Source organism: Hippopotamus amphibius, chromosome 5, assembly GCF_030028045.1.
Source record: "Hippopotamus amphibius kiboko isolate mHipAmp2 chromosome 5, mHipAmp2.hap2, whole genome shotgun sequence".
Classification (NCBI taxonomy): Eukaryota; Metazoa; Chordata; class Mammalia; order Artiodactyla; family Hippopotamidae; genus Hippopotamus; species Hippopotamus amphibius.
In genome coordinates this window covers 13,025,132-13,096,513 of record NC_080190.1, presented here as the reverse complement: position 1 = coordinate 13,096,513, position 71,382 = coordinate 13,025,132, and the positions used below count along the sequence as shown (strand labels likewise).

The 71,382-nt window shown below is 48.2% G+C and overlaps 1 protein-coding gene across 2 annotated transcripts; it reads right to left on the bottom strand.

The window, feature by feature from the left end:
- Positions 1-20,531: 20,531 nt before the first annotated feature.
- RGS10 (regulator of G protein signaling 10) lies at positions 20,532-57,404 on the bottom strand. 2 transcript variants are annotated; one of them, XM_057736245.1, is made up of 5 exons: positions 57,206-57,404; positions 45,907-46,025; positions 44,664-44,750; positions 34,481-34,624; positions 20,532-20,882 (listed from the first exon to the last, which is right to left on the bottom strand). In XM_057736245.1, the coding sequence occupies exons 1-5, from the start codon at positions 57,252-57,254 to the stop codon at positions 20,736-20,738; spliced, it is 546 nt and encodes a 181-aa protein (XP_057592228.1). In that variant the 5' UTR covers positions 57,255-57,404; the 3' UTR covers positions 20,532-20,735. The 2 variants fall into 2 exon arrangements, with proteins under 2 accessions (XP_057592228.1, XP_057592229.1); XM_057736246.1 differs by lacking the exon at positions 57,206-57,404 and adding an exon at positions 51,721-51,786.
- Positions 57,405-71,382: the final 13,978 nt, after the last annotated feature.

Sequence of the window (71,382 nt, the reverse complement as noted above, 5' to 3'; positions counted from 1 at the left end):
CCAGGAAGGAGGGAGTGGTGGGGAGGGGCTTTGCAGCTGGGCTGGGCATCCCTGGGCCCCTAAGTGTCCTTCACACCCCAGTGGCCATCAGAAAAGAGAAGGGGCCTCCAGCCCCCCAGGGACATTCCAAAAGTCAGTAACTCCAGGAACCCCGCCTGCCTCGTCAGACAGGTGCTGGGAAGGACTGGCGGGAGGGGCGGATGGGGCATCGGAAGCACGCGGCATCTCTCCCTCACTCTCTTTCTCTCTTGCAGCCTCTCTTGTTCACTTTGTCTCTGTGGGTGTCAGTGTCTGTCTCTGCTCATGTCTCTGCCCTGAGTCTATTTCCTCTGTCTGCCTCTGCCTCTTCCTCTCATCTGTCTCTGGCTCCTTGACCTCCCTGTCCCTCCTGTCCCAATTCCCCTTTAGCCTCCCCTCACCTCCAGGTTTTTCTCTCTCTGAAAAGAACCCCAGCCCTCCTGAGGTTTCAGGAAAGTGAGGTTTGGGGACTCAGAAGCCAGGCCCCCAGAAGCCCAGCAGTGAAGCAATCGCCAGCTCCCCGGGAGACCATGGCCCCAGGAGCCACGGCTGTGACCACCCCTTCTTTCAGTCTATGTGACTTCCTCATTTCTATTGCATTCCACATAGAGTGACAAACAACCAGTCTTCCTGTCCCCCAGGGCTCCTTCCTTCCAGGGAACTTTGTCGTCCAAGAGCTTCTTGCCTCCAGAACAGGGAGGGGATGGAGCAGCGTGGTCCCAGCCAGCAGGGTCTGAGGGCAGCCAGCCGGGCTTTCTGGGTTTTTCCCACAGCTCATCCAGCCCAGCTCGGTTTGGAATTGGCCGCGTTTGGCACATGCTGGGCTGGAATGGCGTCATGTGTGGCTGAGATGCCAGAGCCGTGAGGATGGGGTGTTAGGTGTTAGCAGACCCTCCTCGTTGGCAGAAACATATTTGAAACCCTGGCCATCGCTGGGACTGGGAGCAAAAGGTGGTCCCCTGCAGGATGTCTTGCCCAGCCTTGGCCCTCGGGCCTGGGTTAGTGGCCCTGGATTCAGTTGGCAGGGATGGGTCCTGTTTGTTCCCTCTGCACTGCCTGGTGGCATCCGGTGCCACCTGGCACAGTGGATGGTACCCCTGGCACCTCTCAGCCATTGGCCAAGACCGTCCAAGTTCACCCCTTTGCCATGTCCAGGTCTCCAGCTGTCCAGGCCCCATTTTAACTGGAAGTAGGCTGGCACGGCGCTAAGCGAGAGCTCCCTGCCAATTTCCTCGCTGCCTAGCTTTTGATTCTAAAGCCATCTTTATGCCAATCCCACAAAAGGGAGTCCAAACCAGCAACAACAAGGCAAAGAACAATAAAAATGTGATGGGCTCAGTGGTTGTTTACAGCAGGTCTTGGGGGTCCAGAGAGGTCCTTTGGTGCAGTCTGGGCTCAGCCTGTGACCAGGACGGAGCACCTGGGCTGAGTTATTGGTCCAGCTACAAAGGCATCCCCTTCAGGCCCAGGACTCGCCAAAGATTCCAGAAACAACAAGAGGTTTGAAGTTGAAAAGTGTAGTTCAGGGATTTTGTTCATGTTCTTGTAAATGATACACAAGTATTCATTTGAGTGAATGGGAAAAGCTTAGGCAATTTAAACAGAATGCAGCAAACAAGAGCAAGGCGGTGGCAACAGTCTTGGACTCAGTCCCTCGCAGGCCCCAGCCGTGGGCAGTTTTCAGAGAAGGCCTGGTCCTCTCTGCGGCTGGTCCTGCAGTTGAGTGCTGGGACATTTCTAGAGGACTGGGAGAGGGTTAGTGACTTCACACCTCTTTGCGCCATAATTTGTGCAAATTCTGAAAGGAGTGAAAGAATGAAAGGAAGAAGGAATGAATTTTTTAAATAACCTTTTTATTCTCTAAAGAAGTATGGATTTGAGCTTTATCTCTGTCCTCCTAAAGCTGCTTATTAGGTGTTCCTTTGTTCATTTTCCCCCTATCCTACATGTACCCACTGCCCAGGTCTGAGGTCAGCACTGGCCCATGGTTCTCTATTTGCCCATTGCCCAGCTGGGAATCTTTATGGTTTTTTTGAATGACATCCCCCACCCCAGTCCTATGAATTAAACAGAGATAGACAGACAGAGATAGAGACAGATTGATATTTACATGTATCTCTCTCTATATATATCTATATCCATTGATTGACCTATAGACAAAGGAAATGATCAGAGACCAGGAATTCAAGGCTCTGTCACTCACCTGCCCAGAGGCCCCGCTGCTCTTCAGCTATTTTAGAGACCATCCCTGCCTAGGAGTGCTCAGGGCTGTGCTAGGAAATATTTAACAACAGGCTCATGAGGGAAGGATGGGGGGGGAAGTCCCGACTCTAGCCTTTGCCAGTTTCTGTGGTGCACACATTCCCACCATGGCTGATGTCACACTACCTGTGTGCTGTCACTGAGTGTGGAGTTGGCTTCTCACGAGCTGTGCTTGCTGGGTCCGGCCCACCCCCTGGGGGATCATTATGGGATGGATACAGATGGCCTCTGAGGCCGGAAGTCCCCCCGCTCCCTCCTGTCCACTGCAGCCTCAGGGGTTTGAGTCACTTTCCTCTCAGCAGGCTCTTACCCTTCTCCCTCAATTCCTGGCCCACCTTCCACCCCTCCTCTTCCTCCAGTAAGTACAGATCAGAGGGTCAACCGTCCTTATCCATCTGCCAACCAGACTACAGCCAGAACAGCAAAGCTTTTTTTTTGTTTGTTTGTTTTTGTTTTGTTTTTTGTTTTGATTATTTTAAGGTCATTTTTTTTCCTTTATCTTTTTAAATGGAACTATAAACCAAACCATATAAATGTACTATTTTCCCCAGATATGTAAAAAGAAAGTGTATACTTGCTACTGAAAGTGGAGCGTGAGGGAAAGGAAAGGGTGGCAGCCACTGAAGAACAGACCCACAGAGGTGGCCCAGCCCCCGGAAGGTCATGGCCTGTAACTGCGGAGTTTGTGGTTGATGGGGTGGGGATGCCTCAGGAAAGGAGGAGGCAGGCCGACTGGGTGGCAACCGGCCAGTCTGCAGCCCTGGGAGGTCACACAGGGGAAGGGAGGCTGCCGGATGTATGCAAGGCCAGACTGGGGAAAGGAGCCCCGTACACCGTCTGAGTGTCTCTGAGCACAAAAGAGGTCACGTCAGAAGCTCATATAATATAGAGGTTCAACTCCATGCACTCAAGAGAGAGAAGTGACCTTTGTAATAGTTGAGGCAATTCCACGAACCATCCCATGCAGGGAGCACACTCCCTGAGTGAGCCTCAGGGGACACGTGGGTCTGATCAGCTGCCTTACTGCCCCACTTGGTGAGAGCATCTTGCCCATGCAGGTAATTCTGCTGTTTAAAGACATGCATTTGTCACCCAGCCTAACCCTTCCATAGAGGCGACGACTGGGCTAAGACTTGTCCTCAGACCCAGGAGTCTGTCCCCCCAGAGGGAAACCAGACCAGTCTGTCTTCAACACAGTGCCTTCCTGGGGTGGGGGTGGGGGGTTCCCAGGGAAATTCGGATAAAGCATGATTGTCACCTGATGTAAAGGAGTGGGGGGGGGGGGGGCGGGGGGGTGAGGTTCATGGAAACGAAGGAGGGAGAGGTTAGGAGACTATGGAGTGAAGTCAGTCCCAGCTGAGCCAACGTCACCGCTGGGCTGACCTCCCCTTGACCCTTAGGAGGCTGAACAGCCCCCACCTCACCTTCACTGAGACTTTCACCCCTCCCCACTTCTTTATGGTGAAATGAGGAGTATAAAGCTCCCTCTTAGAAAAGTTGGGGACCCCTGAACCTGATGTGCACTGTTTCCCCAGCATAGGAGATGCTTCGGGGTGGTGCTCAGACACAAACAATATTAAGTCAACATTCTAGAAAAGTGATTTCCTTCCCATTCATTTTTGGATCTTTCTAGTTACCTCGCAGGGAAAGCCCTTATTAGTCTGCTAGGTCTGCCACACCAAGTCCCACAGAGCAGGGGGCTTAAAGAACAGAAATTCATTTTCTCACAGTTCTGGAGGCTGGACGGCCAAGAGCAGGTATCTTCAGGGTTGATTCCTTCCTCTCTCCCTGGCTTGCAGACGGCTGCCCCATCTTCTCCCTGTGTCATCACACGGCTCCCCCTCTGTGCACTCCTGCATCCTAATCTGCTCTTCTTAAAAGGACACCAGTCAGATTGGACTAGGGCCCACCCTAATGGCCTCATTTTAACTTAATCACCTCTTTAAAGACCCTACCTCTAAATACAGTCACATTCTGAGGTACTGGGGTTTGGGACTTCAACATATGAATTTCAGGGGACAAAATTCGGCTTATAAGCACCCCAGTTTAGCGCTGACATCACTCTGTCTCTACCGTCTCACCCTTTTAGAAAAGAGAGAGAAGACCTCAGGCTGAGAGGCCTAAAGGCCAAAGAACCTGAGTCAGAGCTAATCAAGTCATGTTTCCATCAACGGTTCATTGTCTTCTAGGACATGTGACACTGATTGGCCACTTATAGCAGTGATTTAATTTAACTTTTTAAAAATAAGTACACTTAAGAAGAGAATGAACTCTTCAGTATTGCAAGGTGCATTATGAAGATGGTACACAGAGGACTAAAATTTGGGGAAGGACTTCCCTGGTGGCGCGGTGGTTAAGAATCCGCCTGCCAATGCAGGGGACATGGATTCAAGCCCTGGGAAGATCCCACCCACTGCAGAGCAACTAAGCCTGTGCACCACAACTACTGAGCCCACATGCCACAACTACTGAAGCCCATGTGCCCTAGAGCCCATGCTCCACAAGAGAAGCCACCGCAACGAGAAGCCAGAGCACCCACAACAAAGAGTAGCCTCTCCTCGCTGCAACTAGAGAAAGCCCACGCTCAGCAATGAACACCCAACGCAGCCAATAAATAAATAAATTTATATTAAAAAAGTTTGGGGCAATGTGTTCTAGCCTAAGAGGCTTAGCAAATGGGATTGAATTGATGCCCAATGGCTGCCTGTGTTAGAGCAAGAACTGGAACCCAGCGCCCTACCTCCACACCCAGATCCTTTCCAGCATACCCAGTGCTATGCCAATGGGTGTTTGGTGCCATGCTCAGGGGTGGTGGCACTCTGTGGTTTGGTGTCTTAGTCCATTTAGGCTGCTGTAACAAAATACCATATAGACTGGGTGGCTTGTAAATAACAAACATTTCTTTCTCACAGTTCTAGAGGCTGGAAAGCCAAGATCAGGCTGCCCGTGGCCTTCTAGGTGACAGATGACTGACTTCTCACTGTTATCACATGGCAGAAGGGGCTCTGGCTCTCTCGGGGGCTCTTTCATAAGGGCACTAACTATTGATGAGGGCCCCACCTTCATGACCTAATCACCTCCAGAAGGCTCCCACCTCCTAATACCATCCCCCTTGGGGATTAGGATTTCAACATATGGATTTGAGAACCAGGGGGACACAAACATTCAGACCATAGCATTTAGAGAGCACATCTTACAAGCCTTGACCCCACCACATCCAGGCTGCAACACACTGGACACATTCCTTAAACCCTCCATGCTTCTGTGTCTTTATCCACAGGGTTGTGGTAGAATTTAAAAAGCTAATATACACATGTGCTCAGCCTAGTACCGGGTCTGCAGTGAGGCCTCAGTTAATATTAACTATTGGTCATGACCATAAAAAGAATCATGGAACACCCTCTGCAACAACTGAACCCCAGGTGTGTGTGTATTTTTTAAAGAAAAAAATCTAAAAACCAACACCCTATGAGCACTTCCCATATGACTCAAGCACATGTAGTCACCCGCTCTGGGGAATGAACGGAGCCAGTGAACGATGAATGAGTGATCAGTTTCCATCTGACACTCCTGGGGCACGTGTGCAATGCACTTGCCTGGGCCCAGAACGGGGACTCCAGGAGGAGGGCTTGGAGATCTGTTTTAACAAGTGCTCCGCATCATTTGTCAGAACCACTGACCTAGAGCCAAACTTGTCTGCCTGTGTGGCCTGTGGGCTGGTCAGCCTTTTGACAAGGCTCAGTGTGGACCCTCCTAGCTGCTGGATGAAAACAACCTTCCTCAAAAATGTTACATTGTTGGAAGTATTTTCCCATAATCGACTGTAATATGGAGATGCCAGGGGGTTTGTTATTGCTTTGTTTTTTTTCTTTTTTAAGTGAAGTCTTTTATGTTGAGATAATTGTAGATTCACACACAGTGATAAATAATAGAGAGAGACCCCATGTACTCTTCACCCAGCTTCCCCCAGTGGTGACATCTTACAAAACTCTAGTACAACACCACAACCAGGATAGTGACATGGATGCTGTCAACCTACAGGACATGTCCATCAGCACAAGCATCCTTCGTGCTGCCACTCCTGCCCCACCAGATCCTTAACCCCTGGCAGCCACAAAATAAGTGGCAGAAAGGGAGGCCACGGCAGAGGCCACACAGTGCAGAACCACCAGCTCAGCGATAGGAAGGAGAACCAGTAGGCTGAGGGCTTGGCAGCCTGAGCCAAGGGGATTCATTTTTTTAGGAAATACTTCAGAGGCAAATCTGTTTAAGGGGCAGCCTTAGACAGAGTGTGCGTGAACCTGAAATCTGTAAAGACCTAAAGGCACAGTGGAAAGGAGGCAGGACTGGGCAGCAAAGCCCCATGCTTTCTGCCGGCCTCTACTGGGTGAGGGGGACAGCAGAGGGAGACAGAGGCAGGGGGAGACAGGGGCTGGGGGAGTGGAAGGAGGGGCAGGGGGGAGTGGGAGTGGGGGCTGGGTGGAAACCCAGGGGGAGGTCAGATGATTCCTGCTTTCAGCATCTGAAATGAAGTAATAAAAAGCTCAGCCAGCCCCTGCCCTTCTAGACCTCTGTGATAAAGTTTTGCACCGTTAGTAGCATCTTGGAACCTGAAAAAAAGTCCAGTGAACTGGTTCCACCTCAGGAGAAATTCTGTGGTTTCTACAGCTTGAACTTGAGCAAAACTGGAACATCAGAAAATTCTTTCCTGCTGTGGCATCTCTTAAAATCTTCCAGTGTGATGCCTGATCTGTTCCCCGACCCTGTTTCCATAAAGAAAGCTGGGTGAATGAGGTTGTCTCAGAAAATATATTTTATTGTTCCTCTTTCTGTTCCCTCTGCCCCCTTCCACCTCCCTTGCCTCCTCTGGAACCCACAGAAGGAGGGTTCCCGCTGGAAGGGGTGACCTACAAGCCAGTCTCTTTTTGAGTTGAGCTGCCAAGCAGTTTGTTTGCTTTTCTCTTTCATCTAAACTCCAAATACCGCAGAACCAGTACCTGCAATTTTCCCTAACACATTCTTTGAACTTGCTGCAAGTTAAACCATAGAAGGTTTCATTTCTCAGTTGCAATATATGTCGCCTTCCCCCACCCCATTTGCTTCCAAGAAACACCCAGTTCCTCCTTTCCTACCCCTACCCCCCAACAACAACAAAATGGAAGTACAAACTTCAACAACAGCAGTGCCCTTGCTTGGCTCTATGTAAACAGCTCCCTCACCCTCCTCCCTCTTGCATCTGAGCCAAGGACGCCATAAACAGCGACCGCACCAAGGGGCAGATGGGCACATCCAGACAGGACAGATGTAATTAGCGGCATCGTTCCTTTGTGTGTGCAGAAGAGACAGCAGAATGCCGCCACCCACATGACGCTTTGGCAAATGTACTGTCACTCATTTTCACAAACAATTCAATGGGTCTTTAAAAACTGCCTACAACAAGCAAAGAAAGGCAGGGGAGAAAAACAGAATGACAACTCAGCCAGTGTTCCCAAGTTACTTGAGGGTTGCTTTGGGGACAGTGAAGCCAAACCCACTTGATGACTCTTCAAGCCAAAGTTCAGATGGTTAGAGAGCCTGGGTTCGTGGGACAGGCAGTGGGCAAGCGCCAGATTCACAGTCAGAAAAAGTAAGCGTTAACACCCCCGTGTCCTTCATGCAGCTGTCACATGCCTCTGAGTCTTACTTTTCCCATCCCATCCACTTAATGGGCATATTGATACCAGAGATTTCTCTCTAGATTTCTGGTGAGGCTCAAAGGAGATCACTTGGAAGAGGGAGTGCTTTGGGATCTAGAGGATGGCGGTTGTTGTTTATGGAGCCAGAAGGTAAATCACACACCACAGCACTGAGCGCTAACTCCTCCACAGCAGCAATCCCACTGGCCGCCGTTCACCAAGCACTTTTTTTTTGTTTTTGTAAGTTTATTTATTTATTTATTTATTTTATTGGCTGTGTTGGGTCTTTTTTGCTGTGCCCGGGCTTTCTTTTTAGTTGTGGTGAGTGGGGGCTACTCTTTGTTGTGGTGCGCAGGCTCCTCATTGCCATGGCTTCTCTTGCTGTGGAGCACGGGCTCTAGGTGTGTGGGCTTCAGTAGTTGCAGCACATGGGCTCAATAGTTGTGGCGCATGGGCTTAGTTGCTCCGTGGCATGTGGGATCTTCCTGGAGCAGGGCTTGAACCTGTGTCCCCTCATTGGCAGGTGGATTCTTAACCACTGCACCACCTAGGAAGCCCACGAAGCACTTTATAAAGTAACTTTTACAAACCCAGAACCTACATGATCCAGTCTCAGAGCAGCTACACAGTTGAAGAGGCACAGTCCAGTGTGTTTTCCTTTTATTTCCCCCAAACTCTGAAGGAGATCCAAATACCAAGTTCTGGGAACTTATGAAAATCCCAGTTTCTCTCCCACCCTCTCCACTCACCCCCTGCAGTCACCCTGGAGCCTCTCCACGCTCCTCTCTGCCCTCTTCCCCACCTTTCTGGAGGGTAGAGCTCAAACTAGCCTCTCTGGCCTAGAAAGAATCCTTTTTACATGTAGGGTGGTGATCCAGCTGGCAGTGATGGGGTTCTTGAGGGCAGCTGGTTACAGAGGAAGGCTCCGTGGTTAATATTTATTTTTTATGCCAAGGCGATTGTTTCTTTTGATGGTGTCCTCAAAGCTCTCCGTGGCCCAACCTTAAGAGTTTGTGCAAATGTTGAAAACAAATTATGCCTTTCGGGATATATTTTTTCTTCTAAATCTCCCTTTTAAGCTCATTTCCTGCTTTCCCTTGGGGTCAAAATGAATATTAGAGTTCCTGCCTTTCTTGAGAAGCATCTTCCAGAACAAAACCCACGGCCTCCCAGAGTTGAAAGAGGCTTCAGGGTTCAGCTAGTCCAATCGCAGGTGATGTCTGAAGGCCCTGTCGCACACCCCACAGGAGGCTGCCCAGCCTCTGCCTGGATACCCCCGGGGAGGGGGGCATTCTCCTCCTACCTGAGGTCCAGCAGATGATGTCTGACTTCCTCCCAAGTGAGCCCGCCCGAGGGGCACTCTGGCCTCTGTGTCCAGATTCCACACCTTCCCACCCCACACACCCAGCTCCCAGGGGAGGTTGTAGGAAGGAAATGGCCCAGAAATACCCACATCTCCTGTGCCCAGTGTACAGGAGGTGCCCCCAAATATTCGAACAGATGCAAGTTTTGAAGGAGAGTGATTTAACCTTGACAAACCAAAATTCTAGTGGCTTCTTAGATTCACAGCTGAAATCATTTCCGAAAAGGGAATTAGAAAAGCACTGAAGTTGAAAGTGTGGGCCACAGACCGGACTGCTGACCGAAGTCAGCTCCCAACATTTCAGTTGAGAAGTTTAAATAATTAACCAAGGAAATATTGATGTTTTCACAGGAATAGAATCCTCAACTCCCCTTGCCTGAGGGGGATTTGAGATTGGGGGATATGGCCTCTTTGGTGTGAGATGGGAGGGGAGAGTCAGTATCCCTGGGAAATTGCAATAACAGTGTTTAAATCCACTCTGATGCTAAGTCACGCCTTGGAGATACATTATTTATGTCCCTTTCCTCTCAGTGGCTGGAGAAACTCAAGGGCAGGGCTGGCCTTGTTCATCTCTGGGTCCCACACTGCCCGGAGCTCAGGGACTGTCATGTGAGATGTATTCAACCAGCACCTACTCAAGAGAACAGGTTTTCTAGAGAGGGGCATTCACAAGGCCACTGAATCACTCTACTGGCTGGATCAAGTCCCAGGCCTTGCTCATTGAAACTTTATACTGTCTTTTTCCGTATTCTTCTCTGAGAGTGAACTCTGCATCAGAGGTGACCTCAGAGGACTTGTCCTAACACAATGGTCTTTGGGTTACTTACACCACCAGGACTGCTCCCTTTTTAAACGTACCTGAAACCCTCAGGTCAGTTTCCCTGGGGCAGAGCTTAGGAATGTTCATTGTAATAAAGTTCTCAGATGTTTCTGAAGCATGGTGAGGTTAGGAGGTGGTGCTCTAGCTAAGGAGGTGGTGTTCTCTGTTCCTTTAGTTGAGACAAAACTGTGCTTGTCCGCTTTGTCTTCAGGCCACCTATAAAACTTCAGCCAAAGTTAGTAGATGCTGGTCTCCTACGATGGTTCCCAAATTGCCCACCGAGGTACCCAGAGGCCACCGCAAACTGACAGGAGTGCCAGAGGATATCTTATGCTTTCAAGGGAAACACAGGATAGTTGATGCTGAATTAGCTCAAGGTGTTTCACGGTTCCAGCACATGCTACTTTCCTTCAAAGGGAGCCAAATCTGTCCAAAGCTGGGTTTTCAGGGGTCGCTGTGATACAAAGGAAGTACCACATGAAAATCAGTGTGGGACAGGATGTAAGGGTGGTGGTGTCAATCTGATTCCAAGGTTTGAGAAGCTGGCTGGAGCCCACAGGTGCACACATTCCATTAGTAAGTAATTTTGTTTTTTTATAATTAATTAATTTTTATTTATTTTATTGGCTGTGTTGGGTCTTTTTTGCTGTGTGCGGGCTTTCTTTTAGTTGCGGTGAGTGGGGGCTACTCTTCATTGTGGTGCGTGGGCTCCTTATTGCTGTGGCTTCTCTTGTGGAGCACGAGCTCTAGGCGCATAGGCTTCAGTAGTTGCAGCACATGGGCTCAGTAGTTGTGGTGCACAGGCTTAGTTGCTCCACAGCATGTGGGATCTTCCTGGAGCAGGGATCGAACCCGTGTCCCCTGCATTGGCAGGCGGATTCTTAACCACTGCGCCACCTAGGAAGCCCAGTAATTCTGTTTATTTTTGAATGAAATAGAAATATTTTCTTTAAGTTTCAATTTATGTATGTTATTTTAAAAATCAACTACGAAGTTGTTAGGACACAAATACTTATTAAGCTGTTTGGACGTGATTAATAAATGGAACTGTTAGTTTGGGGTGTGTTTCTTTAACCTAAGGACATTGTGACAAAATTTATGAGGCACCAAGGGCATCGAGAACTGAGAAAATGCAGGCACCTCTGGACTAAGGAGAAAGGTCAGCATACATAATGTTAATTTATTCTCAGAAGTAAAGGAAATACAAGCTAAGTGACACCATGAAGGAACAACAAAACAAATCAAGAATGTGGGGCATTTTATACTCTACTTAGTCTGGTTTCTTGGAAAAAGGCAATGCCATAAAACAAAAAATAAAAAAGATTGGGAGACTGGTCTAAATTGAGAGACATTACAATACCAGCTCCTTGATTGGATCCCGGTTTGAAAAAAGGACACTTTGAAATGTTGTATAGTTTGGCAAGTTTGAATATGGAGTAGCTATTAGATGACATTGAGAATAATTTTTCATTGTACTAAGTGTAATAAATGTTATTATTTTAGGTGAACCATTACATCTAGTTTTCTTTAAAATAGTTTGGCAAAAAAAAAAGGACATATGGAGGAAACATGGATAATAATTAATAATTAGTGGTAATTATTAGCAGTTATTAAATATAGACAATGGTTGTATTGTAATCGTATTTTTACTTTTCTGAATGTTTTGAAACTCTTCCTATAAGTAGTTTTCATAAAGTAACAGGTTGGTGGTAAACTGAGCAATACAGCTAGTCAGCACTGAAGAAGAAGGGATGTAAAGATATGGACAAATCCATGGAAATCCCTCCCAACTTTGCCACAAAATTGTACAAAGGCAGAATGGCACCTTGGCTGATAACTCTTTTGCAAAGTAACTAATTTCCCTAATGAAAAAAATCAGAGGAAAGTCTCAGAGAGTTCTGCGCATGAAGGAGGGACCACTTTATTCTCACTCCACGGAGCCAGACAAGGAGTTTGGGACAGAGTACTGACATCTCTATCTGTGAGAACTGAGGAAATACAGAAGGTAGGCCAAAAAGCACAGCTTCTTGAGAGTATACCTCTTAAAAACCATCCATCAGATGCTGATGTTCTGTAGCTGGACCTGGTAGTGATTCCACGTGTGTAAACAAATGTGGACGTCCATTGAGCTGCCCACTCAAGATCTGTATATTTACCAAACATTAATTATTCCTCAGTTAAAAAAAAAAAGAACCCTCCTCTTCTCCCCAAAATAATAATGCATCCCAGAGAGCTGGGGAGGAAAAAGTAAAATTTTAGCCTCTTGTCTTGGAAGCTTCAGAAATAATCACTACATTTCAGAATAAACACCAGAGATAAAAGATGAGGATTTGGAGATATACTTTTTAAATCCACTGATGAGAAAGGGAGAAATTTAATATCTCAACGATTTTAAACCTTTAAGCCTCTGTGCGCAAAGCTAGTCATCTCTTGATCTCTTTGTTAATGTAGCTTTAGTACCGGGCAGTTTACTGTACAAAGTCCTGCAGTTCTTTAACTAATAAACTCACATCAAAACATTGTTTCCAAATGCTCAAAACGAAATAGAAAAATTAGCAATGACTTTAGAAATGAATGATACGAACAAAACAATCCTCCATTGATGGCCCCTCTGGGTCTTTGGGGCCAGCAGAGGCCAAGGTGGGGGTGAGGGGGGGGAGGGTAAGAGGCAAAGGAAAATCTAAATGTAAGTTCAGGAAGTGCCTCATCCTCCTGCCTAAACCGCTATGGGACCGTGGAGGCTAGGAAGGGTACCCACCTTCCTGCCACTTGCACCTAGAAGCCAGAGCGGTGGCCCTGGGCAGCTGGTACGGACCTGGCAGTTCCAGGGCTGCCCCATCCCCAGACCCAGGCTCTGGGAAGGTGATTAGCACAAAGACACTTTTACAACTGGGCCTGGGGAGGCAGCGCCTCCGGGCGCCTCTGGCGGAGGGGCGGACCCTTCCCCGGGGGTGGGGGTGGTGCCCAGGGCCTGGTAGGGTCCCACCCCTTTTGCAGGTCCCTCCCCGCAGGGAGCCCAGCGGCTCGCTCCCTCCGTGGCTCAGCAGCTCCCCCGTGAGCCCGAGCCGGGAACTTCAGGAAAGCTGTGCCAGGTTCCCTCCTCTCGCACAGTCGGGACGTCCTGGGAAGCGTAAGGGCAGCTCCTCCTCGGGAGACCATCATTCTCACAGGCCGAGGGAAAGTCGCCTAGGATACGAGCAGCTCCCCAAAGAACATCTACTGGAGTCCCTTCTCCTGCCTTCAGATGCAAGATGCCTCCAGAAGAGACCACCAGCTCCCCGTTTTCCCTGCATCCCCTCCCCGGCAGCCGCCGCGCCGCCCCCCATCCCCCCATCCCCGCGCCCCCCGTCAGACCCCAGCCCCTTCTGTCAGAGACGCCTGCCTCTCTCAGACTTCCTGCCCTTTAACTTGGCCCCTTGGCTGAACTAGTGAACCTGACTCCAGGTTGGCAATGGCGCCACCTCTCGGCCTTGATACCCAATCCCAGGCCCATCCTGGTCTACCCCTCCTCGGCTGCCCTCCATGTCCTCCGGTGCTGACCTTCTCCTGCTCTGAGACCCACTCACTCTCTACGTCAATCGTTTGACCAATACTCAGAACCCGCTCCCTGGCCCTGGGGCTCTTCCTGTGTTCACTCAAATGACGTGGAGGAAGAGCCCCAGACAAGGAGTCAGGAATTAGCCCAGACTAGGAATCTGCTACACCTTCCCTGTGTGACCTTGAACAGACAACATGCCTCTGGATCATTAACATTTATTGACCCCCCTGTGGACCAGGGACTGTGCTATGTACATCACGTGTATTATCTCATTGAATCTCACTGTATCTCGTTGAACATACGTATTATCTCATTGAGTCAATGTTATCCCCATCTAACAGGTGAGGAAATTTAGGCTTGGAAAGATATGTGACTTGCCTAAGATCACACAGCTAATAAACGATGGAGCTGGGTTAGAATTTAGGCAGTCAGGCTCCATGACATTGTCTTAATTAAAATTCTCATCCTAGTCAATAGTCAAAAAAATAATAATGAAAACAATTGAGAGAGATTCTTCCACTGCTAAGATTCTGGGGAAAGCTGCAAATTTAGTAAATGTGGACCCACATTTTCATGTCTCTAGATGGGCCATAACCTTAACCACCTATGAAAATTCAGAGAAATACTCCCTCTAGGAGTGGAAGGAACAGCCCTCCTGGGAGACCAGGGTCTCATCTCTGTAATCACCAGGATCTGTAACTACAGATATTTACAAGGCAGCCAGCGGCACTATTATTTCTTCCCCCATTCTCCTTACGAGGGTAAGAGGGGCGACATGTGGACCAAAAGCCACATACTTGCAAAGGCATCCTTCCTCTGGAGACCAAGAAGCAGCAAATTCTTTTCCTGGGAACATCTCTATCAAGCAGACATCTGTTACTCTTAGGCGATCTATATGCCATAACAGTTTAAAAAACAGAGTTTAAATGCTTAAATAAGAAGGAAACAGTTTGCCCGCGTTGCAAAATAGCATATAAACTGTGCTGGAATTAGCACAAGGGAAACATTTATCTTCCCTAGATAATCTTGAAACTGGACTTTTTTTTTTTTGATGGTGCATAATTATGTTTATTGGTACGGAAAGATGGTCATGACATATCATTGAAGGGAAAACAAAACAAAACAAAACAGGTTTGGAAATACCAAACCAGACTTCTTAAATGAGCATTTGACTCTACCTCCCCAGCTGGGGCGAGGCCCCCCCTGCATGTCCTGTGAAGGAAAAGGAAGAACAGGTCGAGACTAGCTGGATGGTGGCCTTGTCCTTGAGAGAGCAGAAAGAGAGTCCCATTTTTTAACTGGAATGGCCAAAGATTTGTCTGAGCTGAAACCTGGCCCAACCTGGTATAGAGAAAGATGGTGGGCCGGTGGGGGAAGGATCTAAGAGATCTGGGTTCCAATCCTGGTAGCACCAGCCATGAGCCCTGGTGACCTGGTGCAGTTTCAATGCCTCCGAAGATCTGTCCCCTTTGATACAGTGGAAGCCACGCCCACCACCCAAATTTGATACCATCTGTAGCATGCCTAGCTCAATGCCTGGCCCGTGGGAGGTGCTCAGGAAGGGGTGGGCCTCCCAATTCTGCAATCACAAGGCTTGACCGTTATGAAGGGGCAACACTGAGTGCCAGGCAGTGAATGAGAGCAACCAAAGTTTGAGATTTTGATCCACTTGACATTCCTTTGCTCACTCAAGGAACATTTACAGAGGGCCTACCATGCTTGGAGCCAGGCAGTAGGCTCACCTCTGGGAACTCAGTGAAACACATCCAGTCCCTGTCCTTGGGGAGAGAGGTCATAAATGGGTAACAGAGACACAGCCATGTGCCAGGGCTCTGAAGGCACTGGGAAAGGGGGCATAAGGGCGGGGGGTGCTTAGTGGGGTCCTTGGGAAAGACCTCTCCGGGGAGCTGACATTTGGCCTGAGACAGGAAGGAGCCAAGGTCAGGAGGAGGCAGCCTGTGCAGAGGCTGCAGAAAGGAGCGTCGGTGCCCTGCTCATATCGGAAACGAGCCGTAGAGAGACAGAGTTGAGGTGGGGCTGGGCTCAGCTCTCCTGGCTTTGCAGTCACCAGGCCGTGGTCATGATCTGTTTTTATTTTGAGAACAAAGAGATGCCCAGAAGGGGCGTATCCAGGTGAGCAACCTGGTCAGGGTTGTGCCTTTAAAAGGTGGATGCTGGGTGAAGATGGGGAGGGGGTGTGGAGTGAGGAGGACTGACCAGCGAGGAGCCTCCATTGGGCAAGGGATGAGAGAGGCAGCCTGGTCAGGGCCTGGGGCTGTGGAGGTAGGGAGGATGGACAGAGTCAAGCTAGATTTTGGAGCAGAATCTAGAGGACGTGCTGATGGATTAGACATAGAAGTGCAGGAAAGAGGAGACCCTCGGGTCACTTCCAGGTGCCCCAACCCAGTGGCTATGTGGAAGCTGGGAAAAGGCCCCCCCTTTCTCCAGGTGGATACAGCACTGTGAAAACCCTGCAAGACCCTCACTCAGAGGCTGCAAGGAGAGGGAGCCCCAGGTTTCTGCTTGAGCAACTTTGAACTTGCAAAGCTTGCAGTGCCTGTGGGAATCCAAGGAGAGCCATCTGGGGACCATTTTGACAGAGATTCTACCCCCGCCCCCATCTGTGTATGAGGTTTCTCCCCTCCCTGCCCGAGAATCAGCCCTTTCACAGGGCTCCCTGCAGTGTATGCAGTTAACCTTGAGAAGAAATAGTTTTAAAACCCTGGAAGCTAATGGTACAACAAAACCATTTAGCACTTAAATAAATGCAAGTTCTAGAACATCCGCAGGCAAAATGAAAGTAAATAATGACAGAATGTGAGTCATGACTGCGCTGGCCTCGTATTTGCAAAGCTTATAAACAAAGTGTGCTCACAGGTTCAGAGCGAGGACCTGGGAGTTGGGTACCAGTTGATCAGCTCCCAACTCTAACACGCGAAAATACATATTAGCAGAATCGTAATGGGAAGCTTCGTTAACTAATTCTTCATCCTCGGGAGTTCACCTGAGACTGGAATTTTAAAAGTGTATCCCCAAGAGAACAGAGAGTACTCATTCTCATGTTTTTCGAATGAAATCACTTCACCGCCAGCGTCAACATGAAGCTTAATTAACACCCTGATATTTAGGGAAAAAGACAAAACAACTGAGTGTGTAAACTTAAGAGATGAACACAGGCAGCCAGTCCTGTCCCATCAGTCTCTTTCCCAGGGGACGCTCACTTGCTTTCTTGTAGCAGAGTTTTTGGTAAAAACCCCATCTCATCTCCCGACCAGCTGCTGGCAGGGTTGATGCCACATTGTTTATTTTAAACTGTGTGTAGTATGCCTTTTGTCTATTTTATGGCTGTGCCTCAAGGCTTGTGGGATCTTAGTTCCCTGACCAGGGATCGAACCCATGCGCCCTGCAGTGGAAGCACAGAGTCCTAACCACTGGACCACCAGGGAATTCCCGGTGCCTCATTCTTTAATTCCCCTACATTCCTATAGCTAGAATTTGGCCTGGAATGTAGTAGGTGCTCATTAAGTATCTGTTGTATGAATAAATGAGCATCTTTACCAAAATGCCAGTATTCACCCCAGCCCTGGGCTCTCCTTGGATCCTGTCCAGGCAGAGGATGAACCAAAAAGGGAGCTGGGGTCTGGAGACGGAAAGTTTAGTTTCAGTCTCAGACTCTACCACTCACAAGTATGTGCCCGTGTGAGTCATGTCCTTTGTTTTGGTTTTCCCATCTCCAAAATGGAAGAAATCACTGATCTCCCACTTTTTAAGCTTTTGTGTATGACGCAATGGGAAAGAAGCATTTGGAAAGGTGTTCTTCAAGTGTGAGGTGACCCCCGCCGTGCCTTGGAGGGGAGTTCTGTGATTGAGAAGGCAGGATGGTGAAGTGTAGACCACAACTGACTCTGAGAAAGCCAGGTGGGTCAGCAGAGTGGATCTGGAGGTACTATTAATGACTGCAGAGTCACAGAGGAGAATGTCACCAAGGTGGTGCTCTCTGCATACAGGAGATGAACATCAGGGCACAAACTGTAGAGTTAGCAGAAAACATAAAATCTGACTGGCCCTGTTACAAGGCAATAAGGAATGACGTGGCCTGTAGCCAATTGGAGATTACATGTGTGCTCTGCCCAAGGCAATTGCATGAAAGCCTTAAAACACACAGCCCCATCAAACACATCTATGGCCTGTTGGTTGAGATCTGGGGACCCTGCAGACTGTTGTCTTAAGCGTGTTTTACTCTGATGCTTTGACCTCTGGGTCCTGGCTGGCACTGAAGGAAATGCCCCCCCAGTGCTAGCTGATTCCTAGAGATAGAAAACAACGGAGCGATGCAGAGCTCACATCCCCAGGCCTCTTCTTCATGGGGCTCTCACACTCTAGGCCACCTGCCCTAATGACTCAGCCCCGGGTACCAGATAATTAGGGACGGCCCCTAAGCCCCAGAGCCCACAGAAATGATTCAAACTAGCCAAACCTACTCTTTGCCCTGGCTTTTCCAAGGAAGCCACAATAAAGGCTTTTGCCCACGTTTCCCCCTCACTTTCTCCACCTCCTGACCAACCCTGGTGATTCCCCACGTAGCCCTGCATGCTGTGTCCTGCCCCCTTCTCTTAGAAACTGTAACAAACTATCCCATCAATGATAGTCCTCTCCGGATCTGCTGGGCTCACCATAGCTGAATAATAATAAAAGCTACATTTTAGAACACCTGTGAACATCACCGGAGCATGAATTGTCATGGCTGCTATACTCCCCGCACTGAATCTTGGCACCTAACACAATCCCTAGCACACTGCAGACACGATTTAAATATTAACCAATAAATGGATGGATGGACGGATAGTATAAAAGTGAAGGGCGGGATGGACGCTTCTGTCTGGCTACTCAGATTCCCTGCACTTCCGTCTCACTTTTGCAATGGCTTTAGGAAGCTGAATTCTGTACCTGCCTCAGTTCTGCGATTGGCAGGGATGTAGGCAGCCTGGCAGGAGCAAGCCGTGGGAAGTGGTGTGAGTGCAGACTGGTAGGAGCGAGCCGTGGGTGAGCGCACGCAGCTCACCCTCCCACTGGCATTCAGCTTTTCAGGCAGCTGCTAAGCGAGAGGCTTTTCTTTTGGCAGACAGTCTTCCAGCTAACTCTGGCTGTTTCCTTTGTGTGCTTGTGAAGAGATCACTACCTCAAAGGGTCTCCGAACCCAGGTGTAAAAGGGCAAAAGCCAGAAAGAGGGTTCCCAGCCCTCCTGCCGTCTCTGGGACCTGCCCGGCACAGGATCTCCAAAAGGTGCGCCAAGCAGCGGCTCCGTTCCGGGGCACCTTGCAATTACCCTGTGTCTGCGACAGTGCAGTGGGGGTGGGGGTGTGCCTCCCTGAACTTTTCTGGCTAGTAAACTGCAAGCTGAGCTAGAGAACCCATGTTGTTTTTATTCCTTACTCTTTCAAGCGCATCGATCTGCTCTGCTTGAAGATGGACTGAACGTCCCAGATGAGTGGACCCTTGGGTGTCCTTCTCAGCATCACTATTTCATCCCAGGCAGAGAGAAGGCCCGTCCAGGGTGACCTGGGGGAGGCAGAAAACCCCCTGTTGGGGGAATCAAGCATTTGCTGTTTCTGATAAATGCTCAGTTGGGTGGTTCGGTTGGCAGCAGTGAATGGTTCCCAAGACCGTCCCTTCCCCAGGCCCAAGATGGAAGGACAGGGGGCGTTCGACCACAGTGAATGGGCAGTGAGAATCTGGGGAACTGCCCAAGTGGTCGCTTTAGGAGAGGGTGACCAGTAGGGTGACTATGCGAACTGGTTTCACCCAGAACAGGAACAGCTGATGCCTGTTATCCTAGCGTAATGACTGAACTCACTCCCCTTCTCTCTCAAGTGTCCTGGTGTGACTGATAAATCATACCGTCATGCTCAACAGCAGGGAATTTTGCAAATGGGAACATCTCACTTGGAAGGCTCTCAAGTAGGAGTCTGGTTGCTTTGTTTGTACAAACAGGAGTTTAAGGTTTGGCAAACATGCTGGAGAAGGCCTGGCACCAGCAGATGGAAGGAACAATAAGCAGAAGGGAGCTGTGCCTGACCTTGGGCTGTGCTGGGGGGGGGGGGTACCTGGGCTGGCTGGGACAGCCTGGGCCCAGCAGGATTTCACTCACAGCCTCTTCACCCAAGAGGGGACTTTCAAAGACAGCATTTCCTTCTTCTGGTTGAAGTCTCCAGCCCAGAGTTAACAAGCCTCGCAAGGGGTAGGCACCCGAGAAGAAAGGGTTTCACCAGGGGGGCTGCAAGAGGAGGGAGCATCCCCCCACCTCCGTCATCGGCACGGGCCGGGTGCCACCACCCCATTCCGCACCACCTTGCGTCACCCTGGGGACCCTGAACAACCTCCCATTTGTCTTTCTTCCTGGTCGAGATCTTGTTTCTGTCAAAATGAACTATTTATCTGTGTTGCATGAAATGTCACGGATTGTGGGCAAAACCAGGACAAACCCACGCACGAGAAATAAGAGCCCTCTGATGATACTCACACACAACTCCCCAGATCTTTAGAGGCTGTGATGAATTTTCTTTCCCCAGCACCAAACTTACTCTCACGAAGTATTTAACCCAAGAGGAGCCTGACAGACAAACCCAGTGGCCTGAGTTTGTCAGATCAACTCATGCTTGAGCTGATTCACCAAGTGAATCTGTGGACACGCGTGACCACTACCCACAGAGGCAGGGCAAAGACGTCAAAGGTACGAGGTGGCTGTCCGTTTCAGCCGGCGCCCTCACATGAAGTTTACTCAAGCTGTAAAATACTCAAAATGTCCATTGTTTTAAAGACGATTCCCCCTTTGTGTGTGTGTGTGAGAACTAAAACTTCAAAGCTACTTGTCTTTTTATGTAAGATTAGCCATCATGCAAAACTCACTGGTCAAGCAGGTCATAAAATACACATATCCCACGGAAGGGTTTTGTACATTTCAGTCCTTGCAGATAACAAAGCGCTTCTAAACCCTGCATGGTCCTGAGAGTGAGCTCCTTCACTTCTGAAAGCTGCCAGTCCTGCCAGCGTCCTGAGGGCTCATGTGTTATAAATTCTCGAAGCTCTTTTAGCCGCGGTCTGGGCGTCAGGTGGGTCTTCATCCTCTTCCTCAGTTCGCTTATGTTTTAAGAACAAGTCAGACTTTAAGAAGCGGCTGTAGCTGTCATACTTCATGAGGTTGAAGATCTAAGGGGAAAAGGAAAAAAAATTGAAGGGTGAGGATAATCAGACTATGAATCGTCCAACCAAATATTTATTAAACACCTACTGCTGAGGAATGCACATACATGCCAAACACACAAAGAAAGCTAAAGTCGTGTGCTTGACAGGCCGGATTTCCTAGATGTTTTGGGGTCATTATGTCATTATGAAATTATCTCAGTGGAATATTAGAGCTTAGAGAGTCACACGAGACAAACCTATCGCTATTTTCCACGGAAGTACAGGTTCACACAGCGCTGATTCATACCCTTGTATCAAGAGTCCTTTAAGAATCTCCGCTTTATTCAGGTAGATAACACAGCGGTGTATTTCTCCAGGAACTCAAGATAGCAGAAGAGAAACCATTTCTGTAGAGACGATGGTGTAAAGGCCACTGTCGCTATCATACCAGATGGTGCCAATGTTGTTAAGACCCCCGGAAGTCTGGCATCCAAGATCTCAAACAAACCTATTATTATGCCTAGAAACAAAACGGGGCTTATTCAATGCAGGGCAGGGAAGTGAAATGACAGTCTTGGCGAGGCGAGACGAGGCTTTGGGAACAGGCCCTAATTAAAGAAAATAGCAGTCAGCTGCAGAATGCAAACACCTGCTCGCTCACACAGGCCCATGAGTGTGTCTCTGGAAAAGAAATCTTTCTAAGGGATGCCTATCAGGTGTGATGGGAGAAACCCTGACATATTAGAGGGCCGCCACCTGCCACACCCCAAGTGCTCAGAGTGTGTCCCCCCACCTCTTCTCAGCCACTGTGCCTCATCCCAGCATCCCCTCCCCCAACCTGTGCCACCCTCCTCCCTTGCCCTGCAAAGGGGTGGGAAGAGGAGAAGCGCAAGGGAAGCACTTTCTGGTGGTCGAGGGATACAGTCTCTGTTGAGAGAGCTCTCTCCATCTCTCTCAGACTTTTCGAGTGAACGTTCAGGGCATTCTGCAGACTGAAAATCCACCCCACGCACCCCGGAGCCTTCACTTACTGTACTACCATGGGCTCAACAAGTGGAAAGTTCCAGGGGTGTCTAGAATGTAACTCACTGCCAGGTGGGGTTATCAAGTGGGTGGTAAAACATCTTTTAAATCCGCCTCCTCCCAAGAGGCACACAAACTACTTTGTAAATGAAATGTCTGATGGTGTCCAAGGACTCAGAACATCTGCCTGGGGGCTGGGAGAACTGGACCTTGGCCTTGACGCCTTCATTTTCCCAAGACAGCTTCAACCACGGGAGGACCACCTAAATCACTGTGCTATCAGCAGAGTTGGGACTTTGGGTTTTCTTTTAAACTACTGCCTGCCCTTCCTTGGGTGTCCTTCCAGTCTTTTCTTACTGCTCAGAGAGACCACACCTCCATAAGTACCCACACTGTGCCTCTCTGCAGCTGCCATCTATTTTGTAGCAATCTTGTAATCCTAGATTGATTTGCTAAGGTTTGGAGAAAGTATTCACTTAAAAAAAAAAAACAGAAAGAAACCTCCCAGAAAATACAAAACTCATAGCCAGGGGTGAGATGGGGGCCATTATCATTTCGTGCAGGTGTCGCTGTCCTTCACCACCAGCATTATTCAGCCCTTCCAGACACAAGTGCCCCCCAAAGGGGACTTTGAGATGCCCACCGAGTTCACAGTTTGTCATGAGGCTTGACGAGTGAGTAATGAAACTAGCTTCATGAGTGCCCCTCCTGGCCCCCGGCCCTCACCCCCTCCCAACCAGGTCCACAGCAGATGGGACCCAGCTCTGCCAGCAGGATGCGGTTCGACCCAAGTGTCTCGTCTGAGTCTCCGCGTGTGGGAGTGGAACATCCTGTTTGCCTGCCGTGGCTCTTCAAAGAAGAGAAGAAAAAAGGCCGGGGCTGGAGGCACCCGGGGCTGCAGGCACCGGGGGGCCGGAGGTGGGGGGGGGGGAGGGAGGAGGGGAGGCTGCTTCAGCTGAGGACTCAGGGGCTGGCAGGACTTGCTCAGCCCCCAGGAGATGCCAGGGCACCACAGGCTTGGCTCCCCCTTGGCACTCCTGGTGCCAGCAAGCTCGAGGGGAGGGGGTGCGAGCTATTTAACAAGATTGTTATGGCCACTCTCTGCCGGGAGCAGGTGTGAAGGCTTTCAGGCTGGGGCTTCCCTCTCCACAAGCCCTCGCCTGCCTCCTGGTGCACCTGCTGGTGCTGCCGAGTCACCGGGTGGCAGCTGCAGCCATCAGACTGGGACAGATTTGAAGAAAAAAAGGGCTGTCACTTCCAAGAGCCTCGCTTTTGGGGGCTGTGAGCTTCCTGGTATCTCTGCACAGGGTTTTCACTGCCACCGGCAAAGGGTCTCCTGGGCACTGGCCTAGAAGCACATGGCCATAGGCAGCTCCTATCTCAGAGCCCCTTGTAGGTGGTGCTCAGTGAAGACGGCTTAGAGGAGAGAGAAGTCCTAAAAATCTCTTCCAAGAAAGTGGCCACAGACCAGGTACCCAGCCGCTGACCACAGCCTTCTTCATCACGGGGCAAATGGCCACAACAGAGGTCCAACAAATGTTCACCCAGTGAATGAATAGGGCCCACCCACCAAGCAATGACAGAGGGCTGGCAAAACGATGCAGGGTGGTACCAACCCCGTGAAGAGTGCCTTCAAGCCACGCACCAGGCAATGCACAGAGCATCCTTTCTAATCCTCACCAAACCCTTGAGGACCCCGATCATACAGGGGAAGGAACCCAGCCTAGGAGGTTCAGTGCTTTGCCCCAGTGGCTGGTATATTGTCAGCTAGGCTGCCATGACAAATACCAAGGACTGGGTGGCTGGAAAAACAGAAACTTCCTTCCTCGGAGTTCAGGAGCTTGGATGTCCAAGATCAAGGTGACAGTAGGGTTGGTATCTCCTGAGGCCTCTCTTTTTGGCTTGTGGGTGGCCATCCCTCCCAGGGTCTTCATCTGGTCTCTCCTCTGTGTGTGTCTATGTCCTAATCGCCTCTCCTTATAAGGACACTGGTCAAGCTGGATTAGGGCCCACAACAAGGACCTCATTTAACGTTAATCACTTCTTTGAAGACCCCCATCTCCAAACATAGTCACATTCTAAGGTACTGGGGCTTAGGAGTCTGACGTATGAATTTGAGGGGAGACACGACTCAGGATGCAAACCCTGTCCAGCTCCTGAGTCCACACTCCTAACCGCCAGGCTATCCTGCCACTCACCTGGCAGAGCAAGAGGCAGTCATTAAAAACGAAACTGTGAAAAGAGTTTAACATGAAAAAATGTACACGAGTGTTAAGTGGCCGAATGCTGAATTTTTTAAATGCACTAAAGGGACTTCCTTGATGGCGCAGTGGTTAAGAATCTGCCTGACAATGCAGGGGACACGGGTTCGAGCCCTGGTCCCGGAAGATCCCACATGCCGCGGAGCAACTAAGCCCGTGCAGAGAAAGCCTGTATGCAGCAACAAAGACCCACCACAGCCAATAAATAAATAAATTTATAAAATGCACTAAAACTGAAAACAATGACCCCCAAATACATTTTTTAACGTGCGCGTGTGTGTATAAGTGGAAATAAACATCCCCAAAGGTCAGTATAGCAGGTTGAGCGATGTGCCCCCCAAGTTTACATCCACCTGGAACCTGAGAATGGGACTTTATTTAGGAATAGGGTTTGTTGAGGCTCTCAAGATGACATCATCATTTAGGGCCACCCTAAATCCATGGAGTGGTGTCCTTGTAAGAAAAGGAGAAAACACACAGAGAGACACACCGAGGGAAGAAGGCTATGTGAAGACAGAGGCAGAGATCTGAGAGGCGCAGCTGTAAGCCAAGGAACACCAAGGCTTGCCAGCAGAAGCTGGAAGAGGCAGGGAAAGATTCTTCCCTCCAGCCTTCAGAGGGAGCACAGCCCTGCCAACACCTGGGTTTCAGACTTCTGGCCTCCTGAGCTGTGAGAGAAAAAAATGTCTGTTGTTTTAAGCCACTCAGTTTGCAATAATCCATTACGACAGCCCTTGGAAGTGAACACACATTATTGATTTCACCTCACTCCTACTTGAGCACAGAAAATGAGATGGCCCTAGGGGTTCCAGAAGGTGCCACTAAACCAGGACTCTCTGATGGAGAGAACTGGCCTCACTGGGGCTGGACCCTGATCATCCCCTGACCAGTCACCTCAAGCTGTCTTCAGGGAAGTGAAAGAAGAAGGCGGCGACTCAGGTGGGCTGGGGTGGGGCTGAGCAGAGCTGTAACTCAGACAAGCCCCTCAGGGAGACAGGCAGTCAGCAGAGCAGAAAACACAAATTGGCAGCTAAGTTGCATTCCCTACCTTTTTTTTTTTTTTTTTTTTTGCCAACACAGCTGTGGTCCAGCTGGTTTCGGGTTTCGGCAGCCCCACATCTGGGAGCTGCACACCAGGACTGTGAATTGCTTAGTGTTGTGGCCTTGGGACTGGAGGTGGGAGTCAGCGGAGGTGGGACTCCCAGTGAAAACCGAGAAGGGAGCCTTCCTGCCATGAGGTCCCCCAACTTAAAGTGGTTACAAGGCACCCCACCCTCCCCAGAACCCAGACAGCACGACTGATTAGGGTTCACCTTTCTGCAAAGGAAAATATCCACATGGTGCTCCAGTTTGAGACGGTTCTACATCTGCTGCTCCAGGAAAGGTCTCCCTCACGGACGCATACTCATCCGTGTAGAAAATGAGAAGCTTAACCAGCCTTGAGGGCCCCTCCGTGAAGGTTTCATCCCTGTCTCATTCAAGTGCATTTCAAACCTAATAAATCTTTTAACCCATCTTAGAAGACAAGGAGGGAATTCCCTGGCAGTCCAGTGGTTAGGATGCCGCACTTCCACTGCAGGGGACACAGGTTCCATCCCTGGTCTGGTGGGGAAGTAAGATCCTGCATGCCTCGTGGCAGGGCCAAAAAACAAAAACCAAAAAACCAAGGACATTAAAGACCTAAACTAATCACGCATCCTGCAAAGCCCTCTAACACGCATCCTTTACTACAACAGAAAATTTTATTAATGGGATTTCATATTTACTTTAAGAACGGTTTAGTTTTTATGTGAAAATGACTGAAAGAACACACAACTGTCCATGAATTACAGTTCTAGAATGCAATTGCACACCTAGACTACAGACATGCTTTCACACCACGTGAACAGATGCGAAGAGTGTGACGAACGCTCCCCCAGCCCTCACACAAGGATCAGCTGGGCTCTGCAGAGGCTGCTGGGGCTGGGCACAGACGGGGACGTCCCCACCCCTGAGTCGAAGAAGACCACCCCCCGCTCTGGGGATGGGGGAATGGGGTGCGCTCCCCCAGGAATGACGGAGAAGGCCTGAGGGCAGCTGGCAGAGAGCGGGAGAGAAGACAAAGCTCAGGTCTGACCTTGTCCCAAAGCACCGGGGAAGGCCACACAGAAGGCTGTCACCTGGACAGTGCTCCTGCTTCCTGGACAGCTCACCCCCCCACCCCCTCCCAGAGGTGGCCAACGTGCCAGAGTGAGATCAGAACTCCAGAAACAGGCCGAACACAGACAGAGACAGAGACCCCTGCCCGGGGTGAAATCCCCTCACAGGCCTATGGGTCTGGTGCTGTCACATCGTGGGGGGTGGGAGGTGGGGGGCGGTGGTGGGCGGGGGGAGGGGAGTGATGGTGATTTGTCCACTTGTTCCTGGAGTCCTTAATACTCAGATCCAAAGCTGGAATGACATGCCTTCTGCATGGGGTGAAGGTGTTTTATTTTTGCTTTTTGCCATCAGGGAAAGAGTTAAATGCTATTCTGGTTCCCATCCCCCGCCCCCCCTTCTTCCCCTAAACACCATGTTAAAGTCTTAAAAAAAAAACATAAAGTATTTCAAATTCTGTCCTTCCTGCCCCACTCTCAGAAGCCAAAGGGCTGTGGCAAACGCCAGGATCCAATGCTCCTTCCATTTGAATGAAAACCCACAAACTGCTCGTTCTGGCTCTGTGAGTTGAAACATGCCATTTTCTGGACTGGGCTTGATCTTTGGGAACAAAAGTCAGCTGGCACCAAGACTGAGGTGCCCAGTAACCCCGGCTCCAGCCACCACCTCAGACTTGGAGAAATGAGGGGCTGAGGGAGGAAGTGGACCCCTAAACTACCCTGGTAGGTGTGGCAGCCCCTCCCCCATCTCTGGGTCCTCACCAGCTGGTCCACCCCTTCTTACTGAAGTCTACAAAGGAAGCGTTTCTCACTGCTTGGGTTCTGGGGAAATTTAAAGAAATGACTCTGCTATAAAGGGGCCTGGTGCATGGTTCCTTTCTCTGTCAAGGATGTGGCTGGGAGCTCTGACATCTCACTGAAGGCTTTCAATTTTTTTTAAACATCAGAGGTTGAGGACTTCCTTTTCAGTGGGGAAGGGCGCCTCCACTCTGCCCTTCCCAGACCAGACTTAGCACCAACACCAAAGCCTGGGTGAGGGCATCCTGGCAACACTCAAAATCCACAGTAAGTGTAGGCATTGGGGTCCCTAAGATTTATGGAAGGAGAATGAGCACCCCTGCCCCCCCCAAACCTGCAGCCTTCTCTTTCATTGTCCGAGAAAGCAATGACCTTGACCTTCCCCTATTCTCCAATCACCTTACTGTTCCAGGGAAGCCATCATTCTAGGCTGTGGAATTCAAACCAGCGGCTTCAGAGCAAGAAAGGTGTGTGAATTGGTGCCCAGAACCGTGTAGGGGCAGAATTCTGTTTTAAATCTTTCATATGGTGCAACCTCAAGTCACTGAGCAGACTTCAAACTGTCCATTTTCAAACGTTCAGGGAAGGGTCTCGAAGGATACACAACATAAGGCAGAAGGTGAGAGGGAAGAGGCAGGAACTGGAGGACTTCAGCTTTTCTATTCATCTCCTCCTGGATTATGTGAATTTTCTTCTCTTCATCTTAACAATGCATGTAGTAATTTAACAATGAAAAACAGTTTTAAAAATTAACTTGTCCAGGGCTTTCCTGGTGGCACAGTGGTTAAGAATCCGCCTGCCAATGCAGGGCACGTGGGTTCGATCCCTGGTCCGGGAAGATCCCACTAAGCCTGTGCGCCACAACTACTGAGCCTGTGCACTGCAAGAGGAGAAGCCACCTCAATGAGAAGCCCGTGTGCTGCAACGATGAGTAGCCCCTGCTTGCCACAACTAGAGAAAGCCCATGCGCAGCAACAAAAACCCAACGCAGTCAAAGATAAAATAAATAAATTAAATAAATAATAAAATAAATCTTAAAAAAGAAAAATTAACTTGTCCAGAATCCTGGGCGAAGCAGTAACAGGATGTGCTCATGACTGGTGCTGGCTTAGGGGGTTCCTGAGCTGGCCTTCCTCTCCGGCGTCCCAGCCGTGTGGGTGAGCAGGACACACACGCCCAGGTCACTCAGCTGACAGGGCCAGCACAGACTGGTGCTGTCATTTCTTGTGCCTGTTAGGCTGCTGTGACTAATTTGATCCCTTCATGGTGTGGGTGACTCTCAGTGCCTTAGTGACTGCTGGGAATGTTCTAGAATCAGCCAGGGCTGAAGGTACAGGAGAGCATGACCAAGCCAGGGAGGCGAAGGAGGGAAAGGAGAAGACGGTGAGAGCGTTGGTTGGCCTTTAAATGCCAAAGATCGTGCTGCTGGACCAGCGCCCAGGGAAGGAAGATGGCAGCACGGACCAGAAGGAGAACGGTAAGAACAAACGCCACTGCTTCCCGTGGAGCACGGGCCTCATGGGGAGACAGTGTGGCCGGAGGAGTCCAGCTGAACCAGAAGCGCTGGCTCCATGCTCCGTTTCCCCTCTTCCAGCTCTGGCACCTTGGGCCAGTCAGGTCACCTTCCCCTTGAAGGAACGTTCTCCCGTAAACTGAGGTGCCAAGTCCCTCCTGCCCCAAGACTACTTGAGAGTCAGATGAGATACGCACACAAAACTAAACTGTGTAAACTGTGAAGAGGTTCGGCCTTAATGTTTTCCCAGAATTCACTAAAGTGTAGAAAACTGACATACACATTATTTAGTGCTATTTTAAAAGGTGGGGACCTGGGGCTCAGTGAAGGCAGAGTGTTTTAGCAGCATCCTGGCCTCCACCCATTAGGTGCCAGGAGCACTCCCACTCCGATCGTGACAACCAAAAATGTCTCCAGACATGGCCCAATGTCCCCTGAGGGGCAAAACCGCCCCCAGTTAAGAACTACCGCATGAAGGCAATTTAAAGGATACGCACAGTTAACACCTATGGAAGGCTAACTGCACGCCAGGCACTGCACTAAGTCAGCAATTCACAGACATGAGTGCCTTTCATCCTCACAAGGGCCTTATCATAACCTGCATTTCACACATGAGGAAACTGAGGCTCAGAGAGGGATGGTATCTTTGCCAAAGTTTCACAGCTGCTAAATTCTTAAGTCAAAGAAAAAAGTCAGGTCTAAGGAAACAAGGTTGTGTCCATCAGGGATCAACTTTTTAACACTGGGGCATTGGAGGCGTGTGGACCGCTTTGCCACGTAGCTTGGAGAGGCAGCCGTTGTTTGCCAAAAGCCCCATGTTACTGATAAGGCCACAGAAGCCACAACAGGAAACAAGACCCACCTGGGGTCAGATGGAGGCAGTCCTGGAACATGAGCTCCCACTTCCCCCTCCTGCCTAATCTGACACACAGTGAATCTGAGCTTAGCATCCAGGAAGTGCTGGGCAGGGAGGGGTAAGAGGGGAGGCAGGGGACAGGCCACTGGGTACAAATGATGAACCATGGTCAGGAGGCTGGGTGCGCAGCTGACTTTCTAGTAACAGAGATGGCTCTGCACCGAGTCATCCACATTCTCTTGCCCGGCTGATGAGGGACGGGCACGGCCAGAGCTGGGGATCAGAGCCAAGGTGCCCGGCTTTCAAGAGGACCAAACCTTATGAGCCCAGCTGGCACATTCTAAAAATAGTCTCCGTTGAAATGAAACTGGCTACCATGGCCTCAGGGCCTAACCCCAGCCAGTCCCTCCCAACTTAGCGTCTTCCTCTCCCTCCCTCCCTCCACTCCAGCCACAGTGACCTCCCCCAAGACACCTAGTGGATTCCTGCCCCAGGGCCTTTGCAACTGCCATTGGCTCTCCCTGGAAGGTCCTGCCCCCAAGTCTTCTCAGCCAGCTCCCCCTTGCCACTCAGATCTCAGGCATCTCTTCAAGGAGCCCTCCCTGACCACTAGACCCAAAACAGCCCCTCCCAGTCACTCTCAGCTCATCACCTGTTGTATTTCCTTCCGCATTTATCTCTGTCTGTCCTCTTGGTTGGACAGGTGCTGATTTCCTCACTGCACATACGGTTCTTAGCATAGTCCCTGGTCCATAGCAGGCCCTCCATCACTATTTATAGCATAAAGGAATGAAAGAAAATCAAGTTCACACACTAGCAAATCAACCAAAACTGAACTAGACCTCCTGGGGGAATTTTTAAGAGAAAAAGCCACTGCAGTGAAGTGCAATTCACTGAAGAAATCAGCTGTTTGTAAGATCACCTCCTCCTTCCTGCTTCCCACAACTTAAATTTGTCCAACAGCAGCCTTCAACTGTGGGCTAAAGTTCCAAAGAGATGTCCCCAGTACTACTGCTGCCTCTCCTGGCCTTACCAGCACATGCTGGGCACACAACTAGGCCACACACATCAGCGGAGAAGAATTAAATCAGAGAACAATCTCTCTGATTATGAACTTTCCAGGTAACCGTTTGGCTTAAAACCGCAACCTTCTCTTAAGATACCATTTATGGGGACTTCGCTGGTGGTCCAGCAGTTAAGACTCTTCGCTCCCAATGCAAGGGGCCCCCAGTTTTGATGCCTGGTCAGGGAACTAGATCCCACATGCTGCAACAAAGACTACACATGCCACAACTGAGACCTGGTACAGGCAAATAAATTAATTAAAAAAAAAAAAAAAAAAAAAAGGAGCAGGGACTTCCCTGGTGGCACAGGGGTTAAGAATCTGCCTGCTAATGCAGGGGACACAGGTTCGATCCCTGGTCTAGGAAGATTCCACATGCCTCAGAGCAACTAAGCCTGTGAGCCACAACTACTGAGCCTACACACCACAACTACTGAAGCCCGCATGCCTAGAACCTATGCTCTGCAAAAAGAGAAGCCACCACACTGAGAAGCCTGTGCACCACAATGAAGAGCAGCCCCCACTCGCCGCAACTAGAGAAAGCCCACATGCAGCAGTGAAGACCCAATGTAGCTAAAAAGTTAATAAATAAATAATAAATAAATAATAAAAGACATGAATATACACTTTAAAAAAAAGATCAATTGTGATGAAATTCTTATTAAAATGTCCAACACATTCTTCAGTGAATACGCAGACCACAACTTAAGTTTTGCTTGATACTTTGGGGTCATCAGGATCACTAATTGCCTCTCCATCCTGCAGCACAGGGATGCCCCATTGTGGTGTGTGGGGCTGTGGTCCCCCACACTCGGTGGTTCCCAAACACTGTGCTGTGGTTTCATGTTTAGTATCAGTTTTTCTGCCTCCTCGCTGGCTGTTAGCCATCACTTCATGCTGCCCCTCCCTCCACAGCTTCTACCAGCGCTTCAGATAGACTGTGGACTGAAAAGCCAGAACCTGCTAAAATTGTGTGTAAAGCAAGAATCAACAGGACCTGAATGAAGACCTGAGAAGCTCTCCTTTAAATGAGATTCACGGATGTCAGGTCATCTCCTTTGATGCTCAGGGAAGATCATCCCATGCTCTTAGGTTCCAGCTGTGCCCCAAAGTCCACGCTGCCCTATCAGCAGCCTCCAGGACTCGGAGCACTGCCCACCCTGGGGAGGGGCTCAGGTCCCTGGTGAGCCCGGTGCTGAAAGCAGCCTGCTCAGACAGCTCAGTGATAAAGCCACGTGGTGCTCAACAAAGCCAACCCCACTGAGGAGGGTTTTTTTGTTTTTGTTTTTGTTTTTTGCACACGGGCTTAGTTGCTCCATGGCATGTGGGATCTTCCTGGACCAGGGATCAAACCTGTGTCCCCTGCAATGGCAGGCGGATTCTTAACCACTGAGCCACCTAGGAAGCCCAGGAGGGCTTTTAAGTCACGTGAAATCTTGTGGTTCCAAACATGCTCCCCTCGGGTTCACGCTCCTTCACTTAGGAAAACACAGCTCTCGTGGGGGCCTTTGGGGAGCAGAGAACCATAGACCGTGCTGAGCATCCATTTTAACAGTTACCAGCAAGGGCCCTGAGAGGCAGAGGTTTCTGAAGTGAAACAGAACCCAGAGGCCTTCACAGGGATTCACTGTGGAATCAGCTCAGATTCCAAATACCTTGTCTTCACGCAATTATGACCGAGGAAGACAGTTAGGATCTCTGTCTCCCCCTCAAATAAATGACTTTTAACAACAGGGTATAAAAGTACTTTCTTCACAGTAAGTAGTTTGAACTTCACTTGCCACATCTGTTAGATGGGTGTGTACATATGCATATTTATAGGAAAAAGAATGATGGAAAGTCTAGAGATCAAATGTTATTTAGTGGTTATCTCCAGGTATAAAATTATGAATTTTTTTCAGCTTTATATTTTGGTTTCCCAAGTTTCTTTCGTTGAGCGTGTATGATTTTTCGATTAGATAGATAAAAGTGTTTTGTTTTAATAAAAGTTATTTTTAAAATATTTCATCACAAAAAAATTGTCCTCGGTCCCTTGTATTTCCTCCTTTCTGCAGCAGCTAAACCTCCCACGGTCTGAATCCAATGGAGGTGCCCTGGTCACAGAGGCCCAGGTCCATTTTGAGATGTGTCACGGCCCTAACAGCAGGAGAGCTGGATCCCCGGGAGATGGAGATCCCACCGTGAGGAGTGATAGCGGCCCACCTCATTCCTCTCTGCTACCTTGGCTTCTGCGGTCCCGGAAAGGGACTGTATTCACGTGGCATCCCTCTGCTCCAGCTGGTCTCATGGGGCTTTGAGGAGCAGTGAGGAGCTGCCCACGAGCCCAGGACAGCTGTGCAGGCTGTGTGTGTGGAGTACAGTTTTTGAAAGCAGGTGCATTGGCCTCCAGCACATCCCATACCTGTGGGACTTTGTGCTAATAAACCACTTAGTCCCCCTGAACCTTGCTTTTCTCACCATCAAAATGGGAATACTACCACTCACTGGAGACTAAATGAGATAATACATGCCAAGGGGGCACAGAAGCACCCCTGAAGTGTAGATACTGTTCTTATGAGAATACCTAGAACACAGGGGCTTCAGGGCAGGTTCTCAACCCAGAGTACCCTAGGAAGCTTGTAAAAGATTCTGAGGTCCAGATGGGGTGCATACCCTCCTGTAGATACAGTCACAAGACTTGCCTTTACCATTCATTGTGTCCCCTCCACAAATCCATGTCCATGGCATCCCTCCCATTGGCTCAACATCACCACCTCCAGGAAGCTCTCAGCAAGTCTCCCATGCTAGCTGGAGTCCCTTCAATACCCAAATTTGATTTAGAATTCATGTGGAATTTGCACTTGCCACCGTATCAATTGGAAAACATTCTCAAGCTAATATTTGTATTTTCTACCTATTTGTCTTCTATCTGATGCTCAGCAAATGGGGCCTTCTGCAGGCTGGGACACGCTCTGGGCTCTGTGCACACTCCAGGTGATCAAAAAAAGGCCAACTGATGCCATGGACCAGTGGTTTTCAAAATGTAGTCCCAGGACCTACAGCATCAGTATCACCTGGGGACTTGTTAGGCAAAGTCTCAACCCACCTGGAAACCATCAAGTCTACAGGTTAACTGTGGGGGTGGGGCCCAGCTTCTGTGTTAACGAGCCCGCCAGGTGGCTCTGGGCTTGCTCATGTTGGAGGAGTGCTGAATTAAGCTAAGAGCTAGTCTCCCCCTGTGTGCCAAGTAAGGCCTTTGCTTCCCCAATAAGAACAGGGCCAGCAGGAGTCTGAAATTTGTCAGTGTTCCATGGTATGCAAATGTGCATATAACATTTCATAAGAACAGAGCCCGCTATGAATAGTCACACCTGCAAATTCATGGCTAAAAGAAATCTCTGCAGTGCAGTTTCATCTCTTTTGCCTGTTTTACTGCTGGCACTCATATGAAAATTTGCCAGAACACTAAAGAGTACCCCTTATAGGTTCATTTTTTAAACCTAACTTTTCCTGCTTTAAGTGGACTATGTTGGCCAAGTAGACTACTGGGCCAACTGAAGTAGGTGGAGATGTTCAGATATTTGCACAAAAGCCCCAGGTTCCATGACACTTCGAGTCCGTGTGCTCGCTTTCCTAGATTTTTCTGACTGCTCCTACCTTCAGCAGTTATCACACGTTGCTTCCTCAATGTGGGTTCCCCAAATAGCTCCAGCCTCCCTTCTAATCTGGTTAAGAAGACAGATAACCCTGCTTGGTTAAACTGTGTGTAGACCAAGAGTAAAGAGGCCTGAGGGTGGCTCTGAGGGGTCAAATCCTGGGCCTGGCAGGTCAGCCTATCTCTTTCATCAGCCATGGCCCCTCCACACGCCTCAGCCTGCCCAGTTGGATGGGATGACTTCTAGGGTGTTGAACATTTAGTTTAATTGCGTTCTTTCAGACTGGGGGAAAAGACGTCAGTTTTCAAATCAGGGTGCAGGAAGGGAAGTCAGGTTACCTGGTCCTGGAGTTTCTGGAACATCAGTGGGTGTGGTTCCTCCAGTATCTTCTCATTGAGCCGGGACTGGCCCTCGACATTGACTTGTGATGAGGCCTTGCTGGACAGAAAGGTCATGTAGATCTCCTTTGCCTTTTCCTGCATCTGGGGGAGACACAGAGAGCCTGTCTGTTATCTGCGAGTACAGCCCTTCCCGGCCTGAGCCAAGAAGGAGCCACTGCTGTAAGAGCCCTGGGAGATCTGCCTGAGACTCCAGAGCGAAGCTAGAGGGTGGGGGTGGGGCAGGGGGCATGGTCAGCCTGGCCCCTTCCCCTCCCCTCCCATGCCTCTGAAGTCACATATCCTGTCTCAAAACTGCTACACTAAACATTTCGAAATGATGATGGAAAGAATCCCAGCCCAGAGTGAGGGACATTCAGTAGCATTCACCACCATCCCATGAATTCTCCAAATTAAGACCTTGAGGGAACATTATTCAGCCATAAAAAGGAATGAAGTACGAACACAGTCTACAGCATGGATGAACCCTGAAAGCGTTATGCTCAGTGAAGGAAGCCAGACACGAAAGGCCACATGTTACATGATTCTGTTCATATGAAATATTCAGAATAGGCAACTCCATAGAGACAGAGAGATGAGTGGTTGGCTGGGGGAGGGGGAAATGGGGAGTGGCTGCTTAATGAGTAAAGGGCTTGTCTGGAGTGATGAAAAAGTTCTGGAACTAGATAGTGGTATCACACTGTGAATGTACGTAATGCCACTGAACTGTACGCTTTAAGATGGTTAAAACGGTAAACATGAGAGCCCTGAAAAATGGTTACCGTGGTAAAATATGTCTATTTCACCACAATACAAAAAAAAACAAGTTAAACCATGAACACATATCCCAGCCAGTGATCAAGCCCCTACTATGTGCCAGACACATGCTACGTATTTTGCAGCTATGCTGCCATTTCCTTAATCCCTTGGATCCCCAGCAAAGTGCTATTTTCCTCCTAGTGCCACATCCCTGATGAGGACACAGAGGCCAGGAGAAGTGACGTAGCTTATCCAGGGAGGCTGCAGGGAGACACAGGACCGTATGACTCCAAAGCCTGATATTTCTGCTCAGTTCCATGCCTAAGAGATACATTATCCTCCAGATGAGGCACTGTCAGCCTTCCAGGGCTGGGGGGTTGTTTTCAGGGAAGGAGATGTGAGAACTAGCAAGAGACAGAACACTCGCTGCCTGCCCTGAGTCCCAGGAGCGGTCGGGCGGGAAGGCATCAGCCCTAAGGAGGCACAGCGTTGGGAAGGCTTGTCAGCAGGGCTGCAAAGGCTGTGCGCCTCTGCACTTAGGTTGCTCCAAAACCCCCCGGTGAGTGCTCTGTCTTAAAAACAGCAGGCCTCCGTGCTGGGGTCCTGCAGGGCATCCCCTGAGGGTTCTGTGCTCTCTGACTTCCTGTGCTTGCACCTCACAGGCGCCACGTATGGGGGCTGTTTCTCCAAACATCAGAGACTCCGTATTAACTCTCCCTACAGAGGAAGCCAGACAACAAACGCCTCTGAAATGCAGCCATGGAGCTATGATTTGTCGGGGGAAGTGAGCGGGCTTCTCGAGGTCTACCTAGAAAACTGCCATCTCTCCAGAGAGCCCACCTGGGGCCCCACACATGCTACAGAGCTTGGCTTAGGAAACCTCAGGCTCTGAAACCCTTTGGCCTCATGGAAACCACTGGAAGGCTTCAATACCAGGTGCTTGAAAGAAGGTGGAAAGCAGTCCTTTAACTTATTTCTGCGCCAGGGACTCGTTGACAAAAGACCCCGTGAAATGGGGGCCTGATCCGCTCCCGTCCCCCAGAAAGAAAGCCTTGGCAAGACCTGCAGGAAGACTGCCCAGGTGGGGGCCTAAAGATAACATGGCTATTCCAGGGGACAGGCCTGGAGACCCAGGTGGGGTAGTACTTTGGGGCCGCCCACCTCTCAAAGATCCACTCCCTCCAGGAAGCCACGCGCCTCCCTCCTACCACCCCCATCCTGTCATAAAGGAACATCTTTGGAAAACCACTTCCTGTTTTAACGATACTTCATAAAAGTAGACTTTCAGCCAGTCAGATTAGCAGACTCCATGTGGGGGCCTAGAAGCAGAAACCACTTTAGGCCTCGCCTCCCCCTTGAACATTCACACACGCACACACACACACACACACACACATTTTCCAGATGGATCTAGACTGTCTTGGGTGGTTCTGAAAAGAAGTACAATGAGTCGCTTGAGGCTTGCGGGAGAGGGCGGGAGGGAGGACAGGAAGCAGGCTGGGGGGGAGGGGGCCCTGTAGGTGTACTGGCCTCAGGCCTCTCAAACCCCCTCCCCACAAGTCCCCAACACACAGCCTCTGTCTGGGATGAGTGCGGGGTCCCCAGGGTACAAAGGCCCAGGCCCCCCTTGTCTCTGACTGATTACTCAGAGTGATGGCTTCATGGGCAGAGCTTATCTGGCTGGGTAGGAAGCGTGACTGAGAAGGGAAACCCTGAGACTGCCAACCGCAAGCCGATCACGGGAAGGCCTGGTGTCCACGCTGAGAGCACGTAACAAAAAAGAAGAACCAGGTCTCTCAAGTTATTTTCATATATTTTCCAGAGCTCAGTGAACCCTATCCTAGCTCCTGTGGGGACAGGGTGAGAACATCTCCCACCGGTGGGGCCGCCTTGGTCTAGACCCTTGGTGTGACCTGGAAGGACAGTCGGCCTTTACAGCCTCCACCAGAACACCTGCCCAGCTGTGGATAGCAACCGTGCCCAGCACCCAACCCTGCCCCAGACGGCGCTGGAAAACGATCCCCGCTGGGCCCGTGCGATGACTCCCGGCATCAACCGGAGGGCCACCCGTGGGAGTGTGTGCACCCAGGTCTGCCTCCCAGACACTCCCCAAGCCCGGGGGTCTCCCTCCCACCCTGGCAGCCCATCAGCCACCGCCATGCTCAGCAGAAGTTAGCACTCAAACGCTGCTCCCCGCAAATGCGCGTTTAGGGAAGCAAATTCACTTTCGTATCAGCCCGAGGAGCAGAAATCGACCCAGAACAATGCCAATGACATGAGCAGCCCACAGCTCGGACGAGCGTTGCTCTGTACGTTCTGGCTCCTCGCCCTCATCCAATAAGCATCCTTTAACTTTTCCCAATGGGAAAATAAAACAAAACCTCTTACTCCACGTCCCCCTATAGCTAATGACTTCTTACGGAAACATCTCAAAAGAACAAAGTGTGCATTTTATGTCTCCTCGTTCTCCCTCCCACCTGCCCCCTGCCCCTGGCTTCTGCCCCCCCCCCCCCCGCCAGCTCCGCCTCCCACCCGCTCACTGACGTCCTTCTTCTGGACCGTTCTCCAGCCCCTGGCCCTGCTCACCCATGCTGTCCTCTCAGGATTCCCCAACACCTCCCCACGTCTGTCTCCTTTGCCAGCTCCTGTCCCTCTGTCCCCCCCCGACTCCCAGGAATTCTGGGGTTTCCCAAGTTCTGTCCTAGGCTGACTGCTTTCCTAACCATATACTTTCGCAAGGTTTCAGTCCCTCCCTCTCCCCCAAGCTACTGATTTCTAGACATGTGGGCTTGGATGTCCCAAAGACACCTCGCACCTAACACCAAAGAAAGAAGTGGTCTCCTCCTGGCTGGTGGGTCCTGTTGTCTCTACTGCAGGAAGCTGGGAATGGCAATCCCCTAACACCTCCCTCACCACACAGCCTGCCTGTCACCAAGTCCTGCTCACCTCGCCTCCGCCAGCCCGTTCCCCTCTGTTCCCATCACTCTGCCAGAGATGGACAATGGGATAGGACATACAAGGAAATGAAAGGATCAAGTCCCTACCTTTATTAATATCGGCTTCAGAAAGAGAGGCAAAGAACATGTCAAGTAAACGATTTGAGAATACTTCTAAGAAGGGGCTCAGGAAATGGAAAGCGGTTGGAGGGACAGTGACTGACTCTGCAGAGAGCAACAAGAAGAAACCTAGGCACCTGCAAGGTTGGGGGAGAGCGTGGCAGGGGTGGGGCTGCCAATAAGAAACGTCCAAAAATGGCAGGAACGCAGGGGCATCTGGGAGCCCAGGCAGGAGGGATGAAGAGGGCAGCAGAAAGAAGCCGTTAGACCCCCAGGTCCCGACCCCCAACCCTGAGCAGTTATCCACCCGCTAAGCCCGAGAGCCTGGAGTGTTCTACTTTAAAGAAATTGACTCAGGGACGCTGCAGACAGAGGCAGGAAGGAGGGCAAGGAAGAGATGCCACACTGAACACAAGGGTGAAGTGAAATTCTGCACACAGATGCCCAGCAAATTTCTCCCAGCCCAGCCGACTTGAGATATGTTTAGTTTATCAACACATGGGGCTTGTGGTCACCAGGAAGAGACTAGAGGGCACCAATCTATAGAAAATAAAAGCAGGAAAAAATTCCCTAGGAAGATTTAAAGATGAAGTTGAAGAAAAAGTAGGAGCCAAAAGCCACAGAGATAAAAAAACTAGGAGGGAAAAAAGATAAAATTAAGGGCTCAGTCCAGGGGAGGAGAGCCATCACGCGGAAAGAAACCAGGGAAAAAGGAAGGAAAGAAGTTACTAAAAAATAATGATAATAAAAATAACAATATAAGAACATTTCTCAGAACTGCAAATTTCCAGATTAAAAGGCTCCACAAAATGCCTCACGTGATGCATAAATCCCACCCCCCTCCAAAGCCTCTGACTGTATAGTGTTAGAATACCGGTGATAAAAGAGGATTTTATGTTAGAATACCGGTGATAAAAGAGGATCTTACATGTAACATACTGATTCTTAGCAGAAATAGAAGATAATGGGACAAGGTCTTCAAAATTCCGAGTGAATTCTAACCTAGAATTCAACTCTGTGCTCTGTCACATTATCCAGGAAGCGGGAGAATAGGAAAAAAATAACATTTTCACTCAGCAAGATCTTTAAAGGTCTACCTGTCATGTGCCCTTTCTCAGGAAGTTATTGCTAGTCATGCTCCACCAAAATGAGGAAGCGCCTCAGGACAAAGGAGGACCTGGGTCCAGGAGGCAGGAGAGGGGCAGAGGGAATGGTCACTGATGGCAAAGGAAGACCTGGGGATGCCCCGGTGGGAGCTGTGGTCAGAGGGCCTCAGGAGCTGTCCCCAGGGGAACTCGGACTGCAGAGAGTATCCGAGAGAGGCCTGTATAACATGGTATCGGGATGCATCTTAAAGGGCTATCAGACAGTATAAAAAATAAGAAATGCAGGGAATTCCCTGGCGGTCCAGTGGTTAGGATTTGGTGCTTTCACTGCAGGGACTCAGGTTCGATCCCTGTTCAGGGAACTAAGATCCCGCAAGCTGTGTGGTGTGGCCAAAAGAAAAAAAAAAGTAAAATAAGAAAGCAAAAAATGGTCCAAGAAGAAAAAAATGTAATCGTAGCATCCTCGTTGGCTCAGCAGTGAACAATAAAAAACACAGTTTTAATAAAGAAAATGCAGTGGACAGGGATGTAAAGTAAGTAGAAACACAGTTACAGTAAGAAGACATTAGTAGAAGACATCGGAAAGTGATGAAGTGAGCCTGGAAGGAACGGAGATGCCAGGCAGACCCATGCCAGACCCCAGACCACACTGTGAGCAGCTGAACTCCTATCCAGTGCCACCTGGACCTGGCCAAGTCCACATCAAAGGCCGGAAAAAGCAGCCCAAACCAGAGAGAGAGTGAAACGTGGAGGGTGCTGAAGGCTGACGGGAAAGAGCCCTTCTTACTCCATCTGCTTGTGAAGTGAGTGAATTTCAGATAAGGGGCACTAGGCATTTTGGGATTTTTTTTTATTTATTTATTTATTTATTTATTTATTTATTTATTTATTTAAGTAAAGAAGATGATGTTTTAGCCTTTTAGGAAAACCTTCACTATTACTTTAAATAAGAACATCAAACACTAAAATCCTGGATCAAGTTTTAGTGTTAAATAAAATATAATAAAATTAATAAATACCTTAGACCCCTCCCTCCGTAACTAACACTAAAACACTATAAAAATGCATGGTACTGTTAGATTTAAATAACGGTGCTAGTTTTTCTCAGAGCTATGATTATTAGAAATCTTGCACCACCCCACCACGTCCCCACCCCCACTTGGTTTGGTTTTTACAAATCTGAAAGAGCTGCTGTATCCATCTCAAGCCTGTTACATAGTAAACAGGCCCAATATGCATGTGCTGATGAATGAATGAATGAAAATGAATGAATGAATGAAAATGAATGAATGGATGAATTCAGGGATTGCCAAAGAATGAGCACCTTCTTGGAGCTTTTCTGGAGGTTTTATAAGACTTAAATGTTGCTTTGTATTAGAAGATAGATGTATCTCCCATGCTAATTCATGGAGAAGAGGCCCTTTACTGAAAAATGTTAAACCATAAAGAAATTGTAAAGGGAGGGAACTGCTTTGAAAGCTGACTGTGGAATATGAACACCTGGCAGCTGCAACCCCAGGAACCCCAAGGAGGGAGGGTAGGAGGCATCACGCCCCCAACTTCCTAAAGCCCCAGCATCACCACCATCAACACAGAGCCTTGAGACCCTCCCAAACTAAAGTGCTGCCTTCCTGCCTGCCAGGGGGCGAAGCAGACTGGGGAAGGCAGTGAAGGCACAGCACCGGTCCACTGTTTGGAGCTTCTGAGAATGCAAGCCCCAACAGAACGGATGGCATGTGCCTCTCTCAAGTCCACCCCTGAGGCTGTGACTGCAGCTCAAGGTGAGCAGGGAGGACGGGACCCTGCCCACGGAGGATCCTCAGGCATCAGCTAACCTGAGGGGAAATTGGGAAGGACACAGTGAGCCAGGCACTGTCCTAGGCATGCAGACACAGCGGGGGAGGAGACAGACAAAGACCACAAGGCTTATAGAGCCTGCACGATAGAGGGAAAACCAAACCTTACAGAAGATAAATAAATACAAGGTACCCATAAGCTGGTAAGCACTATGGAGAGATCTGGCTGGATAATTATATTAAAAGGACAGAAAAAAACCAACCAACATAGGTCCTATTTAAAAAGAGGCAAAAGTGAGATTCGCGTCAATCTCACAAGTGCCTTACAAACTCCATGCTGGATCAGACGTGGTAAGTCTGATTGTGAAATGCAGTCGGGCTGACTTCTCCCTGTGCTGTGTTCTTCTCCACTTCTTAAAATTAGTGAAACAGAACTCACTTCTGGTTTTACTTCCCCTGCAGCCAGACCCACTAGACGGTCTGAAGTGGAGAGCTGGGCTGCATCCTGAGCCGCACGGCCGTGGGAGAGGCGCAGCTTAACCTCCCAGACCACAGCTCGGCATCTGGAAGGGTGGAACCGTCACAGCACTGAGTGTGATGACCCAGACGGAGGTGTGAACCCCGCGGGCCTCACTGATGCTCCTCCCCTTCCCAGCTCTGTCTGCATCCTCAGGCAGCTGACATCGAGGCAGCATTCATTGCCCAGTGCCCAAAAGCAACGTCCAGGCTTCAGGACACAAACCTTCAAGGAGTCATATGCTGGGTGTCAGGGCTGAGGGCGCAGAGAGAGGCTGCCAGATTCTGGAAGCTCTGGCTGTAGGATGTGGATGGGCCAGTGCAATCCAACCCTGTGGCTTTCCGGTGTTCACCCTGGCACCCAGGTTCTCCAGCTGTGGCTCCACCCCACTCCCAGCCTCAGGCACAGCAGAGCCAGCCTAACCCTCAAGTACAAGTCTCGCGCCTTCTGGTCCTCCTTCAGCTCTTCTCTCCAGGCCTTCCTCCCCACAGGCTGTCCCCTCTTCCAGGAATACTCCCTCATCCCCAAACTCCACTTAGATGTCAGCTGAAGAGTCACTTCCCCAGGGACCTTCCCGACACCCACTGTCTGTGCTCCCACGGAACCAGCACTTCCCATTTCTGTTCTCATCACACTTGCAAAGGCTTGTTTAACAAGCAGCTTCCCCTCTCGAGGCCTGTTCCCTAAAGAGACTCATCTGTCTTGTCCCTGTGCATCACCCATGCTTTTCACAAGGCCTGGCCCCAAGCAGACGTGCTGCAAAGATCTGGCAAACTCAACTGAATTGGAGGGCACATCAGCTTCATGCGCAGGGAAAACAACTGGGTGGCTCGGTGGGGCAGGTTCAAGTCCCAGCTCAGCCGCGTGGGGACCTCAACTGCCTGGTTTGTACGCTGTAGGGGTGGCTGGCTGACCCGTCAGCCTCTTTAACCTCCCACATGCAAACTGAAGCAGAGGAATGGACCTCTGTCCTCCTGCTTTGACTCTGAGCTAGGGTTTTAGGGTAAGGCCAGATGAATCCATTGCCCAGGCCAGCATTCATCAACAGTTGTCCCTGGGCCCTGCGCTTGGTGCTGAGGGCAAAGGAGAGCAATGGGCACGCCTGCCTGAAGGGGCACAGCCAACAGCTGAGACCATTCACCCACCGAAGGGCTCAGATAAAGTCATCCAGGGAGAGAAGCAGGAAGGAAGCAAATGTGCAGCGGTTGTGCCCGGGATGGCTTTCTGGGTTGACCTAGGAAATGCAGCTCAAGGGATCTTGGAACCCATCCTACAGAGGGGAAGGGGCTAGAGTGAAGGCCACGCTGCTCCATCCTGGGGAATGAGTGTCTGAGGCAGAAAAGCCTTTGAATAAACCAACGACAGACATTTTCTGCAAACACATAATAGCTTCTGGCCTCATGGATTCCAGCCGTTTGGAGCCAGAGGCTTAAAAACTGGCAGCCCACAAGCCACATCTGCCCATGGATATGTTTTGTTTGGCAGACAAGGTTTTACATTTTTAAAAAATTAGTTCCATCACTTATAAAACTGGATGGTTTCACATAAGAATCCAAATGTCCAGTTTCTCTGGAAAAACAGGCAGCATCAGACTAAAGGAGGAGAAGATGCCTTAGGAAGCAAGATCCCTCAGGGTTCTGGGGTAAGAGTGGGCAAGCGGGCTCCCCTGGTGGTACAGCGGTTAAGAATCCACCTGCCAATGCAGGGGACACAGGTTCGATCCCTGGTCCAGGAAGATCCCACATGCCACGGAGCAACTAAGCCCATGTGCCACAACTATTGAGCCTGAGCTTTAGAGCCTGTGAGTCACAACTACTGAGACTATGGGCTGCAACTACTGAAGCCCACGTGCCTAGAGCCTGTGCTTCGCAACAAGAGAAGCCATGGCAATGAGGAGCCCGTGCACCACAACAAAGAGTAGCCCCGGCTCACCTCAACTAGAGAAAGCCCGTGTGCAGCGACGAAGACCCAACACAGACAATAAATAAATTAATTTTTTTACAAAAAGTATATGAAAACTTAAAAAAAAAAAAAGAGTGGGCAAGTAAAGACCTAGGTGGGTAGAACCCAAAGCAGGGAAAGCTCGGACAGCCACAGACCCCAAAGCATTCACTGCCAAAGTCAGCAACAACCAGCTATAGACTCTGGGGCCGGGGCAGGGCAGGCCATCCACTAATGGCCCTAATCTGCACCACTCCCTACAGCCTCACACCAAAAACCTCGCTCATGCACAGCAGTAGCCGCCCCGAAGGCATTAGCCACTAGCCTCTCAGAAGCACACAGGCAGGGCATGAGCCTTGTAAACACACCCAACGCACAAGCCTCCTTCCCCAGAATCTCCCCCACCTCCCCTGACACCCAACCTTCAATGGCAGAACATCCAACTGGCACTGGAATTAAAGGCTACCTCCTGCAAAAAGCACACATCCACCCAGGAGAACAGTCAGAAACTTTCCGCGTGGGATGCCTGCCAACTACAAGATGTTTCATAAAGATATATTGAATAGTGGACACTCCATCTGATATGTCTTCTGCTTGTATCACCACACATCTGCTTCACGACGTCCGTACAAAGCGCCAACGTGTCAGACTCTGGAGGGAGCACTCACATAACTAATTCAGGAAAAGGAATCATACTTGATGACAAACTCTCAGTGACTGGAATCGTTATTTTTACTTTCAACATCTGTCCATTTGAACAGCTCCATTTAAAAATAGATTAAGGCGCTCTTTTTTAAAACTGTTCATATTTGATCAACACAAGACAGGCTGCTCTGAAGCTTAAGTCTTCCCCCAAATCCAATGTGGATCAGATTTCTCTAGGCAATTTCAAAATTTATTGGAAAGACAACTGTAACTTTATAAGGAGAGAAAAAAATTACCAAAAATTTGATTATAGAGTAGAAGTACCTGCTTTTTATCTTGTGTTTTCTTAAAATCTTCACATGCTAGCCAAAATAAAACATTTTCTTCACTGAATTCCTTTTTTAAAAATTCCTGTGGATGAAAAGAAGAAAAAAATCTCAAACAGTATTCTACTTAAAAAATAAACAAATAATGCATTCCCCTTCAAGAACTAAGTCAAAATTCAACAAAGGAGCGTGTTCGTTCACCCCGTAAAAGCTCCACCCTGAAAACAAAGTGTATGTTTAATGTTAAATCTAGAATTTCATATGCATTTGAACTTAATGGTTTTGACATTGTGAAGAAGAGTAAAAATGAGCAGGAATCGACTCACAGTTCTCAACTGACAATAAATTACAAAAAAGTAAATTAAAGTGGAAGATATATTAGTTCCTTCCAGACTGTTTAAACAAAGTACATTCCTCTACAATCAGGCTGATTTTTTTAAACAAAAGAAAAGAAAACATATTGAGCACGTCTAAAAATGCCACAATGAAAACTATTTTCAGTTGGAGGTGTACTTTCTTTCGGCAGATGTTGCGGGGTTCGTGGCATAGCCTGCTAGGCATGGAAAAGTTTTCTCCCTGAGATCTAGACGGTGCTTACAGTGGCCTGTGTACAGGAATGCCTGCTACCTGCCTCCTTGGAGTCTGCAACAGGGACCAACAGCCTGAGGGCTTATCCTGGCCTGACCCAAGACTTAAGACAAAAGTCAGTAGGACCTGGGCAGATATTCAAGATCATTCTTGAAATTCACATGTGGTTCTTCTAACACCTGGGGTTTCTGCAGGCCATTTCTAGCCAGTCCTGACACTTCCCCATCCACTCGCCCTCCTCTTTGAGTTCACTTTGCCAGCTTTTGTCCAGCCTCTTTCACTCTGTTGATATATATTCTGAGAATCCCCAACACACATGAACAAACCTTCACGTCAGAGAGACCCAGACAACCCCCTCCCAGGTGTCACAGAGCTGGAAATTCTTTGTAGATTCTGCCAGTGAGCACAGTACCACTTCCTCATCACCCCACCCCCTCCCATGCAGCTATATAAAAACCAGAAACAGTCTGTGCATGCCCCTCCATGCTGGCCCATGACGACCCAGGAAAGTGTTTCCATCTTGGTCATGACAGGTGAGAAGTTCTTCTCAGCTTGGGACAGACAGTGTTAAAAACTGGCCTGTGTTTCCCCCACAGGCGTCTAAACTTCTTTGTGTGGTGCATCGAGCCCGGTCAACAACGAAAAAGGCAAACCCTAAATCTTTTCACGCCTTCTGGGTCTTCAAGCAGATTCTCCAGAGAAGCCGCCCATTTGGCTGTGCTCTTGGGGGTCTGGTGGCTGCTGCTGGAACTCCCATCACTGTCGTGGATGTCTGCAAAGCAAAGTTCAGGCCGTCATCTTAGAACAGGCATTACCATCATCACCATCGCCATTATGACTAAGATATAGTATTAAGGTACACACCAGAATCTACTCTCCATGCTTAACACAGTGAATTCATTCCAGTCCTGACAACAACCTTATGAAGTAGGTGCTACAATTTCCTCCATTTTACAGATGCGGAAAACTGTGGCTCCAAGTTAAGAAGGGATTTGTCATTTCCCAACACTCCCCATATATCCTTCCCCCACCCACATGTCCACTGGCCAACCCACAGGCAGCCTTCAAGTCTCCCTCAAGCCCTCCTCCCAGGGACCTTGGCTCAACGGCAACTCTTCCCCATTACGCTCTGTGCACAGTCTTATAACTACCCGGCTGTGTTGCGATTGTTTGCACGACGGGCTCTCGCCAGTCTGAAAGCTCTCTGTATCTTGATCTTGTATCTCCAGCAGGCAGCTCATTGCCTGGCACAGGTACATATGCCTGGCATATGTACCAGGCCCAGGGTGGGGAAAGGGAGGCACTGGCCTGAGGTGCAAAATTTAAGGGGGTGCCAAAAAAACTCAGGCATCAGATAAATGAGATTTTCAAGCAATATTTTGAAAAATCAAAATTAATGCAAAAAAAAAAATTTCCATAATGAGCAAAATACCAAAAAATTTAAGTAAAGGCCAGATCATCATAACTGATATTTTTTCCCTTGTGCCTCTCAGGCTCCAATATGTCTTGGTGTCACGCTGTTAGGATGGGCATAGACTAAATGAATTGGTGACTTTGCACCTGCACATCTGCTACACTCTCTTACTCTTACCTCTAAAAAGAGCCTCTTGACTAAAGGAAAGGAGATGGGAACCTCCAATTAACACACTCTGGCTACTTGCCTGCAGGAGGAAGTGACAACACAAACGCACCTCACCTACAGAATGTGGCCCCTTTCTGGAGTCAAGGGAAAAACCATGGAATGTCACTGCAGATGGGCCTAGGTTCCAAAGCCAGTTTGGCCAATTTGAACCATGTGAACATGGGCAAAACTCTGTGTAAGATGAAGATAATCTCCCTATTTCTCAGAGTTATCAGAAGGATCAAAGGAGGAAACAGATCGGGCACCTAGATGCTCACAGTGGACCCCCAAGAAATATTAGTTCTTCTCTCCACTTCCTTAAAATAATGATGAATCAAGTGAACTATTTTTATAGCTAATATGTCTTTTCTCCATTGCTTTTTCTCCCCCCCCCCCAAAGTAAAGACATGTCTTTCTAAAGAAAAGTTTGAATCTGGGAGAAAATAAACTTTAACTTAAGAAATCAGCAAAACAAATCATTTTAAAAGGATAAATTTTAAAAGTCTTATGACCTTTTTTTTTATCCATTCATCTGTCAATGGACACTTGGGTTGTTTCCACCTTTTGGCTGCTGTGAATAATGGTACTATTAACATAGATGTGCAGATATATCTTCAGCACTCTGCTTTCAGTTCTTTTGGGTATATACCCAGAAGTGGAATTTCAGCAGGTTTTTAGAACCTAGCTGTAAAAGTCTTATGACTATTAATTGCTGCAAGTAGCTAGGGGGACCATACGGTTTCAAAACGTTTTTGAAGGAAAGTTGTAACGCAGCTTCTGCGATTTATTGTATTCTACTGGGGGGTCAACACACGTTAATTTCTCAAGCAGCTGAGACTCTGTCTCCCAGCAGCTGGGAAAACTACCTGGGTTCTATATATCGATTGGCTGATTTGGGCTAAATAAAACAGAAGCAGGACGCATTGGAAATGGAGCACGTAAGAGAATTGTTTGGGACAAATCCATTCCTTTAATTGAGAGGCAAACTCACTCAAACATCACAAATGGACCTGATGCTTCTCTAAAGGGAATCTTCAGTTCGTGGATATTAAATTAGTTCTCTGCTCTCTTTGCAAATGCTAAAACACCAAGCTTCTGAACACTGCGTTTCTTCCCAACGAAGTATAAATCAAATTAAAAGATCATTATCCTAAGAAATTTCTGCAACAGGGCTCATTCTGCCAAGCATTTCACAAATTTACTCTGTACTCTACCCTAAGAATACAGTTTGACAGTTCTCTCCACTTCCCGAGCAGATCTTCTCTTAAGTAAATAAATTAGACACAAGTTTGCTGTTCCAGGAACAATCTCAGGCAGCCAGAAATTTCTCTCGCCATTGCAGAACAACTCCTTTGGCTATAAGTTTTCAACCTTGGCCTGTAGTGATTCCAAAACTCTTGACATTTTTTTCAGTAATAAACCAAACCACATTTGGGTTTTCATGGTCTCACTGTCTTGCAGATAAATACACTTGGTGGATTCCCATTTAGCCAATAGAGTACTCTGGTTAAGTAGGTCTTCTGATCAACTGAGAGATGAGAGAGCTGTGCCCACCATGAGACAATCGCTCCCTCCCTCCCCCCTTTTATTTCATACTCTAGTCATTTTGCATATTAGGTTTCTGTGCCAGCTTCCAATTGAACAAAAAGTGTTACCACTCAAAACCCACTCATCTGATCTAGTCTCCTTATTTAATAGACTGAGAAATAAAGGTCCAGAGGGTAAGGTGACCCAGCTCAGGAACTGCTGAATGGAACCAGTATTGGGACTTAAATGTGCAGGCAATTGTTCCCACCAGGCCCACCTCCATGGAACCCCAGGGTGCCTTGGAACACAGGAGTTTGCAAATGAGTGGCCCCTCCTTTCAGTTCCCTCCTAGACTGCCACTTCCCTTCCATCAGTGTCATGAAATACATCTATGACTGACACTGTTATAGAAGGCACAGAATTTTCAGGGCTGGCTCAGAATGTATACCAGGACACAGAAAGTATCTCCATAGAGACTTCCCTGGTGGGGCAGTGCTTAAGACTCTGCGCTCCCAATGTAGAGGGCCTGGGTTCGTCCCTGGTCAGGGAATAGATCCCACACGCATGCCACAACTAAGAGTACGCATGCCACAACTAAGAATTCACATGCCACAACTAAGACGCAACCAAATAAATAAATATTAAAAAAAGAAAGAAAGAAAGGAAGGAAGGAAGGAAGAAAAAGAAAGAAAGAAAGAAAGAAAGAAAGAAAGAAAGAAAGAAAGAAAGAAAGAAAGAAAGAAAGAAAGAAAGAAAGAAAGAAAGAAAGAAAGAAAGTATCTCTATAGCCATGGTTATTAGTTTCTGACTTTGGTGCCCTGGATAAAGAGAAGTTCCTTCTTTCCTTTTTGCTCACCTTCTGCCCTAGCACTCCTTACTGTAGGAATCTTCTACTCACACTCTACTGTCATGTGTTTTCACTTGTCCAGAAATACCGGTTTGAATTTTGCCAAGACTTCCTAATTGTCTTTCAATTTTGAATAAGGCCTTTGGCTATGCCTTTTTTTTTTTTTAATCCTTCTTGATTGGTATCAATATAGATCGATCGCTCTAGTTAGAGCAACATTTGCGCACTCCATTCACTTAATGGTATCTCTCTTTCCTAAGTCACTATCCCCGAGCTCCAGTGAGCCTGGCAGAGGTCCACTCCATTTGGCACTGCCCTAGAGACTGCCCCTTAACCTAAGGCATTTCTGTTTCTCAGGACCCTCTGCACAAGGAGACTTCCACTATTTTCCAAAGCATATAAGTAAGGGCTTCCTCAGACAGTTTGGTTCACTTTAAATGTTACAGTTAGTCCAGTGATATATAGGAGAAAGACATAACCTGTCTTCACAGCAAGCAGGTTTACTTCTGAGCTTAAGAATAAAGTTAAACCAAGAGTTCCCAGCTTCCCAAGTCCTTCCCAGTTCCTGGCACTTGGAAACACAAGGGTCCAACACCCTTCTTTCCTTTTTCATTGATAAAAGTTTTCATTTTAGATGGATTACGCAAGAAGGTAGGTTTGGAAAGCACAGGTGGGAAAAGAGTCAAACCTATCTTTCTAGCAGCTTTAAGATCACTCAAGCCAGTAAGAAGCTGTGGGTGATAACGTTTATTTGTTTCCATTTTGTCCAGCTCTGCTCATTTGTTGCCATTAAATCAGCTGTAAAACATTTTTGCAATGAAAATAATTTTTTTTTACCTCCTGGGCTCTTCAAAAGCATTTTAGATCTTCAGATTTTTGCAGGCACAATACTTACTTTTCAATAAATTTATCTTCAGATGAATCTGTCATTGGCCAATAATAACTGTTAACATTTACGAATTATTCACAACGTGCTGGGTGCTGGGTACTATTCTGAGCTTTTTCCGTGGGTTAAATCATTCTGTTCTCACAATGACTCTCTGATGTGGTTAATATTATCCCCACTTCATAGATGAGGAAACTGAGGCATAGTAACTCGCAAGGGGCCCACCCAGCTAGAAAATGGGGAATCATGGTCCACGCCCAGGCAGTCCTGCCTCCAGAGCACATGCCATTTGCCACAGGCTCTGCTGCCATTTTTAGTTTTGACGTGCTGATCTTCACACTCACAGAGGCCAGAACATGATGGCCTTGAACAGAACGATAACAATTACGTAGGAGAAGACTGTGAAAGCTAAGAGTCCAATTCCTTGCAGACAAAAATCCACAAATGACTGGGCCAGAATCATCCAGCACGCAAACACAACGTACAGACGCTTTCCATTTACATTCATGCTGTTCTGTGTGGTCTCGGACTTCAGTAAAAGCTGTTATTTCAAAGCTGGCACAGCATCCAGGTGCAGAGGGCTGAGGCCGGCTGCTTGCAGCATATTGTGTGATGCATTATTTAGAGACGCTGTGATGTCATATCTATCAGAGACCTTCTCCAGACATTAATTCCTTGGAAATCCATACTCAAAAGGCATCTCTAACACTCATCAGAACTGAATGCTTGCCGTATGAATTCCTGCTATTTGTCTTCAGGAAAGTCTGGGTAATGATCCTGCATAGACAATTTCCCCAAGTCAAAGATTTTAGTAAAATCTCAATATCCAGCTTCCTCAACAGGAGAGTCAACTTACATCCTCAAAGGTTTGTCACACGCATCCCCTCCAACGCACAGCATATTAAAGAAAACAAACTAGACATTCAAGCCCAGGAAAAGGCAGAAATGTTAATCCTAAATTCTAAAGTGGTTTGGTACCTCCCCTCTCCCCATACACACTCCATACTCCTTTAAAATACTCCGGGAAAGTACACACCCCACAAATGTATTTAAAACCTCATATCCCCTATATCACATCAAACATTACATTTTTTTTAAAAAGTCATCCCAACTTAGAAGCAGAGAATCCATTTTTACAACTGGTGATCCACGTAAGGGACCAGAGAAACTGGGTCATGGAAACCCTCTGTCTAAATAGTACTTGAGTGTTTGTTGGCTCCAGTATCTAGCTTCTGAGAATAATGACCCTTCAGGCATGCAATTCCCTTGGTGGGGAGGTTTGCGTGAATTGTCATTAGTAGAAAATAAAAATAAAAACATTTTGAAATAATCATACTAAGAGCAAGCATCAAAGACCAGAGCAAGCCAACAGGCTGGAGAGGTCGGCTGGGCTCAGAAACAGCCACATGGCAGTTTTCCCACGAGGTCTGAGGCCTCAAAGAAAGTCAGGTGCTCAGGCAACCCCTCCGAAGGCTACCTGTGCACCTGTGTCTGCACCACACATCCCCTGCCCCTATTCTGCCTGCCAGCACCCAGCGATGGGTGAACTGAGGGCATCTGTCAGAGGGGTGGGGACCCTTCCTTACGTGCCATGCTCTGGGGTTTGCCCGGGGAGGTCCACGCAGCCCAAAACTCCACTGCCTTCTCAGAGACGCTTTGTGCAAGACAGGCAGGGGCTGCAGGGCTCCTGAGCACCCTTGGGACTGGAGGAAAAACAAGCCTCAACATCCTCTTTTGAGTGGACTAAACAACAGATGGCCACTGGTTTCCAGTTTCTACCAGAGGGAAGGAAATAAGTACGCCGGACTGTTATTTGTAGCCTCCCTAGAATCCTCACTTTCCAGGCAGAGGCCCAGAAAAAACAAAAATTACCCAGGAGCCCAATTCTGGAGGTGAAAGTGAAGACCCTGTCAGTATTTTTTTTCTCACTTTCCAGAAGCCCCTATGCTTCCTCTGGCACCAGACATTTAGGCAGAAATGTGCCCTCACTCTTCCCCTGGCCCTACCTCAGGGCAAATAAGTAACTTTTCCCCTCCAGTGTCAGTAGGGTAGACTGTGTGTTTCCTGAGAGTAAGAGCTGTGTCTTCCTCAGGGTCCACAGTGCCTGGCACTCATGTATAGATTTACAGTGATAACTGTTTTCTGATAGATTGTCAGGTTGAGGGGCAGGACAAGGCAGAGCAGAGGATGATGGTTGTAAAAAGAGATGGCATTTACTGAACACTGACTATATCCCATCTTGACCTCACCCTTGGAGGTTGGGCCTATTGTTGGGCTCATTTTACAGATGAGGAAACTGAGGCACAACAAGGTTAAATCACTTGCTCCAAAGGAGCAATCCAGGAAGTTGACGAGCTGGGACTCAACCCTAGGTTGTCTGGCTGCAGAGACTGGAAGGGGAAGGGCAGGGAAAGATGCAAGAAGTAAAAGGTGGGCCCTTTTTCTCAAGGAAATTAAAATTAATTGAGATGATGAGGCCAGGCATTCCCAGATGGCCATGTGCCTGCAATGCCACGCACTGCCATGAAGTTTTCTTCACTGGTCCATAAAGGAATGAGAACAAGCAGAAGGAAATATTTACCAAGTGAGCTGTGTTCATCTAGTAAGGACAGTCCCGGGTTGTCTTTTTTAAGTAGATAATTACATTTATTTACAGGGTACAAAAGAGAAGAGCTACACAGGGGAGCACAGTGGGACAGGTCTTCCTATCACCCCTGTCCTTCAGCGACCCAGAGCCTCTCCCTAGAAGCAACAGCCTCTAGAAGATTCTTGTGTATCAGGACAATTCTTTACATGAGATTATATCTTTCCTACTACTTGGGGTGTTGAAACATCCTTCATTCGTGGGATGATAAAGACGGTTGATGACGGTGCTGTTGGTTTTTAATGTCCTGACAAAAGAGAGAAAGAAAGAAGGAAGGAAGTGAAGCAGGGAAGCAGAGGAGGCAGAGCAGGAAAGAGAAAAGCCAGCCACTCCGCACTCACTCTCTAAATACATCCAGCAAGATGATGAAATGGATACTGTGTGAGGTTGCACAGGCAAGCTCTGGGCTCGGGTCAGAGATCTGAGTCCTCTGGCCTGTCCCTTCTGAAATGGGCGGCTCTGGACAAGTCCCTGCCCCTTGGCGGCCTCTGCACTGTCCCGGGGAGAGACGAGATGGACAGGCTGCATTTCAGGTGCAGAGAGAGAGAGGCAGGAGGCCTGGAAGAGAGGGCCTCCTGGAACTTTGGGAGAGGACACAGGACAGAGGTGGGAATGTCCAGCCACCCAGGGGCAGAGTGGGCAGTGGGGGGGCCTGGGAGAGAAGGCAGGCCAGATGAGGGGTCCCTGAGCCCACCGAAGAGTGGAGGCAGCAGAGCCAACCCACAGGCACGTCGGCAGGGCCCTCGAGAGACGGGAGCCTGCTCGGAAGGGAAACTGGTCCCCGGAAGTCTGCAAGGGACTGTTTCAACGCAGTGGACGCCCCCTGCCAGCTCTTATCGAGGAGCTGCTGCTGTCGCCTGCCTGGGCCCCCCTGCCCCCGCTGCCACCCCCGGGGCTGCTGCCGTGGAGAGCTATCTGGGGGAAGCAGAAGAAACTAGTGAGTATAAATTTAGTACCATTTAAACAGCAAGTTCCCAGAGCCCAGCGGCAGGGGGCCGAGGGCATTACTCAACCCCAGGGAGGGAAGTGACTCAGTTCACCCAGGAAGCCCTAGGAAATGGCCCAGCCACGCACCTGCCTAGTTTCCACAATTTCTAACAGTAAAGAAAAGAAACATCAGTTCAAATACAAAGTCTGTAGAGGCAAGTAAAGCACCCCGAGCGCCTGGCACCCACCAGTCCACAAGCTGCCCGCGGCAACGGTCACAGTCGGCACCGTGATCTCAGCCGGCTTGGGGGCGGGGGACCACACATGTATAAACACCACCCCTTGCCCGGTCCAGCCTCTCTGTGCCTGCTTCGTTCTCCCTGAACCCATAGGCCTGGTCCAGTGATGTTCTGCAGGGAAAATTTCCCCCAGCGGCCAAGCCAGCCCTGCCACTGGGTTGTTATAACAAAGACATTAAACTGTTATGTCAACTGTCATCTTTAAATAAAAACTTAAGCCCGGCAATAAATCTGAAACTGGTCTCGGAGGTTTAATGGGATAATGTACAACAGGCTCAGGGCAGGGGGAGGGGGAGGGGGAGGGGGAGGGGGAGGGGGGAATTCCCCTGGCGGGTTCAGCCCTCCATCTGGTCGCAGGGGGTGGTGGAAGGCTGTGGCTTTGGCTTTGCTTTTCAAGTGAAGAGCATCCCGGTTACCATCAACAATGCAAGTCGCCGTGCGGGGCAGGGTGGGTGCACAGAATCCTTCAAGGGGGGCTCACACGTCAGTGGCATGAGAATCAACTGTGTGCTTGTCAAAAATGCAGCCAACTCTCCCTCCCACCTCGGGTCCCCAAGACTGAATCGGGGGGGGGGGTCTGGGGCACAGCCTTGAAAGCTGCATTTTATCGAGCCCATCCCCTCCCCCTTGTGGTTCATGAACACACTTTGAGAAACCTCAGAAAGCAGAAGATTTGCACTTTGAATCGCACTTCGAAACTTGGAATTGAGGGTTGGGAGCGCCAAACCTCAGTGTAAAGACATTGTCTCCCATAAGATTTTGTGGAAAAGCAGGAAAGGTTTGGAATAAAGACGGAGTTGGGAGGTAGGACTGCAGCCAGGTCCAAATCACGGTCCGGCAGGGACGGATCCAGATTTTGTGGGGCCAGAAGCTTATATACTTTGGAGAGCCACTTTCTGAAAAATAATTCAAAATCACACACACACACAAATTCAGTGCAGGGTCCCATGGATCACTTGGCTGGCTTCCCAGGGCCTGTGCCTTGGGCCCACATTCCCCCTTTCTCACTGCTGGGCGGTGATGAGCAAACTGGCAGGGGCTCATTTGTCCTTCCCCATCAGGGGGTAGACATTAAATCCAAAAATCATAAGGAAATCGGGCTACTGGAAGCCAGGCATTTAATACAATCCATGATTTTTAGCTACTGATCTTTCTATTGGTGACCTAACCACATTTCATTAGCATTAAAACGTGTTACCCTGAAAGAGGTACACTCCACTGCTGTCCCTAAAACTGCCCCCAGTTTTTCTGGGGTACAACCTGCCCACATGCAACAGCACCCCAAAACCATGTACGTCCCATAATTTATTTGTTCTATTTGGAAGACTTCAACCCAAAAGTGACCTGTGCAGGGATGTTCAAAGCAGCAATATTTATAATAGGAAAAGGCAGAAAAGAGAACAGCTAACCATTATTACTCAGTAATGCCAGGCACTGTACTAGGGACTTCATACATATGCTTTCATGTATTTAATTCCACAACTCTATGAAACCCACTTTACAGATGGGAAAACAGACCCAGAGGTATGCTGGTAAACCAACTCTCCTGGGGGCGGGGGGGGGGGGGGACTTGATTTTTAGCATCTGCTGATTTCCATGGTGTAAATAGCCACTGAGAGCCAATTTCAAGCGTCCTATGGTTTAGCAACCAGCTCCCAAATTTCCCAATAATTTAACCATTGGCTCAGAGGTCAAGTAACTTGCCCAAGGTAGCTGAATGATAGAGTCAAGGTGGGAATCAGGAGTTTCACTTCAGAATCCAGGCTCTGAGCACCACTCCATAGGCCTGTGAATAACCAACAATAGGGAATGACTAAAATGAACACCCACAAGGGAATCCTTTGACCCACGGGCGACACAGAAATGTTTACATGACCACTAACACTAGTATAAGCAATTTACAGTAACTCTATGAAGTCCTATTTTATTAGAGTTGTTCTAAATATTAAATGCAAAAATATGCAAAATTTGATGGATGGGAAACAAGCTTCGATTTAGTGTTTAAAGAAGGGTATTTTATTCCCATTTTGCAGATCCTTGTCTGCAGAGAGGCTCCACAGCTAGCAGTGGTGGAGGTGGCATTTGGACCCTGCCAACCTACTTTTAGTCCATCCTCTTAACCACAGTGACCCTCATAAAATATGATATTAGGTGGAAAAAAAAAAAAAACACAGGCCAACATATACAGACGCTTGGTACTAGCAGAAGAGATTCTTGGAGTGGGAGGTGGCAGAAAAGCCTCTAAACTCCAGATTCAGGCCCAGCTGGGTTTGAAAGATTCTCCATCACCTAAGTGTGACTTGGGGCAAGTTACCTAACAGCTCCTGGTTTCAGTTCCCTTCTCCTAAAGTGGCGAGAACAAACGCCTATCTCAATGGGTTGCCCTAAGGGTAAAGAGAGAATTCACAGAACAGAGAGAACACAGACGTGGCCCACATTAAGCACTCAAATGGGCTTAGCTATTAAGAACAAAAAGGGTAAGATGGTTGGAATCAAGCGCATGGTTACATCTTCACCATAAGTTCTTTGCCTATCGAATCGCTCCAAACTGCGTCTGGTCCAGAGGGACAGGCTGGCCCCGAGTGACAGGCAAGCTGAATCCTTTGTAATATGGGCTCTTCCCCGGCGCAAACTGCAGATGCGCCCTTCACCTGGTATTCAATCTCCTCCTTCGCCCCACATTTCAGCTCTTCTATGCAGAACAGAAGACGCCCAGCAGCCCAGGCCTGGCCGCCCAGTCGGGTGCCTGGGGTCCAGGCATGCCCTTCCCCGGCGCCGCGCGGGCATCATTCGCACCGACGCCCGCAGCGGAGGCAGAGAACTCCAGAAGGGAGGGAACCCACGCGACATTCTGCTCTCGGAATCTAGAACCCATACTACCTCCAAAGTTTGGAGGTGTTTTGGATCTCCTTTTTCTCCCAGACCATCACTAAAAAGAAAACTGCTGTCGTTCCTCCTTTCAGACAAACTTCCTCTCCAGTGCTCCTCTCGGAGCTCTGCGCTCCCGCCGCGGCTGGGACCGCAGGGACGCTGGACAGAGCAGGGAGAAAAGGCGCGTTCGCCCGGGGCGCCCCTCGGCGCAGCATCGCAAAGCCGCGCCCAAGCCTGGGCAGGAGGGAAGGATGCCCGGCCCGGGGAGGCTCATCGCAGTGCCTGGGGGCGCCCCAATCCCCAGCACGCGGGGCCGCGGGAGCTGCTTACCTGACGGCGGCCGCTTCCTGCTCAGCCGACTCACGGCGCGGTTAAACATCGCCGCGGGTACCCCGGGGAGGAAGGAGGAGCAGCCGAGCGGCGCGGCAGCTGAGCCAGAGGAAAGCGAGGAGGAGGAGGCCGAGGAGGAGGAGGAGCCCGCTCAGCACCGCCCCGGAGTGCGCGGCCCCCACCCTGCCGCCCTCCTCCAGGCCAGGCGCCGCGTGGCGCGCTCCTTGCGCCCTGCGGGCCCGCCCCAGCGTGGGCCCCGCGGTCCCGCCCCAGGGTGCCTGGGCGGGCAGGGCGCACCCGGGTGACTCCCAAATGCCAAGACCCGGCCCAGATCCCGGGACGGAGCGCACTCGCTCGGGGGAAGTAGCCCGCGCCGCCCGGCACTGAGGAACCCTGCCCAGGCAGTTCGCTCGTGCCGAGGACCCCTCGCTGCCCGGCGGGGTTCTCCAGAGAAGCCGCCCGAGCCGCGCCCGGCCCTGCCGGCTCCCAGCGCCAGTGCCCATCCCGGCCTCCTGCCCTCTCCCTGCAGCCTGAGAAACGGGCGCGGCGCCTCGCGCGCACTGCGCTTCGTGGCTCCGCGCGCTTTGCTGGGCGGCAGGCGAGGGCCGCCTCCTAGTTCAGAGAGACCGCGAAGCCGCGGCCTCGTGGTTCTGCAAAACCCAGGTGCGGCCCACGGCCTTCGCCTCCTTGCCCTCGGGTTCCAGGATGCCCGCGCGCCCGGGCTTGCCCGTCCCGCGACTCCGCGGGCGCTGGGCCTTCGCACGGCCGTGAAAGCCAGTGGGGCGTAGCCAGGAGCCCGGCCGCGGGGGCCGCGGGCGGGGCGCGCTGAGCCGGAGCCGGTGGGCGCCCTCTCCCGGGCCGCGCTGCGCGGGCGCCGAAACTTGGGCGCCTTCTGCTCTTGGTCTTGAGGCTCCAAAGGCGGACCCCGGGGGAATTCCGTAGGAACCCCTCAGGTTTCAGCGCGGAGCGATGCCTCCGCCCCGCACACCGGCTGGCGGGAGACACTAACTTTGGGCACACGAGGCGCACCTTTCAGCAGGGCCTTTGCGCTCAACGCTTGGAATCACGGGCCGCGCTGAGCTCTGCTTCTGATTTCTCCGCTCCCGCCGCCAGTCACCTGCTCAGCGCCGCCAGCTCCACTCGAATCTGTTATCACATTTCTTCTGCAAAACTGCCCAAGAGGGGGTATCATTAGCCCCATTTTCTTGAGGATTTGGTTTACGAGGAATTATCTTTCCGGCGAGTCCTATTTTTCTCCTGTGTATCTGGCTTTGTCTCTAAATTGGTCTTTATTTTTAGCTGTACTAATTGCTATTTTTCTAAACCGTTCCCCAGACGTCGGTCTCCCCTCCACCCATCCTTTCTCAGTATTTTCACTAGTTGGCACTTTCTTTTATATCTTCTATTCTGAGCTTCCCATTCCGCTAATTTTTCCTCCCTCCCTCTACCCACCCTTCCTTCCCAATCCCACCCCCATCTCTGGCCGTCTACGTTTGCTTCTCATTTCTCTCCCTCCCTTCCCTTCCCCTCTCAAAATATTCTCCTCAGAGTATTTCTCAGCACCCTGCCCCTCTGCTGCGGAGAGAGGCTTTTCTAGCTCGTGAAGGTTACGAGGGGGGGGGGGGGCGGCGAGGGGGGGCGGTGTTCCGCTGCAACTTTAGAAGGCCACGGTGACCAGGAACAGAGTTCGAACCATCTGAGAAGCTCGGTTTTTAAATCGTCTCCTGCTGTCGGCCTCCTCCGGGCCTGGGTTCCTGCCAGCTTCCTCTCCGTTGTAACGGGATTGAACCGTGATGCTTAAACTACAGGCAGCAGGTTCAGCCATTGTAAGAGCAGGACTTTTAAACTCTGCAAAGTCCTGCATCCACTGCATTCTCGTAACAGTAACCAAGGAATTTGTGCAGCACCTCCCCAGAAAGCTTCTCCGGAGACCAAATTACAAGTCATTCTAACACAGGAAATAGAGAGACTGGCACAGTGGGTGCAAGTTAAGCACAGCTAAGTGTTATGCCAGTTTTCCAGGTCCATCCTTGGCATGTCTGGAAAAAACCTGCCGTGGCCTAGGACATCCTTATGAATCTGTCCTGAGCTAAGACTGCAGTCAAGCCTTTCCAAAATGAAGGAAAAATAGAACAGCTTCAAATCATTTTTACTGTTCTATTAGCATATCAGCTAGTGAGCACAAAAATAAAGACCCAAGGTATAATGCTCATAGTTTAAAAGTTGTTTCAGGGCATGAAAAGCCTGTCCTCATGAAATTGCTATAAATACCTGTTTCAAGTATCTGAAGATCCAAAAGCCAGTTTTCAATGTGTGCTGTGCAAAAGACCAAGTATAGAAGTATAGGGCCTCACAGTTCCTAAGGCTTGCCAAAAGAAAACGCGCACGCACACACACCCCTCCCACACGATTCAAGTTCTGCCTGTGGTTTGCAATGGCTGAAGGTACTCTGCACCCAAATAGCATCACTCACTTTCTGTAGCTCATCTCAGGCCTTTACAAACGCTGGTAGCCAATCTGAGCAAGAAGAGGACAAGTGGTTTGGCCCCTTCCTACCCCTGCTGGTCTCACCTTTGGTTGAACAACTTTCATCCTGACCAGCCAAGGAGCAGGGGACTAGGATGTGTTCTGGTAAAGCAGAATTTCAGAGTGATCATTGACTCTGGAGTTCGACCTTTTAATTCTCAAAAACTTAAAAAAAAAAACAAAAACTGGTAAGCTGTGAATACATTATAGTCTTTTATAATTAAATGTATTTTAGAGTCTCTTATAAAGGATATTCTCAGCCATTTGAAGCAGGTGAGATATAGTAAAATAAGTAAATACATAAGTGCCCAGCTTGGAGTCAAGAGACGTACTAATCCTGGCTATATAGCAGACCAGCTGTGTGTCTTTCCCTCCCTGCCCCCACCCCGCAGCTTGCAGGATCTCAGTTCCCTGACCAGGAATCAAATCTGCACCCTCCGCAGTGAAAGCACAGAGTCCTAACCACTGGACTGCCAGGGAATTCCCCAGCTGTGTCTATTTAAACACAACCTCCTAGGATTGGACAAGGAAAGGGTGCCACCTACATTCTAAGGGCGTGGTGTTCACTAGCAATAAACAAGAAAGCACCTGGCACAGTGCCCAGCACATGTAGGCATGCAAAAATGTGCTGGAATCTGAATTACTCCCCCTACAATGCTGTTTTAATAAACAATAAACTTTAGCTTATATGCAGTGAAAAGTGGCATTTTAAAAAGAAATTATAGCAAGTTGGCAGAGTTAGTAACAGCATGATGCAATTGACACAGTGAAAGCAGGGAAAGTAAATTGTTACAACCTCTCTGGAAGGCAAGAGGGGCAGATGTGTTAAGATGATATTTGGCAACATGCATAAGAGCCTTCAAAATGTTTATACCATTGGACCAGTGAATAATTCTACAACTGGTAATTTATGCCAAAGAAAGAATAAAAAATACAAAGATTTATGTGCAAAGTTGAACATCATAACACTTCTTTTGTCAGTGCTATTTATGGTAGCCATAAATGCCCATTAATAGAATGACTAAGTTACAGTATATTCCTATGATGGAATATTGAGCAGTTGTAAGAGCTGAATGAAGAATATTTGGTGATGTAGGGAACATGCTTGAGAAGCTATCATTGAAAAAAGCAGGATACAAATATAGAGACAGTTTTCAGTGGGAGAGGAGAGAAATACAGTGTATTTATGGATAAGAAGCTTGAAGGAAAGAATTCCAAAATGTTACTAGCATTTATCTCTAGATGTTGGGATAATGGGTGATTTTAATTTTCATTATTATATTTTCCCATCTTACAAAATTTCTGCAATGAATATGCTTTTCAGTGGAAAAGTAGTTGGAAATTGATCAAAATATCAGGTTTAATCTACAAATATTTAAGCCCACATCTTTACAACGTTAGTTGTGCTTTCTTTAAACAATTTCCCATGGAAGGAGCAAGCAGACATTGATTGACTGCCTTTCCCATCTTTGATCTCCTTTGCTTTTCAAGTCACACATTCATGGCATATCACAGCTGGATGGATCCTTGGAGATCAGCATATTACATTGCAGATCAAGAAAATGAGGCCCAGATGGCTTTGGCTAGGAGTGAGGCTAGGTTTCCTGAGTCATAGGAAGGTGGTCTTCCTGGTACAGCATTATCTTGTACCATGCTGCATCCGTGAAGATGCACCTAAAAAAGGAAGACCTTTATGTACGTTTAAGATTTAAATTGGGGACTTCCTAGGTGGTGCAGTGGTTAAGCACCTGAATCCGCCTGCCAGTGCAGGGGACACGGGTTCGAGCTCTGCTCCAGGAAGAACCCACACACCTTGGAGCAACTAAGCTGATGTGCTACAACTATTGAACCTGGGCTCTAGTGCCCCTGAGCCACAACTATTGAGCCCACGTGCCCCAACTACTGAAGCCCGCATGCCTACAGCCCGTGCTCCACAACAAGAGAAGCCACTGGAATGAAAAGCCCACACAACGCAACGAAGGGTAGCCCCCGCTCTCTGCAAACTAGAGAAAGCCCCTGTACAGCAACGAAGACCCAATGCCGCCAATAAATTAATTAATTAATTAAAAAAATAAAAAATAAAGTAAAAAAGATTTAAATCAGGATTCCTGCTAAATAAAGGCAGATTAATTATATCAGCATGCAGTCGTGCTTGTATTTCTCCAATCTCAAAGAAAAAAAGAAAAAAGTTCTTTGTCGCTCTATTTCACTGCAGCACTTCTCAGCAAAGTAGCTCAAGAGTTGTCTGTACTCACTGTCTCCCATCCCTTTGCTCCCGCTCTCCTAAGCCTTCTCCTGTCTGCTTGCTTCTCCACCACCCCACTCAACTGCTCTTGCAAAGCCACAGTGGCATGCCCCTTGGGAAATCTAAGGGTCAGTTCTGTCTCCGTCTTACCTGACCCACTGTCAGCATCGGACCCTGTTGATCCCTCTCTCCCTCTTGAACCACGTTCTTCCTTTGACTTCCAAGACACCACACTCTCCTAGTGTTCTTTCTGCCACATTTGCTGTCCCCACCGCCACCTCTCCTTCCTCCTAAAGGTGGGAACTGCCTGCTTAGTTTTTGGATCTCTTGTCCTGCACACTTACTCCCTTGACCTTCTCATCGAGTCTCGTGGCTTTTAATACCATTTAAAAAAATGGACTTTGGGGACTTCTCTGGCAGTTCAGTGGTTAAGACTCTACACTTCACACTTCCACTGCAGGGGGCATGAGTTCAATCCCTGGTCAGGGAACTAAGATCCCACATTCTGCATGGCATAGCCAAAAATAAATAAATAAATAAAAATAGACTTTGTTTTTAGAACAATTTTGGTTCCACAGCAGAATTAAACAGAAAACACATAGAGTTCCCATGTACCCCTCACTCCCCCCCTCCCCACACAGCCTCCCCCACCATCCACCTTCCCCACCAGGGTGGTACACTTGTTACAAGCAGTGATATTTTCATCCAAGTACATGTGAAATACCATTTTTCATTTTTAACTTTTTTTTTTTTTTGGCCTCACCACTTGGTTTGTGGGATCTTAGTTCCCCGATCAGGGATTGAACCTGGGACCTTGGCAGTGAAAGGGCTGAGTCATAACCGCTGGACCGCCAGGGAATTCCCTGAAATACCATTTTCAGACCACAGAACTCCCATGTTGACATCTCCAGACTGGACTTTCCTGTTTGACATCTCCTCTTGGATGCTGACTAAGACGTCTCAAACTGAGGGTGTCCGAGACGGATCCTCCTCTTCCTGCCCACACCTGTTCCACCCACAGCCTACTCCTCTCAACTGAAGACAGCTCCACCCTTGCCGTTGCTCAGAGTAATTATCTTGGAGTCATTTCTGATCATCCTTTTTCTCACATCTCACATCTAGTCCATCAAGTAACTCTGCAGGCTCTACCTTCAAAATAAATCCAGAAGCCACGCTTGCACCACCTCCATCCGCACATCACCCTCATCCAAGTCACCATCCAGTGGCCTGATTTACTGCAGCAGCCTCCTAACAGGTCACCCTGCTTCCAATTGCCATAGTCTATTCTAAACCTAACAACCAGAGTGAGCCTTTAGAAACAAGGGAAGTCGCACCATATCAACCCTCCACTCAAAACTGTAGTGGCTTCCCATGTGGCCCCAAAAGAATGCCTGAGACCTTATAAAGACTGACAAGAACCCACATGCCTGGGACCTCTCTTCCTCTCTGACCTCCTTTCCCGTTCTCCCCCCTCACTCATCTGCTCCAGCAAAACCTCCTCCTCATCCCTCAGCAAACCCCCCACAACAATCCCACCTCATGACCTTTGCACCGGCTGTTCCCTCTGTCTGGTACACTCTGCCCTGGGTATGCATGGTACGCTCTCTCAGTTTCTTCAGGGCTTTACCCAAATGTCACCTCATCAGTTTAAAATGGCAACCCCACCCCTGAACTTCCACGCCCCGTTTTCCTCTGTCTCCTCCATGTTTCTCCACAGTGCATATCACCTTCTAACGTACTGGAACTTACTTACTTACTATGTACATGTGTTGTCTGTTTCTCTGTATAGTCCCTACACTCACTCTACCCTCTCCTCTCCCTAGAATGTAAGCCCTGCTGTCCCAGCACCTAGAAGAGTGCTGTCACTCCGTGAGGACTCAACAAAAATGTGTTGATGAATTAAGAGCAGGAATACTTATCCCCTCTCTCCCAAAACTCCACTAAGATGACAGAAAAGACCTTATGAATACGATGTATTTTTATAATAAGGTACAAACCTGCCTGGACGAGGTGTACGGGAAAGGAGGCAATAAGGGAAGAGAGATTTCTTCCTCTATTAATTGAAGTATAGCTGATTTACAATATTATAAAATGTCAACCAATCTGAAAGCAGATAGAGCAGCAGAAACTGCTTGAACAATAGAAAGGAGCTACCACCAGATGTGGGCAGCTGGGCACCGGCGAGGAGGCCAGTGTACAATGCAGAGCCGCACATGAGCTCGTGACTGAAAGCCACAGGGCCACCGACCGCAGGGCAGGCAAGGGCTGGAAACGGGTTTTGGATAGATCTCTGTGTAAGGAGGCCTCAGTCTCCCTCCCACCCTAGCCCAGGAAACCAGAAATTGTTGTGGGAAATGTGGAGGCACAGAGGCTGTGGCCTTAGGGACCACTGGCTGGGCTGAGGAGCAAATGAGACTCTGGGCTGCATGAGAGTTAAGTGAAGGTCTGCATCCTGAATTGGGTGGCCCCTTCCCCTCCCTGCATCCAGAAAGCCAGCAGCCAGGTGTCCTGGACACATTTAATATCTCCCTCCACATAAGTAAAACACAATAAATATTGATATTTAGGGATTCCCCAAAGTTGTCACGTCTAACTAATCGTAGAGAAATACACTGTCCACAAGCCTGTTTCACACACATGCAACTTCTGAGAGCTTTTGACGCCTCCCTCTCAAATATGAAGGGTATGCAAGGGTCACAGACATTTAAGGAAAGCCTCCAACATGAGAGAGAGACCAGAACACACAGAAGATAAGAATTCAAGGGAAAGACAATAGAGAGAGTAGACTAAATCTTTAAAAAAAAAAACAACAAAAAACCTGTAATTACCTGAGAGAAAGTGAATCTATTTCATCCATAAGACAAGAAACAGAGCTTGGAATACAAATATAAAAACAAAACATTTTTTAAAGTGAGTTGGAAGAAAAAGTCAAGAAATTCTCTTAAAAATTAGAACAAAGGAAGAAATGTATAATAGGAAAGAAAGAAAACTAGTAGAGAATCAGTCCAAGTAATAGGAGTTCTAGAAAGACATTACAGAGAAAATAATGGAGAGGAAATTAAAGATACAATTCAAGAAAATTGTCCAGACTGAAGAAAACTCATCTCCAAATTGAAAGAGCCCGCAAAGTGGGCACAATGACACACCTACAATAAAGTACACCAGGCTGAAATTTCAAAACAGACAATTTCCAAAAGCTTACAGGAAAGCACACTACTGGTGGGAATATAAAATGGTATGACCACTTTGGAAAGTAGTTTGGAAGTTTCTTTAAAAGTCAAACATATACCCACTGTATAATTCAAACATTCCACTTCCAGGTATTTCCCCAAGGAAAATAAAAGCATATGTCTATACAAAGACTTGTACATCAACTTTCACAGCTGCTTTATTTGTAATATCCTCCAACTGGAAATAACCCAAATGTCCATCAACAGCTGGAGAGAGAAACAAATTGTGGTATATGCATACAATAGAATCAATATTCAAAAATAATGAATTATTGATACATTCAACAATGTGGATGAATCTCAAAACTATTATGCACAGTGAAAAAAGCCAAAAGGGGTACATACTGTATGATTCCATTTATGTAAAATTCTAGAAAATGCAAACTAAACTATAGTGACAGAAAGTAGATCAGTGGTTGCTTGGGGATAATAGGGAATGGGGTTGGGGAGGGTGTGGTGGGAAGGATGAATTTCAAAGCAGCACAAGGAGAGTTTTGAGGTGATGGATATGTTCATTATCTTGACTGTGGTGATGGTTTCACAGGTGTATACATTTGTCAAAACTTAAATTTCCTGCTTCCCTGGTGGCGCAGTGGTTAAAAATCCGCCTGCCAATGCAGGGGACATGGGTTCAGTCCTTGGTTGGGGAAGATCCCACATGCCACGGAGCAACTGAGCCCATGCACCACAACTACTGAGCCTGCGTGCCTCAATTGCTGAAGCCCACATGCCTGGAGCCCGTGCTCCAAAACAAGAGAAGCCTGTACAGCAACAAAGACCCAATGCAGCCAAAAATAAATAAATAAAACAAAAAAATAAATCTTAAAAAAAAAAACTTAAATCGCATACTTTATATATGTGCACTTCATTTTATATCAAGTATATGTCAATAAAGCTGTTTGTAAAATCACCTAGGATCTGGGAATGTAAAATGTCGCAGCCTCTTCAGAAATAGTTCGGCAGTTCCTCAAAAAGTTAAACATGAAATTACCATATAACTCAAAAATTCCACTTGTATGTATCCACCCAAGAGAAACGAAGACAAATGTCTACACTAAAACTTGTGCATGTGAACGTTCATAGCAACATTATCGATAATAGCTGAAAAGCGGAAACAACCCAAATGTCCATCAACTGGATAAACAGATGTTTTGTAACCATACACTAGAATATCACTCAGCAATAAAAAGGAATGAAGCCCTGATCTATGTATGGTACATGCATGAACCTGAAAAATGTTTCACTAGGTGAAAGAACCACCACACAATACCACATTTTGTATGATCGCATTTAGATAAAGTTCCAAACAGGCAAATCTGTAGAGACAGAAGGTAGATTAGTGGTTACTTAAGCCTGGAGGCAGAGAGAGAATGGGGAGTGACCATTAATAGGTACAAGCTTTCTTTTGGGGATGATGAAAAAGTCCTAATTAGGTTATGGTGATGGTTGCACAGCTCTGTAAATATACTAAACGTCATGTAATTGTATGCTTTAAATAGGTGAACTCTATGTTATATAAATTATGTCTCAACAAAATTGTTAATTTTTTTTTATTGCAAAGATCAAAAGCAGTTCACATACAAAGCTTCAAAAGTCAAATTGTCATTGGACTTCTCAGAAAGCTACTGGAGGATATGCTGCAACAATATAAGAAAATGCAAAAAGAGAGGAAAGCACAGGCTCCTGCAAACAGGGGACCCAACATCAAAGACAGGCAAAGTCCCTGTAGGAAAGCCAGGACAGCCAGTCCAGAGGGAAGCACCACAGTGAAGCCTCCAGGAGCCTCATCTGATGAGTTCGAATGTTTCAACATTGTACTGAAGCATTTGATACATCTATGGCTCTATTTGGTTAAAATTAGTGACCAGATTATAGAAAACTGAGCAAAGGAAAATCAAGTAATTATTAACTCAGGAAAAAACCCAAAAAGTGTAAGAAAGAAAACAACTAAAATACACCACCTGTAATTGGTAATGACATAGTCATAATTAGTAAGTGCTATTAACTGAAAACTGATATATTTGTAGGAGGGGGACTGACCAGAATGGAGAGTAAGACAGCTCAATTCTTATCTACCATAACGGGAAGTCAGCAGCAAAATGCTAAATTGTTGCCTTAAGAAACAGCAGTATTCTCTATTGTTCCTATTACATGGAAGTAAATATCAGAATAAACAGCTAAAATTTTTATTTTATTTTATTTTTTAAATTAATTTATTTATTGGCTGCGTTGGGTCTTTGTTGCTGCACACAGGCTTTCTATAGTTGCGGTGAGCAGGGGCCACACTTCATTGTGGTACACGGGCTCCTCATTGCCGTGGCTTCTCTTGTTGCAGAGCACCGGCTCCAGGCGTGTGGGCTTCAGTAGTTGCAGCACATGGGCTCAATAGTTGTGGCACATGGGCTTAGTTGCTCCGTGGCATGTGGGATCTTCCTGGACCAGGGACCAAACACGTGTCCCCTGCATTGGCAGGTGGATTCTTAACCACTGCACCACCTAGGAAGACCCAAACAGCTAAAAATTTTAAATGGTGATCTCTGAGGAGTAAGCTTGGGAGAGGATGGTGAAAGGACTTTTCCTTGACTTTTAGTATTATTTGACTTTTTAAACTAGTATACATGTATATGATTTTAAGAAAAATAAAAATTAATTTTTAAAAATTCCAGTAGTCATCATGTGCCTAGTACACAACAAAAGAGGTAAGACTTGGGGACATCACCAATCACAACAGCAGCTACATTCCACTGAGCACTTTGCATGTGCATGGCGTGCGTGGTTCTAAGTGCTGATTTAAATAGTGTTTTCATTTAAAAACCCCTTGGAGGGGTCTTAATCCAACTGCAAGTAAAATTGTGGCTCTCCGTGGATTAAACAAGCACATTCACACATATATTCATTTGATCTTCCCTAAACCTCATGATATAGGAACACAGACGTAGAAACTGAGTCTCAGAGAGGTCTGGAGAACTGTTTCAATATCACAGGTATGACTGAAGAAACAGGGCTGGAATTCAGGTCTTTAGGCTCCTGGTGCTCTTTATACACGAGCCTCATATCCACGAAAAGATGATTTTTAAAGATCACTGTTCCTGGTGTCTACTTTGTAACACTGTTCCCTAGTCTTATTTTTGCATGTTAAAGGAGAAAAGGATTTGGCATTTCCAAGAATCTTCACTGGACCTTCCCTTCCTTAAAATCCAGATGAAAAATGCTCTCTGAAAAGCCCCCCCTCCCCCCTAAAAAGGGCGTTTGTGCACACAAACTCACACATGCAAGGAATGACCATAACATAATAATACTGTGCTGGGGATTTTGTTTCGTTTTTTTTTTTTTTTGAACAATCGTATCGCAACACACATCTCCCACTAAGTGTGGACTGTTCAGTGTGATCACACAGACACTTTCCTGAGGCAACTAGGTGCCACCACTGCTCAGACCTTTTAAAAAACTTCTCCTTGGGATATTAAAACTATGCAATCTAAGTAGCAAAGACTTTTGCAGATGGCTGTTCTTTTTATGACATTTAAATCTTGAAACAATGATTGATAGGATAGAGGGAAATTAGCCTTCCCAAGGTTTCACAAGTTCATCAAAAGCTTTATTCTTTAATAAGCAATGGCAATGAATACGAGTTCTTATTGTGGCAAAAGTATAAATGGATAAATTTTTAAAATAAAAAGTTTTACTTAAAAAAACACTTCTAATAGTGAACAATATCTTGTGGATGTAACTAGTTTTGGAAACTGCTAAAAGCTATTTGATGACAATCAGCAGAATGAGATGGGTGATCCAGTGGTGAAATGCTGGTGGGGGGGATGTGAGACAGCTGTTAAGTAGCTGGGCCAATTTACAGGTGTGGCTTGTAAACCACTCTCGAAAATGACTTCAAAAGCAGCAGCATTTGGGAAGAGGATTACAAACGACTACTTCTTAAAACAAACATATGCGAGGGTGAGTCAAAAATTACCTGCACTCCAGTTATATTAAAACTTCTGCTGGCCGCACTGTCTTATCAGCACTTTCCATTCAAGGCTACTGTCTCCCCAGCCACTGCTGTGCAGGTGTGAATGTGTTACATCCGTTCATTTGTAACTGTGTTGTGAGCAAAAATGGAGGCCCCACTTGTGATTTGCACAAAAGAAGAGCAGCATGCAGTGATTCGTTTTTTGTGGTCTGAGGGTGTGCATGTCCGCACACTTCTGCCCACACTGTCGACACTCTGCAAAAACATCGTTTTGAGGTGTTAAAGCATCCTCCCAATAGTCCTGATCTTGCTGCACCGGACTTTCACCTATTTGTTCCCCAAAAGCAACCCTACAAGGATGAAGATTCACTTCTGATGAAGGAGTGAAGACAGCGGTGCATTCGTGGCTCGCAGCTCAGCCTAAAATGTTTAATGAGGGAATATGAAAGCTTGTTGACAGATGGACAAAGTGTATTGAAAAACAAGGAGGGACTTCCCTGGTGGCGCAGTGGTTGAGAATCCATCTGCCAATGCAAGGGACACAGGTTTGATCCCTGGTCTGGGAAGATCCCACATGCTGCAGAGCAACTAAGCCCATGAGCCACAACTAACACTAACAGCCACAACTAAGCCTGTGCTCTAGGGCCTGCAGGCCACAACTACTGAGCCCACACACCACAACTACTGAAGCTTGCAAGCCTGTGCTCCGCAACAAGAGAAGCCACGGCACAGAGAAGCCCACACATCACAACGAAGAGCAGCCCCTGCTTGCCGCAACTAGACAAAGCCCATTTGCAGCAACAAAAACCCAATGCAGTCAATAAATAAATAAATATACAAATAAATAAATAAAGCAAGGAGATTATGTCGAAAAACGATGTATTTGTCTTTTCTAAAAGTTAATTAAAATAAATTCTGCAGCAAGAGTGCAGATAATTTTTGACTCACCCTTGTACTTCACATTTTGGATATATAAAATCTGGCATGATTAAAAAAATTCACTTTATAAAAGCAAAAAGTTACATTACTAAAGTTTATGGCCATCATATAACACACCCACAAATGCTCCTTAGTACTTAGTAAAAACAGTGGACATTTTGTGAACTAATCAGTCCCATAGGACAGAATTCAATGAAAAACATTTAAAAAATTATTTTTTAACCTAAGCCTAATTGATATGGAAAAACACAAAAATTCTAATGATTTTAATTAAAAGTCTCTGGTTATTCATCTACATTTATAATCTCCAGAACTCTTTTAAATGCTTTTAAAAATCATAAAACCCAACCAAGGAAGTTAGAAAGCAATCTTCAAAAGATCATTTATCAAGATGTTCCTATTAACCATTTCCAAGTACCATTTGATCAGCCATCACATTTCACCTAAAAGCTATTTTATAGCTGTTTTGCATGTCATTGAAGAAAGTTTTAAAAATGGTGGTAAACACATAAGAAAATCATCTGACAAAACACAGGGACCGCAGATCATGTCACTCTTGCTTAAATTTTAGCCAGGTAGAAATGTTTCTGGGAGATAGGATCAAGATGGCAGAGTAGGAGGACATGCGCTCACTTCCTCTTGCAAGAGCATCAGAAAACTGCTGAACAATCATCAACAGAAAGACACTGGAACTCACCAAAAAAAAACACCCCACATCCAGAGACAAAGGAGAAGCCGCAATGAGACAGTAGGGGGGACGCAATCGCATTAAAATCAAATCCCATAAATGCTGGGTGGGTGACTCACAAGCTGGAGAACAGTTATACCGCAGAAGTCCATCCACTAAAGTGAGGGTTCTGAGCCCCACATTAGGCTTCCTAACCTGGGGGTCCAGTAACGGGAGGAGGAATCCCCAGAGAATCAGACTTTGAAAGCCAGCGGCATTTGATTGCAGGACCTCCACAGGACTGGGGGAAACAGAGACTCCACTCTTGGAGGGCACACAAAAAAGTGTGCTCACCAGGACCCAGGGGGAAGGAGCAGTGACCCCATAGGAGACTGAACCAGACCTACCTGCTGGTGTTGGGGGGTTGCCTGCGGAGATGGGGGATGGCTGTGGCTCACCGAGCAGACAGGGGCACTGGCAGCAGGGGTTCTGGGAAGTGCTCATTGGTGTGAGCCCTCCCAGAGTCCACCACTAGCTCCACCAAAGAGCCTGTGGGCTCCAGTGCTAGGTGGCCTCAGGTGAAACGACCACCAGGGTGGGAACACA

Bases quoted from the DNA above. Each gene is read 5' to 3' on its own strand.
- RGS10 (XM_057736245.1), bottom strand. From the start codon at position 57,254: ATGTTTAACCGCGCCGTGAGTCGGCTGAGCAGGAAGCGGCCGCCGTCA. The intron at 46,026-57,205 runs GTAAGCAGCTCC...TTTGCTTTGCAG, and splicing joins CAGGAAGCGGCCGCCGTCAG to ACATCCACGACAGTGATGGG. The intron at 20,883-34,480 runs GTAACCTGACTT...TTTTCCCCTTAG, and splicing joins TCCAGAAACTCCAGGACCAG to ATCTTCAACCTCATGAAGTA.